This window comes from Aegilops tauschii, chromosome 2 (genome assembly GCF_002575655.3).
Source record: "Aegilops tauschii subsp. strangulata cultivar AL8/78 chromosome 2, Aet v6.0, whole genome shotgun sequence".
Taxonomy (NCBI): domain Eukaryota; kingdom Viridiplantae; phylum Streptophyta; class Magnoliopsida; order Poales; family Poaceae; genus Aegilops; species Aegilops tauschii.
Genome location: NC_053036.3, coordinates 624,563,824 through 624,635,912, shown reverse-complemented (window position 1 = coordinate 624,635,912; position 72,089 = coordinate 624,563,824). Strand labels below are relative to the sequence as shown.

Genomic DNA, 72,089 nt, shown 5'->3' with positions numbered 1-72,089 from the left:
CACTGGACAGCGGTCAAGAACATCCTGAAGTACCTGAAAAGGACTAAGGATATGTTTCTCGTTTATGGAGGTGACGAAGAGCTCGTCGTAAAGGGTTACATCGATGCTAGCTTCAACACAGATCTGGATGACTCTAAGTCACAAACCGGATACGTGTATATTTTGAATGGTGGGGCAGTCAGCTGGTGCAGTTGCAAGCAAAGCGTCGTGGCGGGATCTACATGTGAAGCAGAGTACATGGCAGCCTCGGAGGCAGCACATGAAACAATCTGGATGAAGGAGTTCATTGCCGACCTAGGAGTTATTCCCAACGCATCGGGGCCGATGACTCTCTTCTGTGACAACACTGGAGCTATTGCCCTTGCCAAGGAGCCCAAGTTTAACAAGAAGACGAGGCAAATCAAGCGTCGCTTCAACTCCATTCGTGAAAATGTTCAAAATGGAGACATAGATATTTGTAAAGTACATACGGATTTGAATGTCGCAGATCCGTTGACTAAACCTCTTCCACGGGCGAAACATGATCAACACCAGAACTCTATGGGTGTATGATTCATCACAATGTAACTAGATTATTGACTCTAGTGCAAGTGGGAGACTGTTGGAAATACGCCCTAGAGGCAATAATAAAATGGTTATTATTATATTTCCTTGTTAATTGTCTATTGTTCATGCTTTAATTGTGTTATCCGGAAATCCTAATACATATGTGAATACATAGACCATAACATGTCCCTAGTGAGCCTCTAGTTGACTAGCTCGTTGATCAATAGATGGTTACGGTTTCCTGACCATGGACATTGGATGTCATTGATAACGGGATCACATCATTAGGAGAATGATGTGATGGACAAGACCCAATCCTAAGCATAGCACTAGATCGTGTAGTTCGTTTGCTAAAGCTTTTCAAATGTGAAGTATCATTTCCATGGACCATGAGATCGTGCAACTCCCGGATACCGTAGGAATGCTTTGGGTGTACCAAACGTCACAACGTAACTAGGTGGCTATAAAGGTGCACTAAAGGTATATCCGAAAGTGTCTGTTGGGTTGGCTCGGATCGAGACTGGGATTTGTCACTCCGTATGACGGAGAGGTATCTCTGGGCCCACTCGGTATTGCATCATCACAATGAGCTCAATGTGACTAAGTAGTTAGTCACGGGATCATGCATTACGGAACGGGTAAAGTGACTTGCCGGTAACGAGATTGAACGAGGTATTGGGATACCGACGATCGAATCTCGGGCAAGTAACGTACCGATTGACAAAGGGAATTGTATACGGGATTGCTTGAATCCTCGACATCGTGGTTCATCCGATGAGGTCATCGTGGAACATGTGGGAGCCAACATGGGTATCCAGATCCCGCTGTTGGTTATTGGGTAGAGAGGTGTCTCGGTCATGTCTGCATGATTCCCGAACCCGTAGGGTCTACACACTTAAGGTTCGTTGACGCTAGGGTTATAAGGAAGGTTTGTACATGATTACCGAATGTTGTTCGGAATCCCGGATGAGATCCCGGACGTCACGAGGAGTTCCGGAATGGTCTGGAGGTGAAGATTTATATATGGGAAGTCATCATACGGTCACCGGAAATATTCGGGGGTATACCGGTATTGTACCGGGACCACCGGAGGGGTTCCGGGGGTCCAACGGGAGGGCCCACCTGCCCCGGAGGGCCTTATGGGCTGTAGGTGGAAGGGAACCAGCCCTTAGTGGTCTGGGCGCCAACCCCCTAGGGCCCATGCGCCTATGGTTTGGGGGGAACCCTAAAGGGGGGGGGGCGCCCCCCTTGCTTGGGGGGCAAGCTCCCTCCCCCCTTGGCCGCCGCCCCCCCTCTAGATCTCGTCTAGAGGGGCCGGCCCCCTTCCCCCTTCTCCCTATAAATAGAGGGTTGAGGGGAGGGCTGCAGCACCACATCCAAGGCGCAGCCCCTCCCATCCCCAATACCTCTCCTCCTCCGCGTGTGCTTGGCGAAGCACTGCGGGAGAACTGTCATTCCACCACCACCACGCCGTCGTGCTGCTGTTGGAGCCTTCTTCCTCAACCTCTCCATCCTCCTTGCTGGATAGAGGCGTGGGAGATGTCACCGCTCCATACGTGTGTTGAACGCGGAGGTGCCGTCCGTTCGGCGCTTGGATAATCGGTGATTTGGATCACGACGAGTACGACTCCATCAACCCCGTTCTCTTGAACGCTTCCGCTCACGATCTACAAGGGTATGTAGATGCACTCCTCCCCTCTCGTTGCTAGTAAACTCCATAGATTGATCTTGGTGATGCGTAGAAAATTTTAATTTCTGCAACGATCCCCAATAGTTCACTGTTGGAAATTTGCCCTAGAGGCAATAATAAAATGCTTATTATTATATTTCCTTGTTCATGATAATTGTCTATTGTTCATGCTTTAATTGTGTTATCTGGAAATCGTAATACATGTGTGAATACATAGACCATAACATGTCCCTAGTGAGCCTCTAGTTGACTAGATCACTGATCACTAGATGGTTACGGTTTCCTGACCATGGACATTGGATGTCATTGATAACGGGATCACATCATTACGAGAATGATGTGATGGACAAGACCCAATCCTAAGCATAGCACTAGATCGTGTAGTTCATTTGCTAAAGCTTTTCTAGTGTCAAGTATCATTTCCTTGGACCATGAGATCGTGCAACTCCCGGATACCGTAGGAATGCTTTGGGTGTACCAAACGTCACAACGTAACTGGGTGGCTATAAAGGTGCACTACAGGTATCTCCGAAAGTGTCTGTTGAGTTGGCTCGGATCGAGACTGGGATTTGTCACTCCGTATGACGGAGAGGTATCTCTGGGCCCACTCGGTATTGCATCATCATAATGAGCTCAATGTGACTAAGTAGTTAGTCACGGGATCATGCATTACGGAACGAGTAAAGTGACTTGCCGGTAACGAGATTGAACGAGGTATTGGGATACCGACGATCGAATCTCGGGCAAGTAACGTACCGATTGACAAAGGGAATTGTATACGGGATTGTTTGAATCCTCGACATCGTGGTTCATCCGATGAGGTCATCGTGGAACATGTGGGAGCCAACATGGGTATCCAGATCCCGCTGTTAGTTATTGGCTAGAGAGGTGTCTCGGTCATGTGTGCATGATTCCCGAACCCGTAGGGTCTACACACTTAAGGTTCGACGACGCTAGGGTTATAAGGAAGGTTTGTATGTGATTACCGAATGTTGTTCGGAGTCCCGGATGAGATCCCGAACGTCACGAGGAGTTCCGCAATGGTCCGGAGGTGAAGATTTATATATGGGAAGTCATCATACGGTCACCGGAAATATTCGGGGGTATACCGGTATTGTACCGGGACCATCGGAGGGGTTCCGGGGGTCCACCGGGAGGGCCCACCTGCCCCGGAGGGCCTTATGGGCTGTAGGTGGAAGGGAACCAGCTCTTAGTGGGCTGGGCGCCAAGCCCCTAGGGCCCATGCGCCTAGGGTTTGGGGGGAACCCTAAAGGGGGGGGCGCCCCCCTTGCTTGGGGGGCAAGCTCCTTTCCCCCTTGGCCGCCGCCCCCCTCTAGATCTCATCTAGAGGGTCCGGCCCCCTTCCCCCTTCTCCCTATAAATAGAGGGGTGAGGGGAGGGCTGCAGCACCACATCCAAGGCACAGCCCCTCCCCTCCCCAACACCTCTCCTCCTCTGTGTGTGCTTGGCGAAGCCCTGCCGGAGAACTGTCACTCCACCACCACCACGGCGTCGTGCTGCTGTTGGAGCCTTCTTCCTCAACCTCTCCCTCCTCCTTGCTGGATCAAGGCGTGGGAGACGTCACCGCTCCGTACGTGTGTTGAACGCAGAGGTGCCGTCCGTTCGGCGCTTGGATCATCGGTGATTTGGATCACGACGAGTACGACTCCATCAACCCCGTTCTCTTGAACGCTTCCGCTCGCGATCTACAAGGGTATGTAGATGCACTCCTCCCCTCTCGTTGCTAGTAAACACCATAGATTGATCTTGGTGATGCGTAGAAAATTTTAATTTCTGCAACGATCCCCAATAGTTCACTGTTGGAAATTTGCACTAGAGGCAATAATAAAATGCTTATTATTATATTTCCTTGTTCATGATAATTCTCTATTGTTCATGCTTTAATTGTGTTATCTAGAAATCGTAATACATGTGTGAATACATAGACCATAACATGTCCCTAGTGAGCCTCTAGTTGACTAGATCATTGATCAATAGATGGTTACGGTTTCCTGACCATGGACATTGGATGTCATTGATAACGGGATCACATCATTACGAGAATGATGTGATGGACAAGACCCAATCCTAAGCATAGCACTAGATCGTGTAGTTCGTTTGCTAAAGCTTTTCTAGTGTCAAGTATCATTTCCTTGGACCATGAGATCGTGCAACTCCCGGATACCGTAGGAATGCTTTGGGTGTACCAAACGTCACAACATAACTGGGTGGCTATAAAGGTGCACTACAGGTATCTCCGAAAGTGTCTGTTGGGTTGGCTCGGATCGAGACTGGGATTTGTCACTCCGTATGACGGAGAGGTATCTCTGGGCCCACTCGGTATTGCATCATCATAATGAGCTCAATGTGACTAAGTAGTTAGTCACGGGATCATGCATTACGGAACGAGTAAAGTGACTTGCCGGTAACGAGATTGAACGAGGTATTGGGATACCGACGATCGAATCTCGGGCAAGTAACATACCGATTGACAAAGGGAATTGTATACGGGATTGCTTGAATCCTCGACATCGTGGTTCATCTGATGAGGTCATCGTGGAACATGTGGGAGCCAACATGGGTATCCAGATCCCGCTGTTGGTTATTGGCTAGAGAGGTGTCTCGGTCATGTCTGCATGATTCCCGAACCCGTAGGGTCTACACACTTAAGGTTCGATGACGCTAGGGTTATAAGGAAGGTTTGTATGTGATTACCGAATGTTGTTCGCAGTCCCGGATGAGATCCCGGACGTCACGAGGAGTTTCGGAATGGTCCGGAGGTGAAGATTTATATATGGGAAGTCATCGTACGGTCACCGGAAATATTCGGGGGTATACCGGTATTGTACCGGGACCACCGGAGGGGTTCCGGGGGTCCGGGAGGGCCCACCTGCCCTGGAGGGCATTATGGGCTGTAGGTGGAAGGGAACCATCCCTTAGTGGTCTGGGTGCCAACCCCCTAGGGCCCATGCGCCTAGGGTTTGGGGGGAACCCTAAAGGGGGGGCGCCCCCCTTGCTTGGCGGGCAAGCTCCCTCCCCCCTTGGCCGGCCCCCCTCTAGATCTCATCTAGAGGGGCCGGCCCCCTTCCCCCTTCTCCCTATAAATAGAGGGGTGAGGGGAGGGCTCCAGAACCACATCCAAGGCGCAGCCCCTCCCCTCCCCAACACCTCTCCTCCTCCGCGTGTGCTTGGCGAAGCCCTACCGGAGAACTGTCACTCCACCACCACCACGCCGTCGTGCTGCTGTTGGAGCCTTCTTCCTCAACCTCTCCCTCCTCCTTGCTGGATCAAGGCGTGGGAGACGTCACCGCTCCGTACGTGTGTTGAACGCGGAGGTGCCGTCCGTTCGGCGCTTGGATCATCGGTGATTTGGATCACGACGAGTACGACTCCATCAACCCCGTTCTCTTGAACGCTTCCGCTCGCGATCTACAAGGGTATGTAGATGCACTCCTCCCCTCTCGTTGCTAGTAAACTCCATAGATTGATCTTGGTGATGCGTAGAAAATTTTAATTTCTGCAACGATCCCCAACAGTTCACATTTGGAAATATGCCTTAGAGGCAATAATAAAATGCTTATTATTATATTTCCTTGTTCATGATAATTGTCTATTGTTCATGCTTTAATTGTGTTATCCGGAAATCGTAATACATGTGTGAATACATAGACCATAACATGTCCCTAGTGAGCCTCTAGTTGACTAGATCATTGATCAATAGATGGTTACGGTTTCCTGACCATGGACATTGGATGTCATTGATAACGGGATCACATCATTACGAGAATGATGTGATGGACAAGACCCAATCCTAAGCATAGCACTAGATCGTGTAGTTCGTTTGCTAAAGCTTTTCTAATGTCAAGTATCATTTCCTTGGACCATGAGATCATGCAACTCCCGGATACCGTAGGAATGCTTTGGGTGTACCAAACGTGACAACGTAACTGGGTGGCTATAAAGGTGCACTACAGGTATCTCCGAGAGTGTCTGTTGGGTTGGCTCGGATCGAGACTGGGATTTGTCACTCCGTATGACGGAGAGGTATCTCTGGGCCCACTCGGTATTGCATCATCATAATGAGCTCAATGTGACTAAGTAGTTAGTCACGGGATCATGCATTACGGAACGAGTAAAGTGACTTGCCGGTAACGAGATTGAACGAGGTATTGGGATACCGATGATCGAATCTCGGGCAAGTAACGTACCGATTGACAAAGGGAATTGTATACGGGATTGCTTGAATCCTCGACATCGTGGTTCATCCGATGAGGTCATCGTGGAACATGTGGGAGCCAACATGGGTATCCAGATCCCGCTGTTGGTTATTGGCTAGAGAGGTGTCTCGGTCATGTCTGCATGATTCCCGAACCCGTAGGGTCTACACACTTAAGGTTCGATGACGCTAGGGTTATAAGGAAGGTTTGTATGTGATTATCGAATGTTGTTCGGAGTCCAGAATGAGATCCCGGACGTCACGAGGAGTTCCGGAATGGTCCGGAGGTGAAGATTTATATATGGGAAGTCATCGTACGGTCACCGGAAATATTCGGGTGTATACCGGTATTGTACCGGGACCACCGGTGGGGTTCCGGGGGTCCACCGGGAGAGCCCACCTGCCCAGAGGGCCTTATGGGCTGTAGGTGGAAGGGAACCAGCCCTTAGTGGTCTGGGCACCAACCCCCTAGGGCCCATGCGCCTAGGGTTTGGGGGGAACCCTAAAGGGGGGGCGCCCCCCTTGCTTGGGGGGGCAAGCTCCCTCCCCCCTTGGCCGCCCCCCCTCTAGATCTCATCTAGAGGGGCCGGCCCCCTTCCCCCTTCTCCCTATAAATAGAGGGGTGAGGGGAGGGCTGCAGAACCACATCCAAGGCGCAGCCCCTCCCCTCCCCAACACCTCTCCTCCTCCGCGTGTGCTTGGCGAAGCCCTTCCGGAGAACTGTCACTCCACCACCACCACGCCGTCGTGCTGCTGTTGGAGCCTTCTTCCTCAACCTCTCCCTCCTCCTTGCTGGATCAAGGCATGGGAGACGTCACCGCTCCGTACGTGTGTTGAACGCGGAGGTGCCGTCCGATCGGCGCTTGGATCATCGGTGATTTGGATCACGACGAGTACGACTCCATCAACCCCGTTCTCTTGAACGCTTCCGCTCGCGATCTACAAGGGTATGTAGATGCACTCCTCCCCTCTCGTTGCTAGTAAACACCATAGATTGATCTTGGTGATGCGTAGAAAATTTTAGTTTCTGCAACGATCCCCAATAGTTCACTGTTGGAAATTTGCCCTAGAGGCAATAATAAAATGCTTATTATTATATTTCCTTGTTCATGATAATTGTCTATTGTTCATGCTTTAATTGTGTTATCTAGAAATCGTAATACATGTGTGAATACATAGACCATAACATGTCCCTAGTGAGCCTCTAGTTGACTAGATCATTGATCAATAGATGGTTACGGTTTCCTGACCATGGACATTGGATGTCATTGATAACGGGATCACATCATTACGAGAATGATGTGATGGACAAGACCCAATCCTAAGCATAGCACTAGATCGTGTAGTTCGTTTGCTAAAGCTTTTCTAGTGTCAAGTATCATTTCCTTGGACCATGAGATCGTGCAACTCCCGGATACCGTAGGAATGCTTTGGGTGTACCAAACGTCACAACATAACTGGGTGGCTATAAAGGTGCACTACAGGTATCTCCGAAAGTGTCTGTTGGGTTGGCTCGGATCGAGACTCGGATTTGTCACTCCGTATGACGGAGAGGTATCTCTGGGCCCACTCGGTATTGCATCATCATAATGAGCTCAATGTGACTAAGTAGTTAGTCACGGGATCATGCATTACGGAACGAGTAAAGTGACTTGCCGGTAACGAGATTGAACGAGGTATTGGGATACCGACGATCGAATCTCGGGCAAGTAACATACCGATTGACAAAGGGAATTGTATACGGGATTGCTTGAATCCTCGACATCGTGGTTCATCTGATGAGGTCATCGTGGAACATGTGGGAGCCAACATGGGTATCCAGATCCCGCTGTTGGTTATTGGCTAGAGAGGTGTCTCGGTCATGTCTGCATGATTCCCGAACCCGTAGGGTCTACACACTTAAGGTTCGATGACGCTAGGGTTATAAGGAAGGTTTGTATGTGATTACCGAATGTTGTTCGCAGTCCCGGATGAGATCCCGGACGTCACGAGGAGTTTCGGAATGGTCCGGAGGTGAAGATTTATATATGGGAAGTCATCGTACGGTCACCGGAAATATTCGGGGGTATACCGGTATTGTACCGGGACCACCGGAGGGGTTCCGGGGGTCCACCGGGAGGGTCCACCTGCCCCGGAGGGCCTTATGGGCTGTAGGTGGAAGGGAACCAGCCCTTAGTGGTCTGGGCGCCAACCCCCTAGGGCCCATGCGCCTAGGGTTTGGGGGGAACCCTAAAGGGGGGGCGCCCCCCTTGCTTGGGGGGGCAAGCTCCCTCCCCCCTTGGCCGCCCCCCCTCTAGATCTCATCTAGAGGGGCCGGCCCCCTTCCCCCTTCTCCCTATAAATAGAGGGGTGAGGGGAGGGCTGCAGAACCACATCCAAGGCGCAGCCCCTCCCCTCCCCAACACCTCTCCTCCTCCGCGTGTGCTTGGCGAAGCCCTGCCGGAGAACTGTCACTCCACCACCACCACGCCGTCGTGCTGCTGTTGGAGCCTTCTTCCTCAACCTCTCCCTCCTCCTTGCTGGATCAAGGCATGGGAGACGTCACCGCTCCGTACGTGTGTTGAACGCGGAGGTGCCGTCCGATCGGCGCTTGGATCATCGGTGATTTGGATCACGACGAGTACGACTCCATCAACCCCGTTCTCTTGAACGCTTCCGCTCGCGATCTACAAGGGTATGTAGATGCACTCCTCCCCTCTCGTTGCTAGTAAACACCATAGATTGATCTTGGTGATGCGTAGAAAATTTTAGTTTCTGCAACGATCCCCAATAGTTCACTGTTGGAAATTTGCCCTAGAGGCAATAATAAAATGCTTATTATTATATTTCCTTGTTCATGATAATTGTCTATTGTTCATGCTTTAATTGTGTTATCTAGAAATCGTAATACATGTGTGAATACATAGACCATAACATGTCCCTAGTGAGCCTCTAGTTGACTAGATCATTGATCAATAGATGGTTACGGTTTCCTGACCATGGACATTGGATGTCATTGATAACGGGATCACATCATTACGAGAATGATGTGATGGACAAGACCCAATCCTAAGCATAGCACTAGATCGTGTAGTTCGTTTGCTAAAGCTTTTCTAGTGTCAAGTATCATTTCCTTGGACCATGAGATCGTGCAACTCCCGGATACCGTAGGAATGCTTTGGGTGTACCAAACGTCACAACATAACTGGGTGGCTATAAAGGTGCACTACAGGTATCTCCGAAAGTGTCTGTTGGGTTGGCTCGGATCGAGACTGGGATTTGTCACTCCGTATGACGGAGAGGTATCTCTGGGCCCACTCGGTATTGCATCATCATAATGATCTCAATGTGACTAAGTAGTTAGTCACGGGATCATGCATTACGGAAAGAGTAAAGTGACTTGTCGGTAACGAGATTGAACGAGGTATTGGCAAACCGGCGATCGAATCTCGGGCAAGTAACGTACCGATTGACAAAGGGAATTGTATACGGGATTGCTTGAATCCTCGACATCGTGGTTCATCCGATGAGGTCATCGTGGAACATGTGGGAGCCAACATGGGTATCTAGATCCCGCTGTTGGTTATTGGCTAGAGAGGTGTCTCGGTCATGTCTGCATGATTCCCGAACCCGTAGGGCCTACACACTTAAGGTTCGATGACGCTAGGGTTATAAGGAAGGTTTGTATGTGATTACCGAATGTTGTTCGGAGTCTCGGATGAGATCCTGGATGTCACGAGGAGTTCCGGAATGGTCCGGAGGTGAAGATTTATATATGGGAAGTCATCATACGGTCACCGGAAATATTCGGGGGTATACCGGTATTGTACCGGGACCACCGGAGGGGTTCCGGGGGTCCACCGGGAGGGTCCACCTGCCCCGGAGGGCCTTATGGGCTGTAGGTGGAAGGGAACCAGCCCTTAGTGGTCTGGGCGCCAACCCCCTAGGGCCCATGCGCCTAGGGTTTGGGGGGAACCCTAAAGGGGGGGCGCCCCTTGCTTGGGGGGCAAGCTCCCTCCCCCCTTGGCCGCCGCCCCCCTCTAGATCTCATCTAGAGGGGGCCGGCCCCTTCCCCGTTCTCCCTATAAATAGAGGGATGAGGGGAGGGCTGCAGCACCACATCCAAGGCGCAACCCCTCCCCTCCCCAACACCTCTCCTCCTCCGCGTGTGCTTGGCGAAGCCCTGCCGGAGAACTGTCACTCCACCACCACCACGCCGTCGTGCTGCTGTTGGAGCCTTCTTCCTCAACCTCTCCCTCCTCCTTGCTAGATCAAGGCGTGGGAGACGTCACCGCTCCATACGTGTGTTGAACGTGGAGGTGCCGTCCGTTCGGCGCTTGCATCATCGGTGATTTGGATCACGACGAGTACGACTCCATCAACCCCGTTCTCTTGAACGCTTCCGCTCGCGATCTACAAGGGTATGTAGATGCAGTCCTCCCCTCTCGTTGCTAGTAAACTCCATAGATTGATCTTGGTGATGCGTAGAAAATTTTAATTTCTGCTACGATCCCCAACAGTGGCATCATGACCTAGGTCTATGCGTAGTTTCTATGCACGAGTAGAACACAAGTTGTTGTGGGCGTCGATTTTGTTAATTTACTTGCCGTTACTAGTCTTATCTTGATTCGGCGGCATCGTGGGATGAAGCGGCCCAGACCGACCTTACACGTACGCTTACGTGAGACAGGTTCCACCGACTGACATGCACTAGTTGCATAAGGTGGCTAGCGGGTGTCTGTCTCTCCCACTTTAGTCGGATCGGATTCGATGAAAAGGGTCCTTATGGAGGGTAAATAGAAATTGGCATATCACGTTGTGGTTTTGGCGTAGGTAAGAATCGTTCTTGCTAGAAACCTATAGCAGCCACGTAAAATTTTGCAACAACAATTAGAGGACGTCTAACTTGTTTTTGCAGCAAGTGTCATGTGATGTGATATGGCCAGAAGGATGTGATGAATCATATATGTGATGTATGAGATTGATCATGTTCTTGTAATAGGAATCACGACTTGCATGTCGATGAGTATGACAACCGGCAGGAGCCATAGGAGTTGTCTTAATTTATTTATGACCTGCGTGTCAACTGGAACGTCATGTAATTACTTTACTTTATTGCTAACCGTTAGCCATAGTAGTAGAAGTAATAGTTGGCGAGACAACTTCATGAAGACATGATGATGGAGATCATGGTGTCATGCCGGTGACGATGATGAACATGGCGCCCCGAAGATGGAGATCAAAAGGAGCAAAATGATATTGGCCATATCATGTCACTATTTGATTGCGTGTGATGTTTATCATGTTTTACATCTTATTTGCTTAGAACGACGGTAGCATAAATAAGATGATCCCTCGCTAAAATTTCAAGAAAGTGTTCCCCCTAACTGTGCACCGTTGTGAAGGTTCGTTGTTCCGAAGCACCACGTGATGATCGGGCGTGATAGGTTCTAACGTTCGCATACAACGGGTGTAAGCCAGATTTACACACGCAATACACTTAGGTTGACTTGACGAGCCTAGCATGTACAGACATGGCCTCGGAACACAAGACACCGAAAGGTCGAACATGAGTTGTATAGCAGATACGATCAACATGAAGATGTTCACCGATGATGACTAGTCCGTCTCACGTGATGATCGGACATGGCCTAGTTGACTCGGATCATGTATCACTTAGATGACTAGAGGGATGTCTGTCTGAGTGGGAGTTCGTTAATAATTTGATTAGATGAACTTAATTATCATGAACTTAGTCTAAAAAACCTTTACAATATGTCTTGTAGATCAAATGGCCCACGCTAATGTTGCCCTCAACTTCAACGCATTCCTAGAGAAAACCAAGCTGAAAGACGATGGTAGCAACTACACGGACTGGGTCCGTAACCTGAGGATTATCCTCATAGCTGCCAAGAAAGCATATGTCCTTGAAGCACCGCTAGGTGATGTTGGGGATCGTTGCAGAATTTTGAAATTTTCTACGCATCACGAAGATCCATCTATGGAGTATACTAGCAACGAGGGGAAAGGAGTGCATCTACATACCCTTGTAGATCGCGAGCGGAAGCGTTCAAGTGAACAGGGTTGATGGAGTCGTACTCGCCGTGATCCAAATCACCGATGACCGAGTGCCGTACGGACGGCACCTCCGCGTTCAACACACGTACGGAGCAGCGACGTCTCCTCCTTCTTGATCCAGCAAGGAGGACGGAGAGGTTGATGGAGATCCAGCAGCACGACGGCGTGGTGGTGGAAGTAGCGAGGATCCCGGCAGGGCTTCGCCAAGCGCAAGCGGGAGAGAGAAGTGTCACGGGATGGAGAGGGAGGCGCCAGGGGTTAGGGTACAGCAGCCCTCCCTCCCCCCCCTTTATATAGGCCCCCTTGGGGGGCGCCGGCCCTGGGATCCCATCTATGGGGGGCGGCGGCCAAGGGGGGGAAACTTCCCCCCAAGCCAGGTGGGGCGCCCCCACCCCTAGGGTTTCTAACCCTAGGCGCAGGGGGAGGCCCATGGGGGGCGCACCAGCCCACTAGGGGCTGGTTCCCCTCCCACTTCGGCCCATGGGGCCCTTCGGGATAGGTGGCCCCACCCGGTGAACCCCGGGACCCTTCCGGTGGTCCCGGTACAATACCGATAACCCCCGAAACTTTCCCGGTGGCCAAAAATGGACTTCCTATATATAATTCTTCACCTCCGGACCATTCCGGAACTCCTCGTGACGTCCGGGATCTCATTCGGGACTCCAAACAACTTTCGGGTTTCCGCATACTAATATCTCTACAACCCTAGCATCACCGAACCTTAAGTGTGTAGACCCTACGGGTTCGGGAGACATGCAGACATGACCGAGACGCCTCTCCGGTCAATAACCAACAGCGGGATCTGGATACCCATGTTGGCTCCCACATGTTCCACGATGATCTCATCGGATGAACCACGATGTCGAGGATTCAATCAATCCCGTATACAATTCCCTTTGTCAATCGGTACATTACTTGCCCGAGATTCGATCGTTGGTATCCCAATACCTTGTTCAATCTCGTTACCGGCAAGTCACTTTACTCGTAGCGTAATGCATGATCCCGTGGCTAACTCCTTAGTCACATTGAGCTCCTTATGATGATGCATTACTGAGTGGGCCAGAGATACCTCTCCGTCTTACGGAGTGACAAATCCCTGTCTTGATCCGTGCCAACTCAACAGACACTTTCGGAGATACCCATAGTGCACCTTTATAGTCACCCAGTTACGTTGTCACGTTTGGTACACCCAAAGCACTCCTACGGTATCCGGGAGTTGCACGATCTCATGGTCTAAGGAAATGATACTTGACATTGGAAAAGCTCTAGCAAACGAACTACACGATCTTTTGTGCTATGCTTAGGATTGGGTCTTGTCCATCACATCATTCTCCTAAGGATGTGATCCCGTTATCAATGACATCCAATGTCCATAGTCAGGAAGCCATGACAATCTGTTGATCAACGAGCTAGTCAACTAGAGGCTTACTAGGGACACGTTGTGGTCTATGTATTCACACATGTATTACGATTTCCGGATAACACAATTATAGCATGAACAATAGACAATTATCATGAACACGGAAATATAATAATAACCATTTACTATTGCCTCTAGGGCATATTTCCAACAGTCTCCCACTTGCACTAGAGTCAATAATCTAGTTACATTGTGATGAATCGAACACCCATAGAGTTCTGGTGTTGATCATGTTTTGCTCTAGGGAGATGTTTAGTCAACGGATCTGCTACATTCAGGTCCGTATGTACTTTACAAATATCTATGTCTCCATTTTGAACACTTTCACGAATGGAGTTCAAGCGACGCTTGATATGCCTGGTCTTCCTGTGAAACCTGGGCTCCTTGGCAAGGGCAATAGCTCCAGTGTTGTCACAAAAGAGAGTCATCGGGCCCGACGCATTGGGAATCACCCCTAGGTCGGTAATGAACTCCTTCATCCAGATTGCTTCTTGCGCTGCCTCTGAGGCTGCCATGTACTCCGCTTCACATGTAGATCCCGCCACGACGCTTTGCTTGCAACTGCACCAGCTTACTGCCCCTCCATTCAAAATATACACGTATCCGGTTTGTGACTTTGAGTCATCCAGAACTGTGTCGAAGCTAGCATCGACGTAACCCTTTACGACGAGCTCTTCATCACCTACATAAATGAGAAACATATCCTTAGTCCTCTTTAGGTACTTCAGGATATTCTTGACCGCTGTCCAGTGTGCCATGCCGGGATTACTTTGGTACCTTCCTACCAAACTTACGGCAAGGTTTACATCAGGTCTGGTACACAGCATGGCATACATAATAGACCCTATGGCCGAGGCATAGGGGATGACACTCATCTTTTCACTATCTTCTGCCGTGGTCAGGCATTGAGCCGTGCTCAATCTCACACCTTGCAATACAGGCAAGAACCCCTTCTTGGACTGATCCATATTGAACTTCTTCAATATCTTGTCAAGGTACGTACTCTGTGAAAGACCAATCAGGCATCTTGATCTATCTCTATAGATCTTGATGCCTAATATATAAGCAGCTTCTCCAAGGTCCTTCATTGAAAAAAACTTATTCAAATAGGCCTTTATACTTTCCAAGAATTCCATATCATTTCCCATCAATAGTATGTCATCCACATATAATAAGAGAAATGCTACAGAGCTCCCACTCACTTTCTTGTAAACATAGGCTTCTCCATAAGTCTATGTAAACCCAAACGCTTTGATCATCTCATCAAAACGAATGTTCCAACTCCGAGATGCTTGCACCAGCCCATAGATGGAGCGCTGGAGCTTGCATACCTTGTTAGCATTCTTAGGATCGACAAAACCTTCCGGCTGCATCATATACAATTCTTCCTTAAGAAAGCCGTTAAGGAATGCCGTTTTGACGTCCATTTGCCATATCTCATAATCATAGAATGCGGCAATTGCTAAGATGATTCGGACGGACTTCAGCTTCTCTACGGGTGAGAAAGTCTCATCGTAGTCAACCCCTTGAACTTGTCGATAACCCTTAGCGACAAGTCGACCCTTATAGATGGTCACGTTACCATCCGCGTCTGTCTTCTTCTTAAAGATCCATTTATTTTCTATGGCTCGCCGATCATCGGGCAAGTCAGTCAAAGTCCATACTTCGTTTTCATAAATGGATCCTATCTCGGATTTCATGGCTTCTAGCCATTTGTCGGAATCCGGGCCTGCCATCGCTTCTTCATAGTTCGAAGGTTCACCGTTGTCTAACAACATGATTTCCAGGACAGGGTTGCCGTACCACTCTGGTGCGGAACGTGTCCTTGTGGACCTACGAAGTTTAGCAGTAACTTGATCCAAAGCTTCATGATCATCATCATTAACTTCCTCCCCAGTCGGTGTAGGCACGACAGGAACATCTTCCCGTGGTGCGCTACTTTCCGGTTCGGAAGGGGTGACTATCACCTCATCAAGTTCCACTTTCCTCCCACTTAATTCTTTCGAGAGAAACTCTTTCTCCAGAAAGGACCCGTTCTTGGCAACAAAGATCTTGTCGTCGGATCTGAGGTAGAAGGTATACCCAATGGTTTCCTTAGGGTATCCTATGAAGACGCATTTTTCCGACTTGGGTTCGAGCTTTTCCGGTTGAAGTTTCTTGACATAAGCATCGCATCCCCAAACTTTTACAAACGACATCTTAGGTTTCTTCCCAAACCATAATTCATACGGTGTCGTCTCAACGGATTTCGACGGAGCCCTATTTAAAGTGAATGCGGCAGTCTCTAAAGCATAGCCCCAAAATGAGAGCGGTAGATCGGTAAGAGACATCATAGATCGCACCATATCCAATAGAGTGCGATTACGACGTTCAGACACACCGTTTCGCTAAGGTGTTCCAGGCGGCGTGAGTTGTGAAACGATTCCACATTTCCTTAAGTGCGTACCAAATTCGTGACATAAATATTCTCCACTACGATCTGATCGTAAGAACTTTATTTTCCTGTCACGTTGATTCTCAACCTCACTCTGAAATTCCTTGAACTTTTCAAAGGTTTCAGACTTGTGTTTCATTAGGTAGACATACCCATATCTACTTAAGTCATCAGTGAGAGTGAGAACATAACGATATCCTCCGCGAGCCTCAACACTCATTGGACCGCACACATCGGTATGTATGATTTCCAATAAGTTGGTTGCTCGCTCCATTGTTCCGGAGAACGGAGTCTTGGTCATCTTACCCATGAGGCATGGTTCGCACGTGTCAAATGATTCGTAATCAAGAGACTCCAAAAGACCATCAGCATGGAGCTTCTTCATGCGCTTGACACCAATGTGACCAAGGCGGCGGTGCCACAAGTATGTGGGACTATCGTTATCAACTTTACATCTTTTGGTATTCACACTATGAATATGTGTAACATCACGTTCGAGATTCATTAAGAATAAACCATTGACCAGCGGGGCATGACCATAAAACATATCTCTCATATAAATAGAACAACCATTATTCTCGGATTTAAATGAGTGGCCATCTCGCATTAAACGAGATCCAGATACAATGTTCATGCTCAAAGCTGGGACTAAATAACAATTATTGAGGTTTAAAACTAATCCCGTAGGTAAATGTAGAGGCAGCGTGCCGACGGCGATCACATCGACCTTGGAACCATTCCCGACGCGCATCGTCACCTCGTCCTTTGCCAGTCTCCGCTTATTCCGCAGTTCCTATTTTGAGTTACAAATATGAGCAACCGCACCGGTATCAAATACCCAGGAGCTACTACGAGTACTGGTAAGGTACAGATCAATTATATGTATATCACATATACCTTTGGTGTTGCCGGCCTTCTTGTCCGCTAAGTATTTGGGGCAGTTCCACTTCCAATGACCACTTCCCTTGCAATAAAAGCACTCAGTCTCAGGCTTGGGTCCATTCTTTGACTTCTTCCCAGCAACTGGCTTACCGGGCGCGGAAACTCCCTTGTCGTCCTTCTTGAAGTTCTTCTTACCCTTGCCTTTCTTGAACTTAGTGGTTTTATTCACCATCAACACTTGATGTTCCTTTTTGATCTCCACCTCCGCTGATTTCAAAATTGAATATACCTCAGGAATGGTCTTTTCCATCCCCTGCATATTGAAGTTCATCACAAAGCTCTTGTAGCTTGGTGGAAGCGACTGAAGGATTCTGTCAATGACCGCGTCATCCGGGAGATTAACTCCCAGCTGAGACAAGCGGTTGTGTAACCAAGACATTCTAAGTATGTGCTCACTGACAGAACTATTTTCCTCCATTTTACAACTGAAGAACTTGTCGGAGACTTCATATCTCTCGACCCGGGCATGAGCTTGGAAAACCATTTTCAGCTCTTCGAACATCTCATATGCTCCATGTTTCTCAAAAAGCTTTTGGAGCCCCGGTTCTAAGATGTAAAGCATGCCGCACTGAACGAGGGAGTAATCATCAGCACGTGATTGCCAAGCGTTCATAACGTCTTGGTTCTCTGGGATGGGTGCTTCACCTAGCGGTGCTTCTAGGACATAATCTTTCTTGGCAGCTATGAGGATGATCCTCAGGTTCCGGACCCAGTCCGTATAGTTGCTGCCATCATCTTTCAGCTTGGTTTTCTCTAGGAACGCGTTGAAGTTGAGGACAACGTGGTCCATTTGATCTACAAGACATATTGTAAAGATTTTAGACTAAGTTCATGATAATTAAGTTCATCTAATCAAATTATTCAATGAACTCCCACTCAGATAGACATCCCTGTAGTCATCTAAGTGAAACATGATCCGAGTTAACTAGGCCGTGTCCGATCATCACGTGAGACAGACTAGTCAAGATCGGTGAACATCTCCATGTTGATCGTATCTTCTATACGACTCATGCTCGACCTTTCGGTCTTCCGTGTTCCGAGGCCATGTCTGTACATGCTAGGCTCATCAAGTCAACCTAAGTGTATTGCGTGTGTTCCGAGGCCATGTCTGTACATGCTAGGCTCGTCAACACCCGTTGTATGCGAACGTTGGAATCTATCACACCCGATCATCACGTGGTGCTTCAAGACAACGAACCTTCGCAACGGTGCACAGTTAGGGGGAACACTTTCTTGAAATTATTATAAGGGATCATCTTACTTACTACCGTCGTTCTAAGCAAATAAGATGCAAAACATGATAAACATCACATGCAATCAAATAGTGACATGATATGGCCATTATCATTTTGCTCCTTTGATCTCCATCTTCGGGGCACCATGATCATCTTCGTCACCGGCATGACACCATGATCTCCATCATCATGATCTCCATCATTGTGTCTTCATGAATTTGTCACGCCAACGATTACTTCTACTTCTATGGCTAACGCGTTTAGCAATAAAGAAAAGTAATTTACATGGCGATATTCAATGACACGCAGGTCATACAAAAAAATAAAGACAACTCCTATGGCTCCTGCCGGTTGTCATACTCATCGACATGCAAGTCGTGATTCCTGTTACAAGAATATGATCAATCTCATACATCACATATATCATTCATCACATCTTCTCGCCATATCACATCACAAGGCACATGCTGCAAAAACAAGTTAGACGTCCTCTAATTGTTGTTGCAAGTTTTTACGTGGCTTGTATAGGTTTCTAGCAAGAACGTTTCTTACCTACGTAAAACCACAACGTGATATGCCAATTTCTATTTACCCTTCATAAGGACCCTTTTCATCGAATCCGTTCCGACTAAAGTGGGAGAGACAGACACCCGCTAGCCACCTTATGCAACTAGTGCATGTCAGTCGGTGGAACCTGTCTCACGTAAGCGTACGTGTAAGGTCGGTCCGGGCCGCTTCATCCCACAATACCGCCGAAACAAGATAAGACTAGTAGTGGCAAGAAAAATTGACAACATCTACGCCCACAACTGCTTTGTGTTCTACTCGTGCATAGTAACTACGCATAGGCCTGGCTCATGATGCCACTGTTGGGGATCGTTGCAGAATTTTAAAATTTTCTACGCATCACCAAGATCCATCTATGGAGTATACTAGCAACGAGGGGAAAGGAGTGCATCTACATACCCTTGTAGATTGCGAGCGGAAGCGTTCAAGTGAACGGGGTTGATGGAGTCGTACTCGCCGTGATCCAAATAACCGATGACCGAGTGCCAAACGGACGGCACCTCCGCGTTCAACACACGTACGGAGCAGCGACGTCTCCTCCTTCTTGATCCAGCAAGGGGGAAGGAGAGGTTGATGGAGATCCAGCAGCACAACGGCGTGGTGGTGGAAGTAGCGGGGATCCCGGCAGGGCTTCGCCAAGCGCAAGCGGGAGAGAGAAGTGTCACGGGAGGGAGAGGGAGGCGCCAGGGGTTAGGGTACAGCAGCCCTCCCTCCGCCCCTTTATATAGGCCCCCTTGGGGGGGCGCCGGCCCTGGGATCCCATCTATGGGGGGGCGGCGGCCAAGGGGGGAAACTTCCCCCCCAATGCAGGTGGGGCGCCCCCCACCCCCAGGGTTTCCAACCCTAGGCGCAGGGGGAGGCCCATGGGGGACGCACCAGCCCACTAGGGGCTGGTTCCCCTCCCACTAGGGGCTGGTTCCCCTCCCACTTCAGCCCATGGGGCCCTCCGGGATAGGTGGCCCCACCCGGTGGACCCCCGGGACCCTTCCGGTGGTCCCGGTACAATACCGATAACCCCCGAAACTTTCCCGGTGGCCGAAAATGGACTTCCTATATATAATTCTTCACCTCCGGACCATTCCGGAACTCCTCGTAATGTCCGGGATCTCATCCGGGACTCCGAACAACTTTCGAGTTTCCGCATACTAATATCTCTACAACCCTAGCGTCACCGAACCTAAGTGTGTAGACCCTACGGGTTCAGGAGACATGCAGACATGACCGAGACGCCTCTCCGGTCAATAACCAACAGCGGGATCTGGATACCCATGTTGGCTCCCACATGTTCCACGATGATCTCATCGGATGAACCACGATGTCGAGGATTCAATCAATCCCGTATACAATTCCCTTTGTCAATTGGTATGTTACTTGCCCGAGATTCGATCATCGATATCCCAATACCTAGTTCAATCTCGTTACCGGCAAGTCACTTTATTCGTACCGTAATGCATGATCCCGTGGCTAACTCCTTAGTCACATTGAGCTCATTATGATGATGCATTACCGAGTGGGCCCAGAGATACCTCTCCGTCATACGGAGTGACAAATCCCAGTCTCGATCCGTGCCAACTCAACAGACACTTTCGGAGATACCCGTAGTGCACCTTTATAGTCACCCAGTTACGTTTTCACGTTTGGTACACCCAAAGCACTCCTACGGTATCCGGGAGTTGCACGATCTCATGGTCTAAGGAAATGATACTTGACATTGGAAAAGCTCTAGCAAACGAACTACACGATCTTTTGTGCTATGCTTAGGATTGGGTCTTGTCCATCACATCATTCTCCTAATGATGTGATCCCGTTATCAATGACATCCAATGTCCATAGTCAGGAAACCATGACTATCTGTTGATCAACGAGCTAGTCAACTAGAGGCTTACTAGGGACACGTTGTGGTCTATGTATTCACACATGTATTACGATTTCCGGATAACACAATTATAGGATGAACAAGGAAATATAATAATAACCATTTATTATTGCCTCTAGGGCATATTTCCAACAGGTGATGCACCTGTTTTCCCAGCAACTCAAGACGTTCTGAACGCCTGGCAGTCACGTAGTGATGATTACTCCCTGGTTCAGTGCGGCATGCTTTACAGCTTAGAACCGGGGCTCCAAAAGCGTTTTGAGCAGCACGGAGCATATGAGATGTTCCAAGAGCTGAAAATGGTTTTCCAAGCTCATGCCCGGGTCGAGAGATATGAAGTCTCCGACAAGTTCTACAGTTGTAAGATGGAGGAGAATAGTTCCGTCAGCGAACACATACTCAAAATGTCTGGCTTGCACAACCGCTTGTCTCAGTTGGGAGTTAATCTCCCGGATGCTGCCGTCGTTGACAGAATCCTTCAGTCGCTCCCACCTAGCAACAAGAGCTTTGTGATGAACTTCAATATGCAGGGGATGGAAAAGACCATTCCTGAGGTATATTCAATGCTGAAACCAGTGGAGGTGGAGATCAAAAAGGAACATCAAGTGTTGATGGTGAATAAGACCACTAAGTTCAACAAAGGCAAGGGTAAGAAGAACTTCAAGAAAGACGGCAAGGGAGTTGCCGCGCCCGGTAAGCAAGCTGCCGGGAAGAAGACAAAGAATGGACCCAAGCCTGAGACTGAGTGCTTTTATTGCAAGGGAAACGGTCACTGGAAGCGGAACTGCCCCATGTACTTAGCGGATAAGAAGGCCGGCAATACCAAAGGTATATGTGATATACATGTTATTGATGTGTACCTAACCAGCGCTCGTAGTAGCTCCTGGGTATTTGATACCGGTGCGGTTGCTCATATTTGTAACTCAAAGCAGGAGCTGCGGAATAAGCGGAGACTGGCAAAGGACGAGGTGACGATGCGCGTCGGGAATGGTTCCAAGGTCGATGTGATCGCCGTCGGCACGCTACCTCTACATTTACCTACGGGATTAGTTTTAAACCTCAATAATTGTTATTTAGTGCCAGCTTTGAGCATGAACATTGTATCTGGATCTCGTTTAATGCGAGATGGCTAATCATTTAAATCCGAGAATAATGGTTGTTCTATTTATATGAGAGATATGTTTTATGGTCATGCCCCGCTGGTCAATGGTTTATTCTTAATGAATCTCGAACGTGATGTTACACATATTCATAGTGTGAATGCCAAGAAATGTAAGGTTGATAATGATAGTCCCACATACTTGTGGCACTGCCGCCTTGGTCACATTGGTGTCAAACGCATGAAGAAAATCCATGCAGATGGACTTTTGGAGTCTCTTGATTATGAATCATTTGACACGTGCGAACCATGCCTCATGGGGAAAATGACCAAGACTCCGTTCTCCGGAACAGTGGAGCGAGCAACCAACTTATTGGAAATCATACATACTGATGTGTGCGGTCCAATGAGCGTTGAGGCTCACGGTGGCTATCGTTATGTTCTCACCCTCACTGATGACTTGAGTAGATATGGGTATGTCTACTTAATGAAACACAAGTCTGAGACCTTTGAAAAGTTCAAGGAATTTCAGAGTGAGGTTGAGAATCAACGTGACAGGAAAATAAAGTTCTTATGATCAGATCGTGGAGGGGAATATTTGAGTCACGAATTTGGCACACACTTAAGGAAATGTGGAATTGTTTCACAACTCACGTCGCCTGGAACACCTCAGCGTAATGGTGTGTCCGAACGTCGTAATCGCACACTATTGGATATGGTGCGATCTGTGATGTCTCTTACCGATCTACCGCTATCATTCTGGGGTTATGCTTTAGAGACTGCCGCATTCACTTTAAATAGGGCTCCGTCGAAATCCGTTGAGACGACACCGTATGAATTATGGTTTGGAAAGAAACCTAAGCTGTCGTTTCTTAAAGTTTGGGGATGCGATGCTTATGTCAAGAAACTTCAACCTGAAAAGCTCGAACCCAAGTCGGAAAAATGCGTCTTCATAGGATACCCTAAGGAAACCATTGGGTATACCTTCTACCTCAGATCCAAAGGCAAGGTCTTCGTTGGCAAGAACGGGTCCTTTCTTGAGAAAGAGTTTCTCGCGAAAGAAGTAAGTGGGAGGAAAGTGGAACTTGATGAGATGACCCCTCTCGAACCAGTAAGTAGCGCAGCACAAGAAAATGTTTCTGTGGTGCCTGCACCGACTAGAGAGGAAGTTAATGATGACGATCATGATCAAGTTACCACTGAACTTCCTAGGTCCACAAGGACACGTTCTGCACCAGAGTGGTACGCCAACCCTGTCCTGGAAATCATGTTGTTGGACAACGGTGAACCTTCGAACTATGAAGAAGCAATGGCGAGTCCAGATTCCAACAAATGGCTTGAAGCCATGCAATCCGAGATAGGATCCATGTATGAAAACAAAGTATGGACTTTGACAGACTTGCCCGATGATCGGCGAGCTATAGAAAATAAATGGATCTTTAAGAAGAAGACGGACGCGGATGGAAATGTTACCATCTATAAAGCTCGACTTGTCGCTAAGGGTTATCGACAAGTTCAAGGAGTTGACTACGATGAGACCTTCTCACCCGTAGCGAAGCTGAAGTCCGTCCGAATCATGTTAGCAATTGTCGCATTCTACGATTATGAAATATGGCAAATGGATGTCAAAACGGCATTCCTTAACGGCTTCCTAAGGAAGAATTGTATATGATGCAGCCGGAAGGTTTTGTCATCCTAAGAATGCTGACAAAGTATGCAAGCTCCAGCGCTCAATCTATGGGCCGGTGAAGGCATCTCGGAGTTGGAACATTTGCTTTGATGAGATGATCAAAGCGTTTGGGATTACGCAGACTTATGGAGAAGCCTGTGTTTACAAGAAAGTGAGTGGGAGCTCTGTAGCATTTCTCATATTATATGTGGATGACATACTATTGATGGGAAATGATATAGAATTCTTGGAAAGTATAAAGGCCTACTTGAATAAGTGTTTTTCAATGAAGGACCTTGGAGAAGCTGCTTACATATTAGGCATCAAGATCTATAGAGATAGATCGAGACGCCTCATAGGTCTTTCACAAAGCACATACCTTGACAAGATATTGAAGAAGTTCAATATTGATCAGTCCAAGAAGGGGTTCTTGCCTGTATTGCAAGGTGTGAGATTGAGCACGGCTCAATGCCCGACCACGGCAGAAGATAGAGAAAAGATGAGTGTCGTCCCCTATGCCTCGGCCATAGGGTCTATTATGTATGCCATGCTGTGTACCAGACCTGATGTAAACCTTGCCGTAAGTTTGGTAGGAAGGTACCAAAGTAATCCTGGCATGGAACACTGGACAGCGGTCAAGAACATCCTGAAGTACCTGAAAAGGACTAAGGATATGTTTCTCGTTTATGGAGGTGACGAAGAGCTCGTCGTAAAGGGTTACGTCGATGCTAGCTTCGACACAGATCTGGATGACTCTAAGTCACAAACCGGATACGTGTATATTTTGAATGGTGGGGCAGTCAGCTGGTCCAGTTGCAAGCAAAGCGTCGTGGCGGGATCTACATGTGAAGCAGAGTACATGGCAGCCTCGGAGGCAGCACATGAAGCAATCTGGATGAAGGAGTTCATTGCCGACCTAGGAGTTATTCCCAATGCATCGGGGCCGATGACTCTCTTCTGTGACAACACTGGAGCTATTGCCCTTGCGAAGGAGCCCATGTTTCACAAGAAGACCAGGCACATCAAGCGTTGCTTCAACTCCATTCGTGAAAATGTTCAAAATGGAGACATAGATATTTGTAAAGTACATACGGATTTGAATGTCACAGATCCGTTGACTAAACCTCTTCCACGGGCGAAACATGATCAACACCAGAACTCTATGGGTGTACGATTCATCACAATGTAACTAGATTATTGACTCTAGTGCAAGTGGGAGACTGTTGGAAATATGCCCTAGAGGCAATAATAAAATGGTTATTATTATTTTTCCTTGTTCATGATAATTGTCTATTGTTCATGCTTTAATTGTGTTATCCGGAAATCGTAATACATGTGTGAATACATAGACCATAACATGTCCCTAGTGAGCCTCTAGTTGACTAGCTCGTTGATCAATAGATGGTTACGGTTTCCTGACCATGGACATTGGATGTCATTGATAACGGGATCACATCATTAGGAGAATGATGTGATGGACAAGACCCAATCCTAAGCATAGCACTAGATCGTGTAGTTCGTTTGCTAAAGCTTTTCTAATGTCAAGTATTATTTCCTTGGACCATGAGATCGTGCAACTTCCGGATACCGTAGGAATGCTTTGGGTGTACCAAACATCACAACGTAACTGGGTGGCTATAAAGGTACACTACAGGTATCTCCGAAAGTGTCTGTTGGGTTGGCTCGGATCGAGACTGGGGTTTGTCACTCCGTATGACGGAGAGGTATCTCTGGGCCCACTCGGTATTGCATCATCATAATGAGCTCAATGTGACTAAGTAGTTAGTCACGGGATCATGCATTACAGAACGAGTAAAGTGACTTGCCGGTAACAAGATTGAACGAGGTATTGGGATACCGACGATCGAATCTCGGGCAAGTAACGTACCGATTGACAAAGGGAATTGTATACGGGATTGCTTGAATCCTCGACATCATGGTTCATCCGATGAGATCATAGTGGAACATGTGGGAGCCAACATGGGTATCCAGATCCCGCTGTTGGTTATTGGCTAGAGAGGTGTCTCGGTCATGTCTGCATGATTCCCGAACCCGTAGGGCCTACACACTTAAGGTTCGATGACGCTAGGGTTATAAGGAAGGTTTGTATGTGATTACCGAATGTTGTTCGGAGTCCCGGACGAGATCCCGGACGTCACGAGGAGTTCCGGAATGGTCCGGAGGTGAAGATTTATATATGGGAAGTCATCATACGGTCACCGGAAATATTCGGGGGTATACCGGTATTGTACCGGGACCACTGGAGGGGTTCCGGGGGTCCACTGGGAGGGTCCACCTGCCCCGGAGGGCCTTAGGGGCTGTAGGTGGAAGGGAACCAGCCCTTAGTGGGCTGGGCGCAACCCCCCTAGGGCCCATGCGCCTAGGGTTTGGGGGGGAACCCTAAAGGGGGGGCGCCCCCCTTGCTTGGGGGGCAAGCTCCCTCCCCCCTTGGCCGCCGCCGCCCTCTAGATCTCATCTAGAGGGGCCAGCCCCTTCCCCCTTCTCCCTATGAATAGAGGGGTGAGGGGAGGGCTGCAGCACCACATCCAAGGCGCAGCCCCTCCCCTCCCCAACACCTCTCCTCCTCCGCGTGTGCTTGGCGAAGCCCTGCCGGAGAACTGTCACTCCACCACCACCACGCCATCGTGCTGCTGTTGGAGCCTTCTTCCTCAACCTCTCCCTCCTCCTTGCTGGATCAAGGCATGGGAGACGTCACCGCTCCGTACGTGTGTAGAACGCGGAGGTGCCGTCCGTTCGGCTCTTGGATCATCAGTGATTTGGATCACGACGAGTACGACTCCATCAACCCCGTTCTCTTGAACGCTTCCGCTCGCGATCTACAAGGGTATGTAGATGCACTCCTCCCCTCTCGTTGCTAGTAAACTCCATAGATTGATCTTGGTGATGCGTAGAAAATTTTAATTTCTGCTACGATCCCCAACACTACGCACACGCAAGATCATGGTGATGCATAGCAACAAGAGGGGAGAGTGTTGTCCACGTACCCTCGTAGACCGAAAGCGGAAGCGTTAGCACAACGCGGTTGATGTAGTCATACGTCTTCACGATCCGACCGATCAAGTACCGAACGCACGGCACCTCCGAGTTCAGCACACCTTCAGCCCGATGACGTCCCTCGAACTCCGATCCAGCTGAGTGTTGAGGGAGAGTTTCGTCAGCACGACGGCGTGGTGACGATGATGATGTTCTACCGACGCAGGGCTTCGCCTAAGCACCGCTACAGTATTATCGAGGTGGACTATGGTGGAGGGGGGCACCGCACACGGCTAAAAGAGCAAACGATCAATTGTTGTGTCTCTGGGGTGCCCCCTGCCCCCGTATATAAAGGAGCAAGGGAGGAGGAGGCCGGCCCTAGGAGGGGCGCGCCAAAGGAGTAGGATTCCTACTCCTAGTTGGAGTAGGTTTCCTCCTTTCCTAGTCCAACTAGGAGAAGGGGGGAAAGGGGGGAAGAGGAGAAGGAAGGGAGAGTGGGGCCGCGCCCCAAACCCCTTGTCCAATTCGGACTGGGCTTGGGAGGGGTGCGCGCCACCTCCTGGCTGCCGCCTCTCCTTCCCACTAAGGCCCATTAAGGCCCAATACTTCTTTCCCGTATTCCAGTAACTCCCCGGTACTCCGAAAAATACCCGAATCACTCGGAACCTTTCCGATGTCCGAATATAGTCATCCAATATATCGATCTTTACGTCTCGACCATTTCAAGACTCCTCGTCATGTCCCCGATCTCATCTAGGACTCCGAACTACCTTCGGTACATCAAAACACATAAACTCATAATATAACCGTCATCGAAACTTTAAGCGTGCGGACCCTACGGGATCGAGAACTATGTAGACATGACCGAGACACGTCTCCGGTCAATAACCAATAGCGGAACCTGGATGCTCATATTGGCTCCCACATATTCTACGAAGACCTTTATCGGTCAGACCGCATAACAACATACGTTGTTCCCTTTGTCATCGGTATGTTACTTGCCCGAGATTCGATCGTCGGTATCTCAATACCTAGTTCAATCTCGTTACCGGCAAGTCTCTTTACTCGTTCCGTAATACATCATCCCGCAACTAACTCATTAGTTGCAATGCTTGCAAGGCTTAAGTGATGTGCATTACCGAGTGGGCCCAGAGATACCTCTCCGACAATCGGAGTGACAAATCCTAATCTCGAAATACGCCAACCCAACAAGTACCTTCGGAGACACCTGTAGAGCACCTTTATAATCACCCAGTTATGTTGTGACGTTTGGTAGCACACAAAGTGTTCCTCTGGTAAACGGGAGTTGCATAATCTCATAGTCATATGAACATGTATAAGTCATGAAGAAAGCAATAGCAGAATACTAAACGATCATGTGCTAAGCTAACGGAATGGGTCAAGCCAATCACATCATTCTCCTAATGATGTGATCCCGTTAATCAAATGACAACTCATGTCTATGGCTAGGAAACATAACCATCTTTGATCAACGAGCTAGTCAAGTAGAGGCATACTAGTGACACTATGTTTGTCTATGTATTCACACATGTATTATGTTTCCAGTTAATACAATTCTAGCATGAATAATAAACATTGATCATGATATAAGAAAATAAATAATAACTTTATTATTGCCTCTAGGGCATATTTCCTTCAGTATATTGATTACTATTGTTAAGATGTTTAGATTAGGAGCCAGTTTTATTTTCGCCCCGGGTCCCCAAAATCGCAGGACCGACCCTGGGTGAGCTTCTGGCCCAGTGGCTCTTTTGGCTTGAAAATTAGCATCCTATTTTTATTTAATTTTTGGGCTTCATAAATTTTGTAATACTCCTCCTCATAGTGATTGCGCCTTCATACGTTCGTGGTTTTCTCCCGCAGGGGTTTCCACGTAAAAATCCGTGTGCTCTCGTGTCTCGCTTATTCTCGTTTTATCTAACACTAGCGCTTGCACTTGTTGCAGCAATGGTTTTGCACAGACAACTCGGATGCACATCGGTAGCAGAAGCTGTATCCACACCTACAATCGGAGAAAAATCAAATTATCAAACAAGCCGGCCGGGGATGAGCTCAAATCATGCATGCATGATGAGATCGTAATTTGCAAGGAGAACGTAGGCTGATGGATTTGACGTACCTGCATTTGATGTAATTGCACCCTTCCAGTTTCTCCACGAACATCTGGCCCTTGGGGCACCGCTGCCACCCCGCCTTGCCGACGAGACGCCTGAGAAGGAGGTCCTCCCGGCCACGCTTGTCCTTCCCGAGCTTCTGGAACTCCTCGCAGCCGAAGCCGTTGTGCCACAGCACGGCGTACCGGGCGCAGAAAAGTAGGTGGCAGTGCGGGCACTCCGCCTCGGCGATGGCCGCCGCCCCGGACAATAGACATATATGATCGTTATCAGTATTAGATATAAAGTTTGTCTTTGTAATCTTGATCCATAGGACAACCCCAATGTCACCGCAGACAACCCGGAAAGCTATACTAAACAATCACCTTATGTTCTTTATTGTTTTATAATATGTTATCCATCGAGCACCCCAATGCCACTACAGGCACCTCCGGAAATTGTACTAGACCTACATCATAATCTCATTGGTTCCCCAAAGTTTCAATCTAACATAAAGAAACTTATAGCATGAGCAAGATTCAGTTCACGACAATGATAATATGAGGGGATACACCACATAGTTCAACTCCATTAACAAAGTTGATCGCAATCAAGATTGGAAACTTACATGATCAAAGGAGAGAGATAGAACACATCAGTGGCGGAGCTACACCAGAATTCCTTGTGGGGGGGGGGGGGGGGGGGGCAAAATGTGAACATTGGAGGGGGCAATATACTTTTTTTTCTTCCAGCTAAACCCACTACTTAATATTTTCTTCATAGAGTTGTCCAAGGTGGGGGGGAGGGGGGGGGGGGGGGGGGGGGGGGAGGCCAACAGTACAGTAAGCTGTGCCACTGAACACATAGCTACTGATACAAACCCTCAACCTCGAGGGTTAACTACTCCGGATCATCAAAGGAGCAGCAAGGGATGATGAAGAGGTTCATGAAGATCAAATTCCCCCCTACGATATGGTGTCGAAACAAGGCCAAAACCGAGAATACATTGGATCGGGACGTGGCAGCGGTGAAAAAAATTAGGGTTAAATTACGCCGGATGTTTTTTAGTAGATATGGAGCTAGGGTGTTGAAAGGCGGTGGAAGCAATGCCCACGCTCCTAGCTCACACCAAGGGGGACGTGTCGAGGTTGTGCCCCCTCCCCTTCCAGTTGAGCTTCTGGCCCAGTTGCTCTTCTAGCTTGAAAATTAGCGTCCTATTTTTATTTGCTTTTTTTGGCATCAGAAATTTTATGTCCCGAAAAGTCGAAAAAACAACAACTAACTCTACGCACTGGATTGATACGTTAGTTCAATAAAAATCAATAAAAAAATATGCCAAGCTTATGTATAAATGGTGAATATAGCATGAATATTTCAAAAATTATAGATATGTTTGAGGCATATCAGTAGCCGAATGTTGACCCGCATCACTCACACCTGGCCAGGTGTCGATCACTGATGAGTGATCAGTAGTAATTTGATTTGTTGTAGTGTGCATATATAGTTCGTGCAAGCCGGACATTGTAGAACTGGCACGGTGATTGCTAGCTCAAAGACATGGTTGACTCTACCCTAATAATTACAAATAAAAAGTGGCAAGATTATTTTCACCAATCCACACCTACAAGTGGAGAATCAAATTAATACCAAACAAGCTGTACAACCTAATAAATTTAAGGTTTTTTCCTGACTAGATTTCCATTTTTCGCTTGAGGAAACATTTTTTCAATAAAGGCTTGAGAGCATCTCCAATAAGCGCGGTAGTTTTGGCCGAGTGAACTCATGTGGCCGGCTTGGTGTTAAGAACCGTCCATCCATTATTAGCGCTTGCACTTGTTGCAGTAATGGTTTTGCGCAGACAACTCGGATGCGCATCGGTAGCAGAAGCTGTATCCACACCTACAATTGGATAAAATCAAATTACTATAAAACAAGCCGGGGATACATGAGCTGAAATCATGCATACATGATGAGATCGTACTAATTTACAAGCAGAACGTAGGATGATGGATTGGACGTACCTGCACTTGATGTAATTGCACCCTTCCGATTTCTCCACGAACATCTGGCACTCGGGGCACCGCTGCCAGCCCTCCCTGCCGACGAGGCCCCTGAGCAGGAGGTCCTCCCGGCCGCGCTCGTCCTGCCCGAGCTTCTGGAACTCCTCGCACCCGAAGCCGTCGTGCCATGGCACGGCGCACCGGGCGCAGAAAAGCCGGTGGCAGTGCGGGCATTCCGCCTCGGCGATGGCCGCCGCCCCGGCCTCGCCGTCGGTGAGCAAGAGCGCCGAGCACTCTAGGTACGGGCAGTATATCCTCTTGGCGCCGACCGCGAGCTCGCATAGTAGCAAACCCCACTTGTCGAGGAGGTCCGTGGGGATGATGCCGTGGCAGCTCTCCGGCTCGATGGTGCCGTCCTCGCAGCCTGGCTGCGGGCATTCGATGGGACAGACATTGTCGTCCAGCTTCGCGGCCACGTACTGGGCGACGCAGCTGGAGCAGAAGGCGTGGCCGCACGAGTTGATGATGAACTTGAGGGTGCCGGGCACCGTTTCCATGCAGATGGCGCAGTCGAAGAGCTCGCCGACGCCGTCGACCGGCAAATCTTCGTTGCCCTCGGTTAACAGCAACATGTCGACGGGGGGCTGATGTTGTGGCCTCTTTCCGGCTCGGCGGCGCAGTCCTTGCAGTTGACGAGAAACACAGCTCGAGCAGAAATCATGGGAGCACGAGGTGAAGCTGGGCCGTATACATGCACATGGCACGACGTGCATGCACTTGGTGCAGTAGAAGTGCTTGCCGTCGCCGCGCCGTCCTTGCAGTCGACGAGAAACACAGTTGGAGCAGAAGTCATGGGCGCACGAGGTGAAGCTGCGCCGTATACATGCACATGGCACCACATGCATGCACTTGGCGCAGTAGAAGCGCTTACCGTCGCCGACGTCGTTGCCGTCCGCTGATGAATCTTCATTGCCATCGCCATCGCTGTTCAGCAAGGGGTCGCGGCAGGCGTCGTCCTCGCACTCGGGGCATTCGACGGGAAGAGCGACATTCTCACGCTGCCTCACAGCGATGTACTTGGCTACACAGCTGTTGCAGAAGGCGTGGCCGCATGAGCCGAAGCTGGATTTGTGGATGATGGGCGCCGTCGTTGTGCACATGGGGCAGTAGAAGAGCTCACTGTTGCCGTCCAACCGTGAATTCCCATTGCTATCGATGATCAACGTTTCTCGCAGCTGGGGTCGGGGCATCCGGCGCGACCGACGTTCTCGCCTAGTTTCACGCGAGCCAGTCGGGACCTGTGCGGCCACGCTGACCATGGTAGTATGTTCGTTGCCGTCAAGCGGTTCGCCGCCGTTGCGCGATGGTACTAGGAACATTTCAGGCCTGCGTAGTAGTACTTGGTTTATACTCCATCCGTTCCTAAATATAAGTTATTTTTAGAGATTTCAATGCGTACTGAGCAAAATAAATGAATCACACTATAAACTATGTCTATATGCATCTTTTTTTTAGAAAAGGAGGACGACCCCCGGCCTGTGCATCTGGACGATGCATACGGCCATTTTATTAATTATTGACACAAGACCTTACAGAGTCATACAACAATAATCCTAAAGCCACCAAACTAAGCAACATCTGTCGCTATCCCTATCCAGTTGATGTAGGGGCGTTGAAAGTCTTGGCCTAATACCAAACAGACCTCGCAGCCAAACCTAACATCTAAGACTTGAGGTCCCAACCAGGACGCCTGCCGGGTATGGGCACCCATCAGTCTGGCGTGCTTCTCAACCAGGACGCCTGCCGGGTATGAGGCCGCCGCAGCCACCTGCCATCAATCCATCTTCAGAGTTGTACTGTTGCATCAACCTTGCCCGGTCTAATTGCCGCCGACGCCACCACGACGCCAGACAGCGTCACCCTCCTGCGCGAGTCCTTCTCCGCTCATCAGGCGCCGAGTCTCCACTGCGCCACGCCGCCGAGATCCGCCGTCATCAATGGAGCAGAGGAAGCACCGCTCCTCCTCTTGTCCTCTCCAACCAGCACTTGCTCCAAAATGATGCCCCCATGAGGGAGAACGATACCGAAGGCACCGTCATCGTCCGATCCGGTATACCCAGATCTAGGGTTTCCCCCGGAACTTCCCGATCAGGTTGATGTGACCTGTAACGACGATGCCTCCAGAAGGGAACGACGTCTGAGACGCCGCCATCGTCCGCCAAGACCGCAGTCAGGCGCGATTATCACCGGAAGCCACGTCTTCCCGACCTCGTGGCTGGCTGGAACCGAGCGGAACCTCGCCACGAAGACGTATGTCGCCGTCGGTACTCCGACGGAGATCCGGCATCTCCTCACCGGTCCCTCCACGCGCCGCCGGTCGGCGGAAGGCCTCCCCGCGATGGATCCAAACGGGGCGTTGGATCCGCAGTGACCGCCATCACCATCACGACCAGGACAGCCCACCCCGCCTGATGGGGCGCTGCCACCGCCGCCGTCCATGCAGTCTCTAAAAAGACTTATAGTATTTAGGAATAGAGGAAGTAGATGAGAAAAATCCATATTATAACCTTGAACCATTCCATCTGCCTAAGATTCAACACCAAACTCTCAAATCATCTTAAGATTCAACCCCGAGTTATCAAAACCGGCTAGATGATCATTCTCTCTGCTGAACTTGGTTTCACTGAGTAGGCCAAGCTTTGATCCACCTGTTATTGATCGCCCTGTCAGCTTGGGCAGACATAGACTTTTAAGGATATTTTTGTAATTCCCCTAAAATGGGTGTTTTTGCAATTTGTTCGGAAAAAACGACCAAACCTTTCCCATAATGATTAGTATACTTGTCTTCATTTTTCACTATTTGAAAAAATTTCTAGATACTTTCATTTTTTGGTCAAAATTGACAAAGAAAGGGCTGAAAAGGTAACTTAAAGGTATTTTTTAAATATCTTTGGCAAAAATGACTAGAAATTTCCTAGGATGATTAGTATATTAGTCCTGAGTTTACCTTTTTAATGGATTTTTTAAGTCTGACCAAAAAGGGGTTGAAAGTGAGATGTAACAGTATTTTAAAATCTGTTCGGCAAAAAATACTGAAAAATGTGCAGAATTATACTAGTACTGTTTTTATAAAAAAATGTGGAAACTTCCATTGTTTGGTTGACAAAAAAGGGATGAAAATGAAATTCATGGTTATTTTTAAAGATGTTTTGGAACATGGTGGCAGCAGCTTTCACAGAACGATAAGTATACTAATCTTGGTTTTACAGAATTCTTTCGATTTTTTGGATGTTTCTTGTTTTGTCAAAGTTTGACCCGAGAAGCGCTGAAAATCGCACATGGCTGCTTACTAGGATGCTGACTGGCCAATAAGCAGGTCATAATCAGGCCTACTCAGCGAAAACCAGGTTCAGAGGAGAAAGGCGTTGAATCCTAGCAGGTTTTGATAGTTTACGGTTGAATCTTAGACGATTTTAGAGTTTGAAGTTAAATCCTAAACAAATGGAAAAGTTTTGGGCTGCGTTTGGCTGCTCAGTACTTTTGAAGTTTTGCAAGAATACCATGGTTTTACCCCAAAAAAAAAAAGAATACCGTGGTTTTGAAAGAAAAAACACGGTTTTCAATACTTTGGAGGTGTTTGGCATCAGTTAATACTCTTTTTTAATAGATAATACACACACCCGCCGGTCAGGCCGGCAAAGCGCGAGAAAGGAAACATAACTCACCTCACCGCGAAGAGGACGATCACCGTTGCCACGGTGATGCCCCAGCAGCACCATGCCTTTGGGCGCCAGTTCAAGCCCCTTTTATCCGCAGCAAGCGGGGCTGGAGGTGTAGGGGTGCGCGTGTCCGCCGGGATTGGCGGTGGCCTTGGCGACGTCGGCACCGCTCCCGAGCAGCCGCTCACCGGCGAGACCGTCTTTTTTATTTGCAGCTCAATGGGGCCGACGGCGAGCGCGATCGTCTTGGTCAGCTTGTTCGCTTCCCCGTTGACGGCGCTCCTCTGGTAGCAGTAGCACGTCTCTGCCGCCAAGGCCACGCTCCCGTTCTTGGGCAGGAGGACGAGGAGGAGAAGAAAAGCGGTGGAGGAGGCGACGACCCCGGCCATGATCGTCGGTCGTCGCTTTGTGATTCCTCTTCCTCCTCCGGCCAAGGGCCTACCAGTACGAGTAGGTAGGCCCCCGCTCGGCGTACCGCGTAATCGTATCCGCGTGAAACCCCTCGACGACTCCCGGCCATGGCATCACCATCGAAATTTCAGTTGTTTACTTTGTACTACCAAATTAACCGGCCGTCGCCGTCGCCGTCGACGTTGCGTGGCCCCTTTTCTCTTGTTTTTTGCGATTGTCCACACGGAGTGGATTTCATCGTCATATAATATAACTGGAGACGTTGGGTAGGGGGGAGAAGATGAAGATGGGTCAAAGATGAGGTGTTGGAGTACATCAGGAATACGATCGAGGAATGATGCAAGCAAATGGTTGGGAGGATGCAAGCAAATGGTTGGATCGCTTTCATGGCTGATAGATGAAAAGCACTGCCGGAAGCAATGGACCGTAGCGCGCGACGACCGAGTATCAAACGATCCAGTATACACATTGGTTCTTTCTTAATTTCGACGAAACTGCATCCGGTTTTTGCTCGGTAAGTACCACTCGATCGGGCCCACCCGGTTTGGAAATGACACTCGTTTACAAACAGAGACACCCTGAATTAACTAGCTAATTCTCAGTTAACTATGCTTAATATTGATCCAAGCGTTGATAGTTGTGTCTTTCCCGATGGTTTTTTTAGCAGTCACCATACGTTGCATTACTAGAACATAAAGGCGCGCGTTGCCACACCCATCCATCTTAAGAAAGAAGTTATACGAATATTTGATAAAATTATGCAAACAATAGATTTGACAAAATTTTAAGTTGTTCTGGATATAAATGGCCCACTCACATAGATGATGTCGTATCACATTTATCTGAACCGGAAGTGCAAAGGTAAACAGAAAAATTTCTTTCTTTTTAGGCCAAATGTACTTAAAGTTGCATTAGTTGATACCCTTTCCTCTTCGTTTCAAAAAATGTGGCTGCCCTTTTCTTAAGCAAATTGGTTGTAATTTGAGTAATTCTAAAACATTTAAAACAATTGCACAAACAATCACAGAGAATTTACATGCTTGATTTCATGTAGAATCTTATAAATTTCATAAACGATTTATCATTCTCCATGGATAATCTCTGGAAAATTTACACCATCACACCAACGATTTGCCGTGTGCTTTCTACCTTTTTTATATCATCTCACAGCAGAGCAGTCATATATATTGCCAGATATTCAAATTCTAGTAAACTTCACTGTGCCATTGCTTGTTCTTCTTGAGTTTGTGACAACTTCTGATTCTAGCTCTCCCCTTTATGATCTGCAACTTTCTCGAGTTTATCCAGAATCTCTAGCACTATTACTTCTAAACCACAGAAAGATGTGCACACTGCCATCGAAAGGTTGAAACTTTGATCGTCCCATTCTACCCATATATACTTTACCCTAAACCCTAAACCCTGAACGGCCATCTTGCACCACTCTTGTCCTTGTGATCCCTACTTGGCATTTTGACAAACCTACATATTTAGGGCTTTCAAGTATATTTTACCCTCACAAAGAGGGCGAGTAGTTTAACCAAGTGGCACGCTCAATATCAGTGATGTTTTACATTGACGAAAGTACTTATATTTACAAAATTACTTTTGGTCATGTGTAAAATAACTAGGTTTTTAGTTGGAAGAGGTCTAGTAACATATATAATTAGCCAGATGTTTTGATGTACGTCATCACCACTAACAGGAAATGAGACCCGTTAGTGGAGACATGTCCTATGCCAACCGAAGAGCCCCCTAGGAAACTTTGGTCCAGCACCAAGGCTTATAGGAAATTTTGCCCTAAATTTTTCTTCTGTCCTAGGCATTCTTCTTCCAGAGCGATGACTCCTTAAAGATATTCTACTTCAGAGCAATGACTCAGTTTATTGAACCTGACAGAAACAACCCACTTTCATCCTCATAATCGTTTTATACACTCCAAGGATTTTCACTAGATACTTATTGTATGTCAAATCTGGCTGAACTTCTATCTCCACCATAGTTGCTTGCTTCTGAGGCTCTCGCAAACACTTCAACCATTTGAACCGGGACTAATGTCTGCCCAGCGCCTTAGCCGCTCGAACCGGGACTAATGCTCACATTAGTCCCGGTTTGTAATGCAACCAGGACTAATGTGTAGATTGAGCTTGGACCAAAGCCCTCTTAACAGGAAGACACACAAAAGAAATCCCGTATTTTTCTTGGAGAAAATCCCTTGTTGTCCTTCCTAAAAAGAAGAATCCCTTGCTTTCTAGGCTTGACGGTTAATGTTTTGTGGATCGCCTGCCCTGTCCTATTTTCTTGTCTCCATCCTCGGCAAGAGAACCATGGCCTAGGCCGGTCACCTGTACAGGCAGCCAATATTTGGACAGATTCAGCTAGAAAAAACAGCATTTATGTCCAGAAAAGAGAAAACTGTAATGTGTGTGTGTGTGAGAGAGAGAGGGGGGAAGAATGCAAAGCAAGGCCGTGTCGTACACATAATACTGTAGGCAGGCCTCGCTTACAGTATCAACTGTAAAAGGATACATGTCAACTTACCTTAAAAATACTTCCAACTAAAAATGTCTAAAATATCCGGTGAATCAATGGTTGATCTTCTTCAATACTACTCTCTCCTGGAAGTAGTAAATTGTGCTGTAAAATCCTCCAGTGGGCAGGCCTCCGTGAGCGTCGCTGAGCACTACAGCGTGTTGGCCACCAAACGTGAGCAGGGCCCAGCTTCGGCACGCCTCCGTGCACTCCAAGGTGTGGTACTTTCACATGTCGGAGGATCTCTCCGAGGACGACCTCGTCACCCTTGTCGCCGGTGAGGGTTTGCTGGACCTCGTTGCAGCGGCGACCGCGGTCCACTGGTTGGACGTCCCAATGTTCTACGCCGTGGTCAAGTGCGTCCTCAGGAAGCCCGGCCGTGTCCTTGCAGTGTGAGGGTACAACCTGGACACCCACCAGTTTGGGAGCAAACTTCAGGAGCAACTCAACGTGGCCATTGGCCCGTAGATCGACCAAAGGTCTAGGCTGGCCTTTGATCGGCACCGCGAGCTGCCATTCCCATTCAAACCTATCGGCATGGGCTGGGAGGGGAAGCCAGCGGACATGGACATCGATGTCGAGACGACGCATAACAACATCATGTTGTTATGTGTCGTCTCGACCTCGATGTCCATGTCGGCTGGCTTCCCGTCTCAGCCCACTACTAGTAGAAAAAGGGGCTTTGGTCCAGGCCGGGTCAGCCCATTAGTCTCGGTTCAGTCCAGAACCGGGACCCATGGGGCATTGGTCCCGGTTCGTGAGCCCAGGGGGCCGGCCGGGCCACGTGGGCCATTTGTCCCGGTTCGTGTGGACCTTTTGGTCCCGGTTGGTGGGACGAACCGGGACCAACGGGCCTAGCTCCTGGCCCACCACCATTGGTCCCGATTTGTGCCTTGAACCGGGACAACAGGTTAGTAATTAGAATTTTGTTCAAAACATTAAAAGAAAAAAGAATTATCATAAAAGAAAATAAATAAGTAATTAGAATTTTGTTACAAACTTTAATACCAAAAAGAATTATCGTCAAAGAAAATAAATAAGTAATTAGAAACAAAAAAGAAAGCAAAAAATGGGAAAAATTGAAAGCAAAAAGAATTATCATAAAAGGAAGTAAATAAGTAATTAGAATTTTGTTACAAACTTTAATACCAAAAAGAATTATCGTAAAAGAAAATAAATAAGTAATTAGAAACAAAAAAGAAAGCAAAAAAAGGGAAAAATTGAAAGCAAAAAGAATTATCATAAAAGGAAGTAAATAAGTAATTAGAATTTTGTTACAAACTTTAATAGCAAAAAGAATTATCGTAAAAGAAAATAAATAAGTAATTAGAAACAAAAAAGAAAGCAAAAAAGGGAAAAATTGAAAGCAAAAAGAATTATCATAAAAGAAAATAAATAAGTAATTAGAATTTTGTTACAAACTTTAATAGCAAAAAGAATTATCGTAAAAGAAAATAAATAAGTAATTAGAAACAAAAGAGAAAGCAAAAAAAGGGGAAAAATTAAAAAAAAAAGTGCCACCTGCTGGGCCACCACGGCCTGCATACGACTAGAAACCCGTTACTAGGGCCAGGATGCAGGCCCAATAGGCGCACAAGCACAGAGAGTGATTTTAGGCCCGTAAGCCTACAGTAGAGAGGAGCTCGAAGTGGTTGGTTCGGCAGGGCTTATAAACCACTCCGAGCCCCTCTCGGCTAGCGAGGTGGGACTAAACATAGCACCGCACCGCGCCAGTTCCAGCACACGACCTTTGGTCCCGGTTGGTGGCACCAACCGGGACTAATGCCCTCTTTTGTCCCGGTTTGTGGCACCAACCGGGACCAAAGGCCTCTATTTCCCGCCCTTTGGGCTGCTGAAAAGAGGCCTTTGGTCCCGGTTGGTGCCACCAACCGGGACAAAAGGGGTGCATTGGTCCCGGTTGGTGCCATGAACCGGGACCAATGCTCTGCCTATATAAGCAGCACTCGTGAAAATTTGGTTCTCGTTCTTCCCCGCCGCCCGACGCCGCCAGGCTGCCCGTCCGTCTCTGCCTCGCCATCGCCATCGCCGCCCCCCGACGGCCCCGCGCCGCCCCGACACCGTCGCCGCCCCCCGCCCCGCGCCCCGCGACGCCGCCGGCCCCTGCCCGTCGCCGCCCCGCCCCGGCCCGCGCCTCACCGTCGACCGTCGCCGCGCCGCCCGGCCCCGCGCCGCACCTCGCCGTCGCCGTCGCCGTCCCCGACACCGTCGCCGTGAGCAAAAATTTTGCTAATTTAATTTGATGTTAGTAGTAGTTAATTTAGATGTGTAGTTAATTGAGTTAGATTTTGTTAGATTTTTTTAGATTTTTTTTGTAGTTCATAGATTTTTTTGTTAGATGTGTACTAATTCAGAGGTGTAGTTCATAGATTTTTTTGCTGATATTATTGTTGAATATGCATGTTTGTATGTTCATATATATGCAAAGATCGAATATGTCAAATTTTTATGATTTTTTTCTGTTCATAGAATTTTTATGATTTTTTTCTGTTGTAATTTTGTTCATAGAATTTTAATGATTTTTTTGTTCATAGTATTTTCTTTGTCAATTTATTGTGTATGTATAGGAAAATTGTGAATGATAGAAGTCATTTATGAATATATTCATATTTAGAATAGAGGAAAAAGGAAAAAATAAGAAGAGAAAATGTTTAATATAATTAGTTAGAAAAATAATAGAACTATAGTTAAACTAGTTTATTTTTAGTAAGTACTACTTTGTTTTATTTATAGTAAGTGCTTCATATATAGTTGAACTACCTAGTTGATTTAATAAACTACTTTATTTTACTATATATAGAAGTAGTTTGTTTTTAGTAAGTAGTACTTTATTTATTTATAGTAAGTGCTTAGTAGTTGAACTAGTTGATTTAATTAATAAAACTACTTTATTTAAATATATATAGAAGTAGTTCCCGCATCGACGTCGGCGATGCCTATCCCGCATCCTCGTCGTCGTCGACTCGGCGGTGGAGGCCTGCTTGATCAGGGCCATGTTCGGGACTGGGCTCCGCCGGGCTGGTATTGGAAGATGCTACCTTCCGGGGGACGTAGGTTGGTGAGGAGGCAGCCCGTTGTTGACCCGATCCTTGTTTGGTGGCGGTCGCGTGGGCCAGTGACGGTGCCGAGGCTTCCGAACACCGCGGAGGTGGTACGTCACCGTGTCAGCGAGGAGGACGAGCACGTCCGTCGCTACATGGTTGCATTGGAGGGCAGGTTCGACAATACCTGGCAGGTTCTTCAGGGATCTCACTGGAGCTATGATCCTATGATGGTTCCTTATCTTTGGGTGTCCACCGCCCGCGACGATACCCGTCGGGCGCTACGGTTCTAGCTCTATTAGTGATGCTATATGTATGATAGTATTCAAGGAGTATTAGTGATAATATTCGACGATGTACGGATACAAGAGATGATGTACTTTTGCTTATAATTGAATGCATGCTAATTTGAATACTACTTTATTTTATGATTTGGTTTTGCTTATTGAATGCTCATATTGGAAAAGTACTGCTACTTTGAATGCTAAAATTCGAGATCACTATATGCAGAAATCTAGGAGCCCCCTCCATCATCCACGCCGTCGGGGGGTAGCTTCTCCTTCATTCCCGTGCGCTAGACAATTTGGTGTAATAATGCACTCGGGAATGAAAGGAGGAGCTACGTACCATCACCGATAGTCAACCCGTGATTAATAATAATGATCTAATTTAGGTTTTTAGTACATATATTTAATTGTACAAGTTTAATATTTGAATTATGAACATAGGCTGGAAATGTCGTACTCGGACGACGAAAACCGCCCAGGGGAGTGCGACTGGTGCCACGACTACCGAGGTATGTGCGACAGGTTCATTGAGCTGGACGAAGATCGGCGCTTCAGCATTAAGCTCGAGGAGACCTTCGATGTTCATACAGTACGCAACGACGACAATAGTTTTTTCCGTAATTAAGCACGACTTCAACTATTTTAACGTGTATTTTTCATCTTTTTCAATTCGACTAGCTTATCCCATGCTATGCAAGACGCTATGTCTTGAAGAGGATGGGTTTTGAAGACCATGAAAGTATGGAAACCAAAAAAATTCTCCTAAGGACCCATCATGGTGTGGATTTTAAAGTAAAGCTGTACAATGCTGAGAGTGTAACCCATTTTGGTTGCAAAAATTGGGAAGCACTTTGCAAGATGTATGGTTTTCATGAGGGTATGCTTGTCACCATGGATCTTGGTGATCCTACAATCGAGCAAGCCAATATGGACATTTGGGTCCTTGTGGATACACCTCCAATTCTTCCCCCATGTGAACTTAACATAGTTATTAAGTAATTTATATTGTTTATTTCAAAATAATTGACAGCTTATTTCCATTGACAGCTTATTTTGATTCTTCAAAGAATGTGCGGAAGATGGTAGACAAAACCCACTACACCGATGGCTCCGAATTAACTTATAAGGAGAAAAATCATCTGATAGCATTTTGTACTGATCTTGAGAATTACAATGTCTACAATCGAACTCCTCAATATTATGGTCAATACGTGCCACTAGTGCACGTGTTGAACTACGGTAACTACCATGAAGATACCCTGGTAAGATTTTTTACTATTACGACATCCGTGCATCTTTTTGCATACTTCTAAAACTAGTACATCATTGCTAACTACGAAGTTATTACTATGTTTTTCAACAGAGGATCCCAGAGGATTGTGTGCCTCATTTGATGTATCAGAATGGCAGCCTTCGTGTTTTGAACATATATCCAGGTCATCCTACGAATCTCAACTGTCCATACCGGATTTCTAAAAGAAGTGGAGACATAACAATCAAAGAATGGAAAAAATGTATGGACAGTCGTAAGGAGCTTCTTGGAAGCAAAAGGAAGCGAAGCGCAAGAATTGGAGACAGGATGATCTCCATTCTTCATAATGGAGAGTCAGGGTCTATATTATTTTATGCTATTTTACCTTAAGGGTGTTTAGGTCCTACCTGATACTGATGATCATGTGCTAAGAACAATTATGTAGGGTTGGGTTCGATGACTATGAGGATGATGATCGTATGACTTATTATTAATAACGAGTAGAAGTTGTATGATGATGCATGATTAGTAGGACTTGTTATTATATATGATGATGTATGATGCGAGCATGCATGAGTTATTATATATCATCGGGTGAAATGAACATAGCAGTAGCGTTGGTAAACCAAGAACGAAGATATAAGAGAGGACACTTCTCTCTATTAGCTAGCTAATAACAACCTAAAATTAACCCCCAAAACCCCTAAACCAGCCACTTTTTTTTAAAAAAAAAAAAGAAAAACCTCAGCTCCAGCCGGCTGCTGACGCGTGGTAGTCTTTTGGTCCCGGTTTATGTCACCAACCGGGACCAAAGGCCCCCCTGCCTGGGCTGCCCGCAGCGGCCACGTGGATGCCCATCTGTCCCGGTTCGTGTAAGAACCGGGACTAAAAGGGGAAGGCATTAGTACCGACCTATTAGTCCCGGTTCAGGAACCGGGAGGCCCTTACGAACCGGGACAAATGCCATGTTTTCTACTAGTGCACGCCAATGGGTTCGAATGGGAATGGCAGCTCGCGGTACATGTCCAGGGCCATCCGAGCCCTTGGGTCAATGTACGGGCCAATGGCTGCATCGAGCCGCTCCTGGAGCCTCCTTCCAAACTGGTGGATGTCGAGGTTGTACCCCACACTGTGAGGATGCCACCGGGCTTCTTCAGGACGGGCTTGACCGTGGTGTGGAAGAGCGGGACGTCAAACCAGTAGATCATGGTTGCCGCCACCACGAGGTCCAGTTAACCCTCGTCGTCGGCAAGAGCGATGAGGTCGTCCTCGGAGAGATCCTCTTGGCATACGCCTTGTTCACTATGAATTGCATGACTAGATCAGACGGAATTTATAGACCACCCATGAGAGCAATCTGAGAGTCATAAAAAAAACAAAAAAACGCTGGAAAGTTGATCTGTACCCTAAAGTTACAACACGCTGGAAAGTTAGTTAGCTTGTACTCTAAAGTTAAATGCGCTGGAAAGTTAGTTAGGTCAGGCGTGTCGTGTTATGGAAACATCATTTGGATCTGTCCTCTAAAGTTAAAAAAGACGCTGGAATATTATGGCCGGTGTAGTGAGCAATTATTTTGATGGATGGGCAAGCAAAGGCATGGCTGCTTCATGGTGATTAGGATCGATCCATCCTTTGCTCTTTTATCTCTCTCATGTCTATCCTCTGTTCGCCATTGGAGCTTCTTGCCGTCACCATGAGAAGCGGGTCCGGTCACCGGATGGTGCGCATGCAGGCGGACGCGCCCGTGAATCCTGCGAGCATCCGCATCAATAATTTTGCATTAGCACGGTTATTAAATAGCAATAATTAGGTTAGTTTTTGCTTTGCGGACGCGTCCGCTTGTATCCCTGCCGCAGTGAATGTGAATCCTTCCCCACACGTTTTTTTTTTGCGGGGTAAAAGAGAGTTTCATTCCATAATGATAGGGTTACAATCTCGAACCATCAAATCCTCACAACACGGAGGAGTCGAATTCAACCATACCGCAGTACAAGCCTCAGTACGGCTATAAAAAGTTAGTTGATGTGCTACCCCTATTTTGATCTCTAGTAATCTTGAGTGGAACCAACTCTCGATCAACCATAAGAGCTTTAATCTCAGCATTTAAGTGACCGTAGGCCGATCTGACCAAAGTGTTTCATCCAAGAGTGGCCAGGGCATTTATAGAATCTGATTGGACAATGACAGGCTTGTCCGAGTGCTGAATAGCCAAGGCCATACCTTGCATCAACGCATGGATCTCTGCTTCTAAGAAGTCATTACAGTTGAAGATGTATCTGTAGGCAGCGAAGATCAACTTACCATTCTCACTTCGAAGTACCATCCCAGCGGACGCGCACCCGTCGTGAACCGAGAAGGATCCGTCCACAGAAAGCGCCACCCATCCTTTCGGTGGCGGAGGCCAATGCTTGACGGGAGTATGGCAGGTATTGTTCTTACAAGTCTGGCTGCACACATCAGACACCATCTTCCCCTTTATAATCTCCTCCATGCTATACTTCTTAACAAGATTCAAAGATCTATAATAGCTGTCCAGATAATCAACTGTTGCCTGCACTAGCACTCACCCTTCCCATGCGTTCTGTCATTGCGTAGCTGCCAAATCCGCCATATAGTCATAATTACAAGGTCTCTTACATGTTCTGAACATTTTGCCAAAAGCTGAAGCACCCAATCCTTTCCTGTGTCCACTAGCATAGAATCATCAGGTAAAGGCCAAACCTTACGTACACCTTCCCATACACACCGAGCATGCCTGCATGCAATAAGTGCATGAAAACTGCTCTCTTGCTCAACTCCACACAGTGGACACGTACTAACACCTAGGATATTGCGCTTACTCTTGGCCAGGTTAGTGGCCAGTGACCCTGTTGCTGTACGCCACGCCATGATCCTCATCTTAAGTGGGACATTAGTCTTCCATATAGAGCTCCATATGGTTCGGCTGCCATTTGGGCTGGCACTAGACGCCCCACCAGCGAAAGCCTCGTCATGAGCTTCAGTTGCTAATTTATACGCCGACTTTGCCGTAAACATACCACGTGCCTCAGGAAACCATCCAATGAAATCACTGTTGTTGCGAGGGGAAGTGCGTATTTTAACAATCTCCACAATATCCATCGGCCAAAAATGTTCCTCAAGACGTTCCATTATCCAAGCACCATTGTTGTCCAGAAAATCTGAAACTCTGTTAAAACGACAATTCCGCGTAGGAGTAATCGGTCTAAAATCACCTCGCCGGGGAATCCATGGATCCCTCCACGTTCTGACAGAGGCTCCATCCCCTATCCTCCAGATATCACTACCGGACTCGCGGCCTATGCCTACGGCCCAGGGCCGTCGGCATAGGTCCTTTGCCGTCGGCATAGCCCCGTCGGCGTAGATCACGTCAGCGTAGATGTGTCAGACCGTCGGCGTAGATCACGTCAGCGTAGATGTGTCAGACCGTCGGCGTAGTATAGCCGTCGGCATAGGTGCCTATGCCGACGGCCATGGGCCAGCCGTCGGCATAGTTTAGCCGTCGGCAGTGTTTTCCGCCTGACGGCAACGGACGACGCCGTCAAAAGCGCTGACGAACCAGGGGACGACACGTGGCAGAGGTATGCGTTTGCCGTCGGCATAGATCTCTGCCACGTGTCGCTCCAGTGTGCATCCTGGTGGCAGGGCTATGCCTACGGCAAAGCCGTCGGCATAGATGAAAATCTATGCCGACGGCTTTGCCGTAGGCATAGCCTGCCACATGGCACGCCCTGGGTAGCCCTGGGCTGATCTATGCCGACGGCTTTGCCGTAGGCATAGTTTTTTCCCCGTTTTCTATTTTTCAATTCATTTGACAGCATTTCAAAGCAGAATAATATGGGATTATGCAGAAATATGGCAGGTCATCATCTAAGCTAGGAGATCGTAGGCATATATGTAAACCTATATTGATGAAGAAATAATACAAGTGATATTGCAAAAGGTGAATAAAAGAAACTATATTCATAATATATGGAACACTACAATTATTTGGTCTGAATAATAAACAATAGACTTTATTAATATAAATGTCAATTACAAGCATTCAGGAATTACACTTAGACGAAAAAGAAATAAAAAAAGAAAGAAAAAGTCCTAAACTAAACCTATACTAAACTATCTAGTTCTTCATCTTCTGCTTCTTTCTTGCAGTTCATCAACCTGCAAAACAAGAAACAACAAACAGGAAAAACTTGATCAAGGTTTAAATGAAGCATTCCCCTTAGCAAAATGCCTTTACTGTAGGATCTAGCACTTAGGAATTTGGAAACATTAGTCAAACCCCAATCAGATTAAGTTGATCAAAGAAACAGTAGAAGAGAGCCAACACTGCATAAATGGAGCCAATAGCCCAAGACAGAAGTAGAGCCAGCAAAGTATAGATCAAAGCCAAACTCAAAGATCAATTCAAACTAGCACTAACTCCATGATTAGGGGGTCCCTCAATTAAGCTTGGGTTAGTTTTCAGATGAAATCCAACTAACCCACTACTAATCAACTAGCCCAGAGGTAGGGTTTGAAGTAGGGATTGTCCTCAGGCAGCCTAGTAGTGCTAGGACTATTGCATCATTGGATCAAGTAGTGCAGCATCTGTTGTTAAGTAACGATGAGAGCCTCAGGACACCATCATTGGCATGGCAAGATGAAGGAGCACTTGTTCTTATCAGTGAGAGTAGGAGAGAAAGAAAGAAAGTGAAGAGACCAGTGTAGCATCTGTTCAAATCAGATTTAAGAGAGAGGGAATTGGCAAGAAAAGATATAGTCCATAACCTGCAAGAAGAAATAGGCCATTGATAGCACATTTACTAAACATCTGCTGTAAGCAGAACACATACACCCACTTACACATGGGTACTATTCTGTATACAGGTACACAAGCACAACACATGCACCTGGTATAGATAGGAGTATAAGCATGCATCTAAATCATCTGAAACATATGAAATAGCTAATGCAAAGAAAGAATTATCACTACATGCAACCATCAGGACTATGTCCTGTACAATATACAACTAAACCACCAGTAGATGATGTACTAAACCATACAAGAAATACCAATACATGGTATTTAGATAAAGACTAGTATATATCAAACACAGTACCAGCTTGAAAGAGAAACTATAATTTTATACCACTACGGGAGCAAATCATGAACTACAGAGTAATTGCAGTAAAGAGACGAATCAGTATATGTTGATCAATAAGAGAGTTACAGCTATATACAAATGAAGGACTATATCCTTTATAAGATAACAAAGAAACATTAGCACTTGTACATATGAACAAATAGAACCAGCAGCCAACTAATAAAGAATGTAGCATGTGCTATATGACAGGAACAATAACATCTATAAGACCAAGATAATTGCAATGATAACAGTAGGGTCATGCCATCATTCGATCCAATCATTGCAGAACTAGTTGAGCGACAAATCAAATATGACAGTAGTTCCATTGGTTCAGCCAACAAGTTAACAAAAGTTTAGTTCCTACTAATTTTGCAACTCGTGATAATAAAGAAAGCAGAGCTCGACATCACAGCAACAAAAGTGGTAGACTGGGAGCCTGGAACCATGCACATCAAATCGCAGAGCAGAAAAATAGCAGTACTACTTGGAGCAATAAGAAGCTGAACGGACTGGGGCAACATTTGGAAGGAGACAAGCAAGTACTACAACAGCTAGCTAGGCTGAATTGAAGATTAAAAAAATCATATGTTGAGCATGATTATACACGTGAAGGGGAAGGGGTTCACGGCAGGGACCTTCAGGTCATGGCATGGCTTGCATCTCTCCTCCTCATGTGCATTGGTTTGCATCCAATCCTTGCAGTCCAATCCATGGACGTCCCTCCCTCCCTGCATCTCTAGAACTGAGAAAAAAAAAATCACAGAGGCTGATTAACATTTGAGAGAGCGGACTATGGATACACCAAACTCCACCAGTACCTAGCTCCCAAACTGAGAAAAAAATCCATTCATATGCAGCAGCCCAAACTTGACTTTGAGAGAGCGGACTGATTAACATTTTTTTTGTTGCGTTGAATTTTTCACAAATAGAAGTACTCCAGCAACTATCAGAATAAATCATAGAGGCTGGCCGAACTAATTGGCGCACTCAAACGATACCTGAGAGCAGCCTGATGAACACACTGTTAGAGAGGCACATCTAGCTAGTTTCCTGTATATCAATTAAGCTACTAGCTTGGTAGCTTGGTTGCTTCTTTTAGCTAGCATACACGTACGTGATTTGTTATAGCATACATAAACAAACACACGTTTCTTTTAGCTAGCTAGGCCGAAGTGAAGATTGACCAAAATCACATTCATACCAAGCAATGTGAAGCATCAATATACAAGGAAAAGGGGGGAACAGAGGAGTGCAGAGGGGCTCACCATGGGGATGCTTTAGCCGATGCAGTGCACCGCCGTCACGCCGTGGAGGGGGCCGCCGTCTCGCCGGAGTTTACCCGCCGCGTGCGTCCGCCCCGCAGCCACCGGGTGCAGGAGCACTGACCACGAGGCGGAGCCGCCCGTGGGACTTGCGGTGGGCGTCGAAGATGGCGGAGCAGAGTCGCCAGCGACACGCCGGATTTGGAGGGGACGCCACCCTCGAAACCCTAGCCATGGGGAGGGGTCGTGGGTGAGCTCTCGGGGCCGCCAAAGGCGGATCTGGCCGGAGGGAAGGGAAGAGAGGCGGCACGGGAGCACGGATCTGTGCTGCGCACCGGCGAGGGCCGCCGGAACACGCCGGAATCGAGCGGCGTAGACAGCGGCGGCGAGGGTTTCGTGGGTGGGGGGAGGGAGCAGGGAGAGACGAGCGAGAGAGGGAGAGGGGGAGGCGTGCGGTGGGTTTCTGTCTTGTTTTTCTTTTTCTTTTTTTCCTCCTTTTCTTTAGATGGGTGGATATGGCATGTGGTGTGGAGAGATGGATGGGTAGATGTGAGCCATGTCATCAATCCATGCCACAACTGGTTCCACCAATGAGATTTAAGCTATTGCAATTGTATTTTCTCCTCTTATTCCGAGTAAACACTTAACAATTTTGGAGAAGGGCATCGGTCTAAACGGCTCGCTCCTTCCCATGCTTCCCGACCGGGCCGAGCCCGCCACAGTAGGGTGTGGTAAAGTTTCAGCGCGTTTCGGAGAAGCCTGACTGGAGGCCGCTTGTAAACTGCGAGCACCTGAAATGATGTCCAGGAGTGGTTTGTAAAACCATATATGATGTATTCACGGTACGTGTAGGCCTAGTGCAACCAAAGGACGGGCAGGACCCACCACCCGGGGGTGTATGTACCTCGGCGGCATGCAGGATCTGGTCGTTAAAATCCACGGGAAATCATATGATGCCGGAAATCCTCGGGACCTAGCACGGTGTCATCATATGGCCCTTGTAATGTGTGGGAAAAGTTTGAGCGCGTTTCGTAGAAGCCTGGCCGGAGGCCGCTTGTAAGCTACACGATCTCCGAGGTAGTATATGGCTATAGAGAGAGAACTTGTCCGATTTTTGAAGGAAGTGTGTTGCCCGTTTCTCCGTTGACCTCGATACTTCTCGTGATCTCAAAGGGGGACATCGCATGACACGTGGCAGGACATGGCATTTTTCGGGGCCGCCTGCAATATTTGAGACATTTATTGCATTCGTAGGGTTTCAATGCGGGAAGTTACAGATCTGCATGGCGACCACCTGAAATGATGTCCAGAAGTGGTTTGTCAAATCATATATGATGTCTTTGCGGTATGTGTAGGCCTAGTGCAACCAAAGGAGGGGCAGGCCCCACCCCCGAAGGGTGAAAATGTGCCTCAGCAACATGCCGGATCTAGCCGTTAAAATCCACAAAAAATCATACTTTGCCGGAAATCCCCGAGACCTAGCACGGTGGCGTCATGTGGCCCTTGTAGGTTGCGGTAAAAGTTTGAGCGCATTTCGCAGAAGCCTAACTGAAGGCCTCTTGTAAACTGCACCATTTCCGAGGTAGTATCTAGCTATCGAGAGAGAACATGCCCAGTTTTGTGAAGGAAGTGCGTTGCCCGTTGCTCCGGTGGCATTGCTACCCCCCTAGGGCCCCCGTCCCGCCTAACCCTGGAGCGGTTGACCACGAGATCTAGCCCTTTGACTTTCCACGGACGGGCTTTGAACAGTGGACCTCTCCACCCGGTTGTGTCAGGTCAGCACACATGGACACCTGGGAGCAACATCCGGAGCAAACCCACAACTACATCCCCTCCGTGTAGACCCGACGCGTCCGTTTCGCCCCTCCAGGTGCCGGCGGCGGCGCCGTCAGTTAGGGGGGCCACGCTCCGGAGATGCGTGCCGCCTCTTCAGACATGCCACAACACTTTCAGGCTTGTGAGAAGCCGCGTACGCAAGATTGGTGGCATGCTAGCCCACGGAGGCCGCCGGCCACAGTCGTAGACATGCGAAGGGCAATCCGCGTAGAGGGAAGTGTTCGGATACTTCTCCATCACCAATAATTATGAAAAATTACCATCGTTCCTAAGCACATGTGCCCACGTCGTGTAAAAAACTCATGATTTTATCGCGATCCGAGTATTTAATAATATTCACGCTGTTACCGCAAAACGTCTACTACCGTGTCATCGCCGTCCGTGAGGGGGGCCACACCCCGGAGACGCGTGCCGCCTCTTTGGACATGCCACAACACCACCCCGCATGTATGAGGGGCCGGTGCGACGCTCTGGTGGCATTGCTACCCCCCCTAGGTCCCCCGTCCCGCCTAACCCTGGAGCGGTTGACCACGAGATCTAGCCCTTTGACTTCCCACGGACGGGCTTTGAACAGTGGACCTCTCCACCCGGTTGTGTCAGGTCAGCACACAGGGACACCTGGGAGCAACATCCGGGCCAAATCCACATCTACATCCCTTCCGTGTAGACCCGACACGTCCGTTTCGCCCCTCCAGGTGCCGGCGGCGGCGCCGTCAGTTAGGGGGGCCACGCTCCGGAGATGCGTGCCGCCTCTTCGGACATGCCACAACACTTTCAGACTTGTGAGAAGCCGCGTAGGCAAGATTGGCGGCATGCTAGCCCACGGAGGCCGCCGACCACAGTCGTAGACATGCGAAGGGCAATCCGCGTAGAGGGAAGTGTTCAGATACTTCTCCATCACGAAAAATTATGAAAAATTACCATCGGTCCTATAGCACATGTGCCCACGTCATGTAAAAAACCCATGATTTTATCGCGCTCCGTGTATTTGATAATATTCACGCCGCACTGTTACCGCAGAACGTCTACTACTGTGTCATCGCCGTCCGTGAGGGGGGCCACACCTCGGAGACGTGTGCCGCCTCTTCGGACATGCCACAACACCGCCCCGCATGTATGAGGGCCCGGTGCGACGCTCCGGTGGCATTGCTACCCCCCAGGGCCCCCGTCCTGCCTAACCCTATGGCGTTTGACCACGGGATCTAGCCCTTTGACTTTGCACGGACGGGATTTGACCAGTGGACCTCTCCACCCGGTTGTGTTAGGTCAGACCCACAGCAAGATCCCGTCCGTGTAGACCCGACGCGTCCGTTTCCCCCCTCCAGGTGCCGGCGGCGGCGCCGTCCGTGAGGGGGGCACACCCCAGAGACGCGTGCCGGGCGTTTGCAACCGCCACAACACTTCCAGACTTGTGAGAGGCTGCCTACGCAAGATTTGACGGCATGCTAGCCCCCGGAGGCCGCCGGCCACAGTCGTAGACGCGCGAGCAATCCGCGTAGAGGGAAGTGTTCAGATACTTCTCCATCACGAAAAATTAAGAAAAATTACCATCGGTCCTATAGCACATGTGCCCACGTCGTGTAAAAAACTCATGATTTTATCGCGCTCCGAGTATTTAATAATATTCACGCCGCATCGTTACCGCAGAACGTCTACTACCGTGTCATCGCCGTCTGTGAGGGGGGCCACACCCCGGAGATGCGTGTCGCCTCTTCGGACATGCCACCACACCACCCCGCATGTATGAGGGCCCGGTGCGACGCTCCGGTGGCATTGCTACCCCCCAGGGCCCCCGTCCTGCCTAACCCTATAGCGTTTGATCACGGGATCTAGCCCTTTGACTCTGCACGGTCGGGATTTGACCAGTGGACCTCTCCACCCGGTTGTGTTAGGTCAGCCCATAGGAACACTTTGGAGCAACATCCGGGCCAGACCCACAGCAAGATTCCCTCCGTGTAGACCCGACGCGTCTGTTTCCCCCCTCCAGGTGCCGGCAGCGGCGCCGTCCGTGAGGGGGGCCAAACCCGGGAGACGCGTGCCGCCTCTTCGGACATGCCACCACACCACACCACATGTATGAGGGGCTGGTGCGACGCTCCGGTGGCATTGCTACCCCCCCAGGGCCCCCGCCCCGCCTAACCCTGGAGCAGTTGACCACGAGATCTAGCCCTTTGACTTTCCACGGACGGGCTTTGAACAGTGGTCCTCTCCATCCGGTTGTGTCAGGTCAGCTCAGAGGGACACCTGGGAGCAACATCCGGGCCAACCCGACAGCTACATCCCCTCCGTGTAGACCCGATGCGTCCGTTTTCCCCCTCTAGGTGCCGGCGGCGGCGCCATCCGTTAGGGGGGCCACGCCCCGGAGATGCGTGCCGCCTCTTCGAACATGCCACAACACCACCCGGTTGTGGTAGGTCATCCCATAGAAACACTTGGGAGCAACGTCCCCTCCGTATAGACCCGATGCGGCTGTTTCCGCCCTCCAGATGCTGGCGGCGACGCCGTCCGTGAGGGGGGCACACCGCGAACGTGAGGGGGTCACACTCCGGAGACGGGTGCCGGGAGTTTGCAACCGCCACTAAACTTCTGTCGCATAGCTGTTTTTGATTTTAATAAAATATAAGGACCTATATTCAAAAGAACATGACGGCACATTATTAATGTGCTCAAAAAAATACAAACTATATATATATATATTCATAATCTATGGAAAAATTTACAAACTACATATATATTCATATAATACATAAAAAAGCATAAAAACATATATTTTTTTAAAAGCATAAAAACATATGTAAAAAAAGCATAAAAACATATGCAAAAAAAACGCATGTACAAAAAATAGCTATGCCGATGGCATTGCCGTCGGCATAGAAACGACAGGGTTTTGGGAGCGGCCGTGCTGCGGATCGGTGACGTTGCACCTATGCCGACGGCATACCTACGCCGCGGATCGGTGACGTGGCATGCGGAGATATGCCGACGGCCGCCCGTCCCGACGGTCGGCATAGGGTTGACGGCGTTAGCCGCCAGTCACGGGCGGGGTCGCCGGGCCCACAGGTATACCGACGGCTGGTTTATGCCGAGGGCTGCTGTCGGGATGTCTGAATCTGCGGCGATGGCCGTTCTGTGCCGACGGCTGCCGTCGGCATAGCTCTGTGTAACCCGACGGCCAGGATAGGCCGACGGCCAGGACTGGGCTGTCGGCATAGCTCAAACTAGGCCGACGGCAGCCGTAGGCATAGGTTTGGCCGTCGGGGTAGGACCGTTTTCCGGTAGTGTATAACCTCTCTTCACAAGATCAAGTCCATACAGCCGAAGAATGTCCACTGAAAACAGTATCCAGTAGACTGCCATTTGGAAAATACTTCGACTTCAGTAGACAAGCGCATAAGCTGTCAGGGGTTTCAATTAATCTCCAGGCCTGCTTTGCAAGCAAGGCTTGGTTGAAAGCGTGCATGTCTCTGAACCCCATACGACCCTTGTACTTGGGGAGTCTCAACTTATCCCAACTCAACCATGCCAATTTCCTTTTACCCTTGTCAACTCCCCACCAGTACTGCCTCATCATCTTGGTGAGTTCATCACAAACCAACATAGGTAATCGGAAAACACTCATAATATAAGTGGGTATCGCTTGAGCTACTACTTTGATCAAAATCTCCTTGTTACCTATAGACATAAACTGCTCACTCCAGTCAACTAGCCTCTTACGAATTCTTTCCTGTGTAGTCTCAAACCTTCCTTTGTGCATTCTTCCTTCTGGTACTGGTAACCCAAGGTATTTAGGTTCAAATACTTCACTTGTAACATCCAAGATCTTCTTCACTTCGGAGGATGCCACTTCATTACAATTACTAGAGAAAAGAATGGAACACTTTGATGGGTTTATAAGTTGACCCGTCGCCCTCGCATAAGTGCTCAACAAACCTTTCACCATAGTAGCTTGCTGTTATGTGGCTTGAAAAAACAGTAATGAATCGTCTGCAAATAACAAGTGTGAAATCGTTGGTGCACGCCGACAGATTTTAACTCCTTCCAAACCCTCCTCCGACACAGCTTTGTTCACCAACCGAGATAACGCATCAAGAACAAAGAGAAATAGAAAAGGGGACAAAGGATCACCTTGTCTGAGGCCACGGGATGGGTTAAAAGCCTCTAAAAGTTTTCCATTTAATTTTACAGAATACTTCACTGACGACACACAAGCCATGATCCAAGAAATCAACCTCTGAGAAAAACCCCACTTGCCTAGGGCCTTCTCAAGGAAAATCCAGTCCACCTTGTCATATGCTTTGGACAGGTCCAATTTATATGCACAACATGCCGGTGAATTATCTCCAACTGACTGAATATAATCAATACACTCGAATGCAATGATGGAGTTGTCTGTGATTAGCCTCCCAGAAATAAAAGCACTTTGGTTCTCCAAAATTAAAGCAAAAAGAATAGGGCGCAAACGGTTAACCAAGCACTTGGAGACTATCTTATAAATAACATTACATAAGCTAATCGGTCGGAAATCCTTGAGTTCTTTTAGGAATTGAACTTTGGGGATTAAAACAATTGCCGTGTCATTTACTCCTTCCGGCATCACCCCCGTTATGAAGAAATCCATCACTGCTGCAATTATTTCACCTTTCACAACTGCCCAGTTACGTTGATAAAATTGAGCGGGAAAACCATCCGTACCAGGAGCCTTTAAAGGACCGATCTGGAACAATGCATCTGAAATTTCCTTCTCGGAAAACGGAGCACACAACATATCATTCATCTCTGTTGTTACCTTCTCTTGTATACAATCAAGCACTACATCAGGAGTTAGAGTAGGGTTATTTGCTACTAGATGATTCCCCGCGCGTTGCTGCGGAAAATATTGCATAAAATTGGTGTTTTACTCATCATATTGGTTCTTAAAAGGATCAACAAAACAATGATCGTGATTTGACAAAAATATTTAAGAATGATACATGACTATAATGGTACAATGAATATGTGCACATGCATGAATTCCATTGGACTCGGATAAGAAATGGAACAATGAATATGTGCACATGCATAAATTCCATCGGACTCAGATCAGTCAAATTCAGTAGCGACATTATTCTCCAAGGTCAACGGTTACATCACCTAAGAAATCCTAAAAAGGAAGAGGTGAGACCATGGGAGGCAACAGAGGTCAGTAGTCATAACCTGGACTTGACGGCGGTTGTGGCAACGATACTGTGCATGTCAGTCCTACTTGCGGCAGCTCGAGCCCAAGGCATCCAAGAAGAAACCATGCATGTATGGAATGAACGTCTGCACAGACAGATTGTGTATAAATGAAAATGATACAATGATGGGTGGCAAACTAAAAGGGGTTGACCAACAGCGGAAAAGAATGTAACCAGAACTGTGTTCATGTTTGTTATTTCAAATGAAGCAGGTTAATTCATTCACCATCAATGTTACATCTGGACAATGGAAGATTGGCACTCATACATCCATGTGATAAATAAATGTGATGTTAGCTCGAGCTGCCGCAAGTACGACTTGGATGCCTTCCATGAAGAAAGTGGTACATTGGATTAAAAGGAAGTATGGCTTGAAATGTTGATGTTATAGGTGCAATGGAATATTTTTACTACATTTAAAAATGTTGAACAAAATCGTTTTTCCCAAACATAAAGATATTTATCACTAATGTACATGGATTCCTCTCCTTAGTAGTCAGGTGGCTTTTAAAAGCATTGAAATTATTCTAGCATACTTGGTTGGCCCGAAGTGACTTCAAATAAGGCATTCATTCAGCTGTACAGAAATGTTCAAATTGATATAGCCAAGTTTTAAACACGGGACAAAAGGGACATGCAAATTAACTATGGTGATATGACAATACAGGTAAAGTGCCCTTGAAACCTAATCATCATGTCCTCAAGCAGGACATGAGTAGTCAATTGAGATATACATTACTCATGAGCAGCCCTCCATGTACCATAACCGGCTATGTTTTGTTGTTCTGTCATAGGAAATAAGATATCACAGTTTACCAACAATCCAGAAGAACAACTCTCTAAAGCTACAGCAAGACGTAAACAACCATAACTTAATTTTAGCCAACTTAAAATATCATGCGGATAATCTCTGAAGGTAGACACCATGATGTTGTTACAAATTTGTAGTGCTGATAGGTTAACACAAAGTGGGTACAAATAATATAGCGCGAAGCAATCACTCATACGTAAATAGTTGTAAGAGTAGCACAATCCATTCTTCGACATGACAATAGCAGCATAACACCAAAAAGGTAGCATGTTTTGACAGTTACAAAGAAAAAAATTGTTCAAAATGTTAACTGCATAAATTAGATAAACATACTGAGTACAATAATTTAGTTGTGGTGTGGACATATATCACGGGAAAAATCATTCAATAAGAAAGAGCAATGCACAGTGATGTATGTCTCTACTTTACGTTTTCATCTTGGAGGTCTGGAAGCGACACAACAACATTGGAAATTTGGAATCCCACAAACCGCTCTTGTCCGACCAAACTTGAATAAAGAATGAAAATGTATGGCACATCTTAGACCTTCCTCTGCAATAAACATGGTGACTGCCAATGTGACCTAGAAAATTTGCCACTGCACATCAGTGTAGCAGAATAGCAGCAGTATTAGGCTGCCTTTAGTTCGAGAGCAGCCTCTGTGAGTGCAGCTACCTTGATTTTTATTTTTAGGTAGAGCAGCTACTTTTCTTGGGATGGCGATGAGAAACGATTTGACATAAACGGAAGCAAATGGGGCAAATGAGAATATAAGATGTCTTGAATTGCTCAATTAAGGGGGAGCAATGTAGAGGAATAGGAAATGATGAATTGATGGGTGAGAGCATCTCCAGCCGTTGGCCCCCAGGAGGGGCTAAAAATCGCCCCCTGGGGGCGCACCGGCGCTAACCCGCGCGCTGGGGGCGTGATGCCCCCCAGTCGCGGCGCCCATAGTTTTTTGAAAAATTTAAACACGGCACAAACACGGCGCAAATTCATTGCAAACTTCGGCGAGTTCGTTCAAACTTAAACATATTTAAAAAAAAAGAAAAAACTACTAGGGGCCGCCATTCGCCGTCTCCATCGCCGCTCCTCGCCGTCTGCCTCGCCGCTCCCCGCCGCCCGCCACCCGCCCTCGTAGTTCTACATGTCGAGGAGGCTGTAGAACCGCGCGTAGTCGCCGCCGCCGTCGTCATCGCCGGCGCCGCCGCCGCCGTCCCTGCTGCATCCCTCCCCCGGTTGGCGCGGCGGGTTGGACGGTCCGGGGGCGTCCTCGTCGTCGTCGCTGTCAAGGATCACGACGCCGTGCTCGTCCTCGCGCCCGCGCTTGCGGGCTTCGATCTCCTCCAGGGCCCGGCGCTGCCGGACCATCTCGTCGCGCAGGTAGTCGTCCCGCGCCCACTGCAGGGCGTCCTCGTCGGAGAAGCCGCGCCGGGCTATCTCCTCGTACTCCGCGGGGAGGCCGGGCTCCGGCTTGGGCTCGACGAGGACGAAGCGGCCGGATGGGGGGTGGAGTCGCTGAAGCGGACGCCAGAGCTGCGGGTGCGCGCGCTGACAGGCGTGGCCTGGGGCTCCGGCTTGGCGGGGCGGAGGCAGGGAGAGCCCGACGAGCGCCCGGACGAGGAGGAGGACGCGCCGGGCCGCTCCATACGCCTCGGCGTCCAGGAGCTCCCCCGGCGGCGTGAGAAGGACGGGGGAGCGGGGTACTCGAGGCGCGGCGTGTTGCCGCCCTCGATGTACTCGAGGACGGCCTCCAACGTGCGGCCGGGCACGCTCCACCACCGGCGCCGGCCCTCGGAGTTGAGCCTGTCGGAGGGCACGGCGCCGTTCGTCGCCTCGAGCTGCTCGGCGTGTCGGCGGCGGAAGTAGGCCTCCCAGAGCGGGCTGTCCGGGGTGTGCCGCGGGCCTTCCCTCGCCGCCCGCGGCAGGGACGCGCGGATACGTGCGATCTCCGCACGCCGCGCCGCCCCGATGGGTGGTGGTGGCACCGGCACACCGCCGGCGCTGATCCTCCACGCCCCGGGCACCCGCATGTCCGGCGAGACCGGGTACTCGGCCTCGAAGAGGAGGCGAGCCTCGTCCTCGTGCAGATGGCGGCGCCCGAAGCCATTCGCCGCCGCGCCGTCGCCTGAGAATCGCTCGGCCATCCTTCTGAGCTGGAGACGGCGAGAGGAGGAAGGGGGAGAAATGGGCGCGTCGGCGGTGGAGTGTTTGTGCGTGTCTCCAGCGCGGCGCGCTGGTTCTCGGCTTATATAGGCGGAGGCGCCGCGCGGTAGGCTTGGCCGGCGCGTTACGCGTGGCGGGAGGCGTGGCGGGCGAGGGGACGCGCGTCGACCGGCCTTCACTCCACCGCCCGTGAGGCATCAATGGAGGCTGACCGGCGCGGCAGCGCGCGCAGCTTTGGCATTGATTCGCCGCGGGAAACGAGGCGATGAGGACGACGAAGCGGCGAGAAGCGAGTCGAGTCGCTGACGCGGCTGGCCCACGGCGCTTTCGCGCCAAAAAATATTCGCCCGGCGCTCCCGAGCGCCCCCAGCGCGTCGGGTTCGAGTTGGGTCCGCCGGCGCCAATTTCGGCCCGAGCCGGTGAAAAATGGGCCCCTGGGGGCACGACTGGGCAGATTTTTTGGCGCCGGCGGTCGAAAAGTCGCCTGGGGCTTGTTAGGGGCGCGGCTGGAGATGCTCTGAAATACTAATGACATGGGTGCTTAGTTAGGTGATTAAGGGAAGAAGGTAACAAAATTTAATCCATGCGCGGACTGCTCGGTCGCCTCTATCAGTTTCCTGTGCCTTTAATTACATTGGTGAGATGCCGTGATGGAGAAGAACAGCTGTTAAACATGTATCGTAGGATGGCAAATAATACAAAATATCCAAAAAAATGCAGGAAACAAAATATCCATTCATCTACTAACATAATTAGAAGGCATGACAATGAGAGTTAAAAAAATAAAAAAATCATATAGTGTAAATTCATGGTAAGTAGCAAGATAATAGATGAGTATTAGCCTAGTAGAATAGGAACAGACAACGGGAACTCCAAATTTCTCTGGGAACTATAACTTGTATGAGAAAATAAATAGCATGGCGAGCTTAATTTGAGAGATAATTTGAGAGATGTAACTGGGGATTAAGATAAGGGAGTATTTACCTGTTGACGGGCAAGGTTCTTGGTGCCATCCAGGAAATATGTAAGTATCTTGGTAACCCTATATCATCACTTGTCGGAGAAGAACACCTTCTCAGTCGAACAATATAATCACCATGGCTAAACCATGGCCCCAGAGTCCTGGACACATCCAGTTTCCTCTGTGTAATTATAGATTTCGGCAGGTTATTCAGGTGCTTGCAGTTTCTTCTCTAATGTACTTAACATTAATAACTGAACCATCATGTGTCATCTTCAGATTTCTACTAAAACTTCAATCCTGAGTTAAGAAAATTAGATCCAGGATATGAACACATTTGTCAGATCGACAACCCAATATCGAAACATGGCACAGAGGTGAAGATGTCAATATCAAAGAGGGAGCTGCTGTGAAAAACATGCATGGTAAATTAATTTGGCTGCATCAGTAGCAACGGCCTGCCTGCAAACAACTCTCAACAAAGATACAGTTTCACATAAACTAAACTCGCTAGTTATCCAAATCTACCTCAAGAGACGACTGAGGAAAAGGAGATGGCAGATCAAAATGAGTGAGGTAACAACCCGGGCATCATACACTGACCAGTTTGAAGGAAGTTTAACAGTAGTGCATCCAACAACTTATAGTTTGCTGCAACAAAATAAGCAGTGTTGCTTGTAGCCAGTTAACTGCAGATGGAAAAACACTGATCCCTTACTCCAATCAAACCCAAGCACCTCGAATCTGGTACATGAATAAATTGAACGGGTAAGAAGCAAGAGTCCATGGATCGGGAATTAATAAACACATCATATCAGGCTAGTAGAGTGAACAGTTCATAAGGGAAGAAGGTGTACCCGTAGATGGACTGGTAGACGCGGAGGGGGCGGCGGCAGCAAGGGCTCTGGATTTGTCTCCCGTCTAGCACACGAGCTACCAGAAATAGATGAGTGACGGTGGGAGCTTCCCGTACCCATTGAGGGATTCAGATTCCACACCGAGCAGGCGTCCGCGACGTCGTTGTGGTAGCAGTGAGGCCAACTCCATGGCACGACCTCAAACGGACGTCCGCTTTGTTCGGATTTTGTCCGTTTGGAGGTGCCAATAGGTCGTGTCCGCCTGAATTTGGATTTGCGTCGGCCGAGCGCCCACCGCAGCACACCCATCCCAAATATTGTCCGGCTCGGTCCGTTCTTCAAACACATAAAAGACAGCCGGCGTCGCCCTCCCAAGCGGCCGCCGCTCGCCAGGCCGACCGCGGCAGCCCGCGCGCCGTGCTCGCCCGTCAGCGACAAACCGCACGCGCGTCGCAGCTCGACCGCCCGCCGCGCTCGCCATTCGCCGTGTCGCCCGCCGCTTGCCGTGCCGCCCACCGCTCGCCGTGCTGCACGCGCCCACGGCGGCAGCGGCTGGCTAGCTAGCCCGCACGCGTAGCGGCTCGCTAGCTTAGCCCGCCCGCGGAACGCGCACACGGCCGCAGCGGCTCGCTAGCTAGCAAGCTCGCCGGCATGCACGCACGCTCGCATGCCTGAAGCTAGCTAGCTAGCCCGCAGGCACGCGTCGCATGCTCTCGTCGCCGCGCCTCGCCTGGCCGTCGCGCCTCACTCATCGCCGCGACGTCGCCACGCCCGCTCGCTCTGCCGCGTGACGCGCGCGCCCGTCCCCGGCCCGCGCGACCTCGCCACGCCCGCTCGCCGTGCTCACAGCCGCACCGCGCCCCCTGCTCCGTGCTGCTGTTGCCGTAGCCGAGCTCTCCACGGCCTGCCCGCCCCGCCGTACTTGCCGCTCACCGCCACCCGCCGCGCCACCCCGTCCTACCCACCCTTGCTTGTGCCACCGCGGCCTGCGCGCCTTCGCCTGCGCCACCGCGGCCTGCCCGCCCCGCCACACTTGCCGCTCCCCGCCGCCCGCCGCGCCGTGCGGATGCGCGCCGGCCTTGCGTGGTTGGTGGGATGGTGGGTGAAAAGGAAGAGAGAGAGATGGGTGGGTGGGTCCCTTTTTGTTTCGATGACAGATGGGGCCATCATCTGCATGGACGCAGCCGGACGCACGGGCGAGGAAAACGTCCGCATTCTGTCGGCTTTGACCTCAAAACCAGACCAAGTTTAGGCCGCGGATGAGTCGAAAGCGGACACAAAACGGACAAATGTCCGTTTGCGCCTGCACGCTAGGCCGTCTGATTTGTCCGTTTTATCCTAAACGGACGAGGACGGACAGGATAGGGTCGCGCTGTGGAGTTGGCGTGAGGGCTCCAGCACATGCGGTACGGCGGAGGCTTCCTCACGTTGGCTTTCCGAGAGGGGAAAATTGCGAATCTGGAGAAAGAGTGGGTGCGGACACCCAGCTGTGGTGGCGACGATGGGATGGAGAAGAAAATCCATCAGGTTCTTCTGGAAAATAGCGTGGAAGTTGAAGAGGAACGGGCACCAATATATGTGTAGACGGCTGCTATCCATCGTGCGGATCATTTATGTTCTCACCGGTTTCAAGTGTGCGTTTGTGGTGGGGAATCGAGAGTCACGTGAAGCACCGGAGAGGATGTGATATGTCCAGTCAACCCATGGTGGCCCCCCATGTCATTCAGTAACGCAACGATGATGTTGTCGGGTTGCTGATGTGGATAGGCTGCATGTTAAGAGAAATAGGATAGTGGGGATGCACTATTTAGGTATTATAGATTATAGATTAGTCGATATATTTCAAATTTCCGACCAACATGGGGTTCTAGAAACAGCTAAGCAGATGACCTACTGTGATAGATGTCTTAATTGCTGACTAGATATGACGTGGAGAAAGATGTATGTACTACTAAAAAACCATCTGATCGGTGCACGTAAAAAGAATATATGTATTGCATAGCTCGGACGTTGATGTTCAACTTCTTAGTTTACTTCTCACGACAAATCCTGTTCCAAATGCTCCAAAACACTCCTCTAAATGACCAACTACTATCAAATACACCAGAAAATATGTAATTAGGGACTAATCATACAGAGCAAAACCAGTGTGCATGTGAACAAAAAAAATGGAAAGATCTTACCATGATCTATCTTTTCTTCAATTGCAACATCTTCGTAATCGCCTCCAAATTGTTTGAAAGTGCAGCCAAACGTCGTTATTTTTCTCTCTTTGCTCAAATGCTAACATAAGAAGAGAGGAAAGAACTAGAGAGACTGCTTCTCTACTCTACGAGATGCTATTCCTAACTTAGACGTGTAGCCGCAGTAATGTTGCTTGGGACCATGGTTCAACCGCACCTATACTCGGTGCCGTACATCATCTCACATCATGTTTGGGACTTGAGCCTAACGCCCAACATATTTTATGGCAAGAATCATCAATCACAGTTTAATAGCCCCAGTGTTGCTAATAAACCTACTGCATGATAAGTGCCATAGGGAATAAAATAGTAGGAACTTTGCATGGTGCATGTACTAGTTTTCTCCATGCGGTTAGCGCTGTTCAACATTTTGTATTGCCTCGTTATGCGCAACAACATTTTATTTATTTTTTTACATGTCTGTACATCAACATGGTCATTTGGGTCATCTATATCTTTTAAGTAATTTCTTGAAAAATAAAATCGTAGCAACAACGGGATAAAGATAGTTATGTGAAAGCATGTGAAATCTTTTTTTAGAGCACAAGAGATTTTTTCTTGTAAGAACGCAAAAGTATCCTTTTTGCATGAAAAAAAAACATGAACACACATAAAAGCATCGATGTACCATGCGTGCATTGTAGCCATTCTGTAAATAAATATCTAAAGGTATACTAATTGGTTTATTTGCATGGGACAACCGAGAGGGGAATCAGCGTTGGGGCACTACTTGGGCCCACGTAGATTCAGAAAAGAAAGGGCATAGTCCTGGTCCCCGATACTGTTCTAGAATTAGCTTAATCTTTGAAGTTTGAGTGATAAGTTGGCTCGTATCCCCATGAAAGCAGTATTAATCGGATGGCACCGAGCATGGGTGCGAGTGGACCATGGTCCTGAATCGCACCTCTCCGTGTAGCCGCCTTAGAAGGAGGTGCTTTTGACGGGCGCCGACGATAGCCCGCCAGCATGGCATCCCAGTGTAGCGTCTACCCGCATGATGAACATTGAAACGCCAGATCGTTTAGTGTTTGAACAACACATGTATAAGCACCTATAACAACGGTGTTTTAGGTACAGGTAAGTTGTAGGTACTTAGTCGGTGTTTTAACACTTAGCGGTTAGACGCCTGATCATAAGGCGGTTAAACTCTGAAATTCGCATGTTCGTTCCAGGTATTACATATAGGTGAAAACAATTTCAGGAATTTCAAAGAGATGATACAAAAAAAAATTAGACCAGGCTCATGAAGTAAATTACAAACACTATATGTACATATTTCCCTTTGTTATGAAATTAATGACGAAATCCATGAATAAACCATATAGTGTTCTGTTAAATTTCTCCCATCACATGCTTCTCCCAAAGGCTTTGCATTAAGAGTAATCGTCTAATTTCAGTTACGTGTCTCAGAAGATCAGATTAAGCGGAGATCAAATTAAGATAAAAACAAGGAACAAACAATGTCACCTTGATTCATACATGCACAAAGTGTAACATCTAGGATCGATCCTGAGCCCTGATGCTTCAGAAACCACAGTTTACTAGTAGAATGCCCGTGCGTTGCTACGGGCTACGAGGCATGAAGAAATCAAACAAATGGTTAAGCTCTTTTTGAAGGTCAAAACTCATTTCTCCCTCATACGTACATTTCTCGCTCAGACGTCCGGACGTGTTCGGACGTCGGGACATCAAATGGGCGCTCGTCGCGGTGATTGCCTTCTCGCCGTTGGTGCCGACCGCTCGAGGTCGCCACCACCACTCAACACTCGTAGTCTCCGCCAGCTCCCCGTCGCTCCTTGGACTGGTCAAATAAGGCGTGCCTAGAGCTAATGGCAAAGTGCAGTTATGCAGGAGATCCTTATACAGTAGCTAATTATTCAAAGCTTCAATCAGGCATTTGATCTTTCAGCAATTTTTGTGCTCTAATCTCTAGTTGTGGATATGCTCTGTTGCTACGATGAGAGCAGGATCCATGTATATCAGTGAGAACTTGTTGTAATTCCATATGAACGAATGAAATGTTGTGATTTGAAATCATTTTCTTCTATCATTTGGTACAAATCAGCTGGTTAATCTTAGAAAAAGATCAACCGCATGTACAGCCGTCCGATACAGCCGTGCGTGACCCTTTGATTATCTCCATCTTCCCATCCTACTCACGCAACAGACAACACCCTGTACCTTTCCTCTCACATCACACACTCTTCTGCACTTTGCAGTCACAACTAATTCTGGATATATTAACAATGCAAACTTGATAAATGAGTACAATAGGTTTATAGGGAGGGTAACTAACAAAAACAATTGTACTGTACACTACAAAAATATCTGTTCTCATGAAGAAAAACGTCGGTTTCGTTAATTACCAAATGAGGAAAATAGTTCATTCATACTCCCTCCATCCGGAAAAACTTGTCCCTCAAATGAATGTATCTAGCACCGAATTAGTGCTAGATACATCCATTTGAGGAACAAGCTTGGGACAAGCTTTTCCGGACGGAGGGAGTACATCAGAAGCAATACAAATGAAATTGGAGCACAAAGCACTACCAAACACTCATAGGAGGCAATTACTTTGCAAATAACTGTCAGTGTTCCCAGTTCAGTTAAAAGAGCATAAGGTCTTACTCAAAAAACTTTTTGATTCAGAAGCTCATAGACTATTTGTTGTTCTACATTTACTGAAATAAAGAGAATTAATTAGCTAATGATAATTATGCAAACAAAAGAGCTAGCCTATTACCTGGGTGCTCCTTGGAGAACATGCCCGAACAGCTCGGACATCCTTATATGCTCCTCACATATGGGTTATATACGGGGGATTTGTGGACTGACTGGACATGCCCAGACAAAGTAGGGATTGTGATTGGGTGGCCTTTTTTCTTCTCTTTTCTGTCCAGGACAATGACCGGACTCTCAAATGGGATGTTTGAGGGGTCCGATTGTAGATGCTCTTAATTTCCGAAATAGAAAACAAATATAAGTTTCAGTGGCAAATGAATATTTTTCTACAGTTGGTATATATAACTATACTATTGTGTATAAAGAGAACGGCCAGGTAACATGCCATATATTATTAGTCTAATGTGTGATGGCTGCTCAACCTATTTTCTGGTATCCAACATTGCAAATCATTTGGAGAACCAAAGGAGACAGATTCAACATCATATGTATTCAAAGTAACAATCAAAGATTATATGTGGTATTTAGGATATGGGTCAAGAACTTTACGTGCAACCTGAGATCAAAACTTATCAACAGAGATAAAAAAAACACCAATAGAGATTGCCATTTTTGGGAGATTAGTTCCATCAAGCTTAATACGACATCATGCAGAATTTTGCAAAAGCTTTCTATTATTATAACAACATGTTAATCGAACATAATTTGGCAAAACCAATTCTGTGTATGAACATCAATAATAGACCATACTCGTAGTGAGTATGCATTAACCAAAGCATAGGCATATAAGTTCTATGAGACTGACCTACAATCAAGAAGAGAAAATAGATATTATCCAACATCAGAGACCATCCCCACCACATCGATCAGACTTATGGCCGTGTACTGATTGCCCACCACATCGATCAGACTTATGGCCGTGTACTGATTGCCCAGGAGAGCTATGAATCCAGTATCCATGTATCAAAAACGAAAATAAACAAGCTGAAACAAAAGCCACCACTTGTATCACTGATCATTATATCTCCACGCTCATTGGTCGCTTGTAATTCAGCATACATAAACAAGAGCAGTACAACTAAAGAAAATAGTTTTTTATTCCCAATATACATTCATACCGCTCTCAGCTAATGCGTAATTTACCCGATAATATATCATTTCTGTCTGCATCACAGTGGAAACAAGCAGACAAAAGTTCAGGATAACAAATCAATTTTTGGCACAAAAAATAGCAATTCTACTTGTATGCAAGCACTTGAATCAAGTTGTATCACCGTGTGAATGCATTGATATGTAGAACAGCGAGCAGCAAAAATAAATAATTGAGATGCAAGCCGGCAGGAGAGGGAGAGCTTTTTTACTCTTATGAGCTCCGTGGAGAGTTCATCAGCTGATTGTACTATGTGCCCACGGCTTCAATGTTTCTCCTGGCCCATCTATCATTGGGGCTGGTACTACCGGCCGGTGCCGCTCGCCATCACTGCAGCAATAATATCCTCGTGGAAGAGGCATGCAGTAGCACCAGTCCTCCCGTCGTGGTGGAGACCAGAGCCACGACGCGCTGCTCCTACGAGTGGCCCTCGGCCCGGCTCTCCGCAGCACAGCCGCATCACGCGGCGGAGGAGGCCCCTAGCACCTGCCGCTGTCGGCGACCTCAACGACGTCGATGCGGCTCGACGCCCGGCCTGCACGCGCAAGCGGCAGCCTCGGCACGCTCACCGTCCACGACGACGGCGACCCGTGACGCCCGCACCCGCACGTTGCCCCCGACGAGACGGCGACCTTGGCTGCACCGACCCACTGGAGGCACGGCTAGCGCATAGTGCGCGCGGTGGCCCCCGGCCCCGATACCTCTGCTCCCGGCTGAGACGTGCCCGGCGCACGCGGCGGCCAGCGGTCTGCGTCGCGCGGTGTCGCTCCCCGGCACACGGGCGCGAGGGAGCGAGGCGGCCAGGTCCGACTGGCAGAGCCCCCTGGCGTGTGGCATGGCGGCGATGGGCAGCGGCGCCATGGTCGTGTGTGAAAGGGGTCGAAGCTGCTGGGAATTTCCTATTTGTGGAACGGGAGCCATGACAAGTGAATATGTGGTGATTTGCGATGTAGGAGTATTAGGAAAGTTCTGATTCCATCATGATGCAGGAGTATTAGTGAATTGGATTTTTTTCCCTTAATGTCAGTTATTTGTTTCCTTAAAATTTGTTATTTGTTTCCTCTAGCAAATTGCATTGATGAGATGGATCGCTTGATTTGGATAAGTTAGGGAAGTTAGGATCTGTCTCTTTTTTTACAATAGGAAAGTGTTTGTTTACAAGGAAATAGTGGAGAAAAGGTAAACCGGTCGGATGGTGGGAAGGGAGATGAAAAAAAACCAGATGAAAAAAAATCAGTCGAAAGTTGAGGGACTATTCAACCAACTCATTTATTAGGAGTAAAGATTTACCGTAAGCAGGCGCAACATCACTACAACCAAGCTTACGAGATAATCAACCCATTGACTAAACCAACAAAAGTAAAGAACCGGCAAAGCTGCTTGGGTCTTGAACTTGTTGGGCCGCGGCCACTTCTCCCCTTCCATGTTGGCATGCCTGCCCCTCTGGCCTATTAGTCCTTGTCGTCGTCAAACGCCCTCGTAGTCGGAGGCCGCGGGAATATCTTCATACACGTTTCATCCCCAACGCCCTACAGAAATATAAATACATGAGAAACGATTTAGAACCAACCAAGTAACCAGCAGCATTGTGTTAGTTGTACTAATTAACGCCACAGTGCCAAAGAAATGCCATTACCGTCCAAATATATCTTAGCTTTTCTTCCTTAGCTTCATCTGCAAAAGGGGGTGAAACACATGTATAGTTAACAGCAAAGCAACAAGAATGGTACAAAAGCTCAGCAAAAAAAATTTAAACATGGTATCGTTCATACATTTTCGTCGTCTGAGTCGCTGCTTAGCAAAAAAATTAAACATCGTATCGTTCATACATTTTTCACATAAGCCTTTAACATCTCTAACGATTCCAAGTGGTGAAATAGTATATCTATTCGCAAACTTAATAATAACATCAATATCCTCTATTTCAAAGATGCAATATCATTCATAATTTTTTGGTATAAGGTAAACGGGATAGCACTCACACTACCACCCAAATCACATAAACCATGAAAACAATGATCTCCTATTTTAACAGAGACAACAGGCATGCCAACAACAGGCTTATTCTTATCTTTAGTATCGGGTTGGCAATTCTAGTAGCTCCATCGCAGAAGTAAATAACATGCTCATCTATATTATCGACCAAGAGATCTTTAACCATAGCAACACTAGGTTCAACTTTAATTTGTTCAGAGGGTCTAGGTGCTCTAATATTATTTTTGTTAAACGGTTGAAACCTTAGCATGTTCTTTTATCCTAACAGGGAAATGTAGGTTCTCTATATAAGCAGTAGGCACAACTGGATCAACATTATAAATGATAGTTTCATCTTTAACTATAACGGGCTCCTCAATCTTTTCTTTAACAAGGGGAGGATATTTAAACCACTTCTCCTTAGGGAGATTAACATGAGTAGCAAATGATTCATAAAAGGAGGCTACTATCTCACTGCTAAACTTCTGAAAAGCATCGGTATCCATAAAAAATTTAATACAATCAAACTCAAGTATTATACCTGACTCATTACCTTTGTCGAGTTCTCAATCTTCAGAGTTGCGTTTAATTCTTTCCAGAATATCCTATCTGAATTCAATAATTTTCTTCATAAAGGAACCAGTTGAAGAAGAATCAAGCATGGTTTGATCATCATGAGAAAGCCGAGCATAAATCTTCTGCAAGATAATTTCTTTTGAGAGCTCATGATTGTGGCATGTGTACATCATATACTTAAGCATCCACCAAGCTTGAACGATGCTTTCTCCTTCACGAGGCCAAAAATTATATATATAATTCTGATCACAATGAACCAGATGCATAGGATAAAACTTTTGATGAAATTCCAATTTCAACCGATTCCAATCCCAAGTTCCAATATCATCACATAGCCTATACCATGTTAATGCCTTTCCCTTCAAAGATGAAGAGAAAACTGTTGGGGAACGTAGTAATTCAAAAAAATTCCTACGATCACGCAAGATCTATCTAGGAGAAGCATAGCAACGAGCGGGGAGAGTGTGTCCACGTACCCTCGTAGACCGAAAGCGGAAGCGTTTAGTAACGCGGTTGATGTAGTCGAACGTCTTCATGATCCAACCGATCAAGTACCGAACGCATGGCACCTCCGCGATCTGCACACGTTCAACTCGGTGACGTCCCTCGAACTCTTGATCCAGTTGAGGCCGAGGGAGAGTTCCGTCAGCACGACAGCATGGTGATCGTGATGATGAAGTTACCGGCGCAGGGCTTCGCCTAAGCACTACGACGATATGACCGAGGTGTGAAACTGTGAAGGAGGGCACCACACACAGCTAAAAGATCAACTTGTGTGTTCTAGGGTGCCCCCTCCCCACGTATATAAAGGAGGGAGGGAGGAGGAGGCCGGCCAAGGGTGGCACGCCCAAGGGGGGAGTCCTACTCCAAGTAGGATTCGCCCCCCCTTTCCTATTCCCACAAGGAGAAGGGGAAGGAAGAGGAGAAGAGAAGGAAAGGGGGCCGGCCCCCCAACCCTACTCCAATTTGGTTTGGGCTAGGGGGGCGCGCGCCACTCCTTGGCCTGCCTCCTCTCTTCCACCACTAGGCCCATGAGGCCCAATAACTTCCCCGGGGGGGGGGGGGGGTTCCGGTAACCCCCGGTACTCCGAAACTCATTCGAAATGACCCGAACCATTCCGGTGTCCGAATGTAACATTCCAATATATGAATCTTTATGTCTCGACCATTTCGAGACTCCTCGTCACGTCCGTGATCTCATCCGGGACTCCGAACAACCTTAGGTCATCAAATCACATAAACTCATAATACAAATCGTCATCGAACGTTAAGCGTGCGGACCCTACGGGTTCGAGAACTATGTAGACATGACCGAGACACATCTCCGGTCAATAACCAATAGCGGAACCTGGATGCTCATATTGGCTCCCACATATTCTACGAAGATCTTTATCGGTCAAACCGCATAACAACATACGTTGTTCCCTTAGTCATCGGTATGTTACTTGCCCGAAATTCGATCGTCGGTATCATCATACCTAGTTCAATCTCGTTACCGGCAAGTCTCTTTACTCGTTCCGTAATGCATCACCCCGCAACTAACTCATTAGTCACAATGCTTGCAAGGCTTATAGTGATTAGCATTACCGAGAGGGCCTAGAGATACCTCTCCGACAATTGAAGTGAGAAATCCTAATCTCGATCTATGCCAACTCAACAAACACCATCGGAGACACCTGTAGAGCATCTTTATAATCACCCAGTTACGTTGTGACATTTGATAGCACACAAGGTGTTCCTCCGGTATTCGGGAATTGCATAATCTCATAGTCAGAGGAATATGCATAAGTCATGAAGAAAGCAATAGCAATAAAACTTAACGATCATTATGCTAAGCTAACGGATGGGTCTTGTCCATCACATCATTCTCCTAATGATGTGATCCCGTTCGTCAAATGAGAACACATGTCTATGGTTAGGAAACTTAACCATCTTTGATTAACGAGCTAGTCTAGTAGAGGCATACTAGGGATACAATGTTTTGTCTATGTATTCACACATGTATCAAGTTTCTGGTTAATACAATTCTAGCATGAATAATAAACATTTATCATGATATAAGGAAATATAAATAACAACTTTATTATTGCCTCTAGGGCGTATTTCCTTCAGCCTCCCACTTGCACTAGAGTCAATAATCTAGTTCACATCGCCATGTGATTTAACACCAAAAGTTCACATCATCATGTGATTTAACACTCTATAGTTCACGTCGCCATGTGACCAATACCCAAAGGGTTTACTAGTGTCAATCATCTAGTTCACATCGCCATGTGATTAACACCCAAAGAGTACTAAGGTGTGATCATGTTTTGCTTGTGAGAGAAGTTTAGTCAACGGGTCTACCACATTCAGATCCGTATGTATTTTGCAAATTTCTATGTCTACAATGCTCTGCACGGAGCTACTCTAGCTAATTTCTCCCACTTTCAATATGTATCCAGATTGAGACTTAGAGTCATCCGAATCAGTGTCAAAGCTTGCATCGACGTAACCCTTTACGATGAACTTTTTGTCACCTCCATAACCGAGAAACATATCCTTATTCCACAAAGGATAATTTTGACCACTGTCCAGTGATCCACTCCTGGATCACTATTGTACCCTCTTGCCAAACATGGTGAGGTACACAATAGGTCTGGTACACAGCATAGCATACTTTATAGAACCTATGACTGAGGCATAGGGAATGATTTTTCATTCTCTTTCTATTTTCTGCCGTGGTCGGGTTTTGAGTCTTTACTCAACTTCACAGCTTGCCACACAAGCAAGAACTCCTTCTTTTACTGTTCCATTTTGAACTACTTCAAAAATCTTGTTAAGGTATGTATTCATTGAAAAACTTTATCAAGGGTCTTGATCTATCTCTATAGATCTTAATGCTCAATATGTAAGTAGCTTTACCGAGGTCTTTCTTTGAAAAACTCCTTTCAAACACTCCTTTATGCTTTCCAGAAAATTCTACATCGTTTCTGATCAACAATATGTCGTTCACATATACTTATCAGAAAGGTTGTAGTGCTCCCACTGACTTTCTTGTAAATACAGGCTTCACCGCAACTCTGTATAAAACTATATGCTTTGATCAA

General features: G+C 47.8%; 3 protein-coding genes, 1 long non-coding RNA gene and 1 pseudogene across 4 annotated transcripts; 1 reads left to right on the top strand and 4 right to left on the bottom strand.

Annotated features, from left to right (window-relative positions):
• Window positions 1-28,689: 28,689 nt before the first annotated feature.
• Window positions 28,690-29,724, bottom strand: LOC109765955 (E3 ubiquitin-protein ligase RSL1-like). The gene is made up of 3 exons (XM_020324720.1): window positions 29,701-29,724; window positions 28,886-29,181; window positions 28,690-28,768 (listed from the first exon to the last, which is right to left on the bottom strand). Exons 1-3 carry the CDS (start codon window positions 29,722-29,724, stop codon window positions 28,690-28,692), a joined length of 399 nt encoding a protein of 132 aa, XP_020180309.1.
• Window positions 29,725-30,417: 693 nt separating this feature from the next.
• On the bottom strand, window positions 30,418-35,078 carry LOC109765958 (uncharacterized). Its single transcript, XM_020324723.4, has 3 exons — window positions 34,585-35,078; window positions 30,881-32,245; window positions 30,418-30,758 (listed from the first exon to the last, which is right to left on the bottom strand). The coding sequence occupies exons 1-3, from the start codon at window positions 34,965-34,967 to the stop codon at window positions 30,680-30,682; spliced, it is 1,827 nt and encodes a 608-aa protein (XP_020180312.1). The 5' UTR covers window positions 34,968-35,078; the 3' UTR covers window positions 30,418-30,679.
• Window positions 35,079-37,577: 2,499 nt separating this feature from the next.
• Window positions 37,578-39,782, top strand: LOC109765954 (uncharacterized; annotated as a pseudogene).
• Window positions 39,783-55,270: 15,488 nt separating this feature from the next.
• LOC141020524 (uncharacterized) lies at window positions 55,271-59,047 on the bottom strand. Its single transcript, XM_073509330.1, has 2 exons — window positions 56,315-59,047; window positions 55,271-55,665 (listed from the first exon to the last, which is right to left on the bottom strand). The coding sequence occupies exon 1, from the start codon at window positions 58,536-58,538 to the stop codon at window positions 57,828-57,830; it is 711 nt and encodes a 236-aa protein (XP_073365431.1). The 5' UTR covers window positions 58,539-59,047; the 3' UTR covers window positions 55,271-55,665; window positions 56,315-57,827.
• Window positions 59,048-60,117: 1,070 nt separating this feature from the next.
• On the bottom strand, window positions 60,118-61,338 carry LOC109765943 (uncharacterized). Its single transcript, XR_012203574.1, has 2 exons — window positions 60,376-61,338; window positions 60,118-60,262 (listed from the first exon to the last, which is right to left on the bottom strand). It is a non-coding gene; the product is annotated as an uncharacterized lncRNA (long non-coding RNA).
• Window positions 61,339-72,089: the final 10,751 nt, after the last annotated feature.

Excerpts from the sequence above, each read along its gene's own strand:
- LOC141020524 (XM_073509330.1), bottom strand. The coding sequence starts at position 58,538 with ATGGCCGAGCGATTCTCAGGCGACGGCGCGGCGGCGAATGGCTTCGGG.
- LOC109765955 (XM_020324720.1), bottom strand. The coding sequence starts at position 29,724 with ATGTGTTCAGTGGCACAGCTTACT. Across the intron at positions 29,182-29,700 it reads GTTCAGTGGCACAGCTTACT|ATTACAAAGACAAACTTTAT; the intron begins GTACTGTTGGCC and ends CTATGGATCAAG. Across the intron at positions 28,769-28,885 it reads TGCAATTACATCAAATGCAG|GTGTGGATACAGCTTCTGCT; the intron begins GTACGTCAAATC and ends CTCCGATTGTAG.
- LOC109765958 (XM_020324723.4), bottom strand. The coding sequence starts at position 34,967 with ATGGCCGGGGTCGTCGCCTCCTCCACCGCTTTTCTTCTCCTCCTCGTC. Across the intron at positions 32,246-34,584 it reads ATCGTCCTCTTCGCGGTGAG|GCCTGAAATGTTCCTAGTAC; the intron begins GTGAGTTATGTT and ends ACTACTACGCAG. Across the intron at positions 30,759-30,880 it reads TGCAATTACATCAAGTGCAG|GTGTGGATACAGCTTCTGCT; the intron begins GTACGTCCAATC and ends ATCCAATTGTAG.